General features: G+C 41.6%; 1 long non-coding RNA gene across 1 annotated transcript; it reads right to left on the bottom strand.

Annotated features, from left to right (window-relative positions):
- Positions 1-27,884: 27,884 nt before the first annotated feature.
- On the bottom strand, positions 27,885-52,838 carry LOC140905987 (uncharacterized). The gene is made up of 3 exons (XR_012157015.2): positions 52,774-52,838; positions 52,559-52,645; positions 27,885-28,478 (listed from the first exon to the last, which is right to left on the bottom strand). It is a non-coding gene; the product is annotated as an uncharacterized LOC140905987 (long non-coding RNA).
- Between the last annotated feature and the right edge of the window lie 19,251 nt (positions 52,839-72,089).

The raw sequence follows: 72,089 nt of genomic DNA, 5'->3' as shown, positions 1-72,089 counted from the left end.
TGTGTAATGCCTCCGTATTGAAAACAGAGTCGAGTTCAAGGTCTCTGTCCTGATATTCAAAGTCCTCCATGGGATTGGCCCTAGCTGTCTGATTGATCACCTCTCCCTCTTTGACTATGACCTCACATGCCAGCTATGTTACACTGGGACAATTAGCCCTGGTCAACACTACTGGGTTAGGTCAAATTTAGCTGCATTAGGTAGATTTTAAAATGAATGTGTCTACACAACCAACCCCATTCCGTCAACCTAAAGGGCTCTTAAAATTGACTTCTGTACTCCTCCCCGGAGAGGGGAGTAGCGCTAAAATCGACCTTGCTAGGTTGATTTTGGGGTAGTGCAGACTCAATTCAACGTATGCACTTTGAACTCTGATGCACTAGCCAGGTACACAGTAAAAACCCCAGGAAATTTTGAACTTCATTTCCTGTTTGGTCAGTGTGGTGAGCTCAGCAGAACAGATGACCATGCAGTCCCCCCAGAATTGCAAATGAGCTCCAGCATGGACCTAAAGGGAGACACTAGATCTGATTGTTGTATGGGGAGAAGAATCTGTGCAGGCCAAACTCCGATCAAAAAGAAGAAATGCTAAAATCTATGCCAAAATCGCACAGGGCATGGTAGAGAGAGGCTACAACAGGGACACACAGCAGTGCCACATGAAGGTTAAGGAGCTCAGGCAAGCCTACCAAAAGACAAAGAAGGAAAATGGTCGCTCCGGGTCAGAGCCCCATACATGCTGCTTCTATGATCAGCTGCATGCATTCTAGGGGGGAACCCTACCACTACCCACCACTGTCTGTGGACACCTGCAAGGAGGGAGTCTCACGCAACAGGGAGGAGGATTTTGTGGATGAGGAAGAGGAGGAGGAGGAGGAGGAGGAGAATGTGCTGCAGGCAAGTGGTGAATCCGTTCTCCCTGGTAGCCAAGACCTTCATCTCCCTGGAGCCAATACCCTCCCAAGGCGCTGTCCCCAACCCTGAAGCCAGAGAAGGCACCTCCGGTGAGTGCACATTTGTAACTAGAGTACAGAGTTTAAAAGCAGCAGTGTTTAATGTTTGATTTGCCCTGAAGAATTGAGATGCATTCACAGCCAGTACAGCTACTGGAAAAGTCTGTTAACGTGTCTGGGGATGGAGTGGGAATCCTCCAGGGACATCTCCGTGAAGCTCTCCTGGAGGTACTCTGAAAGCCTTTGCAGAAGGTTTCTGGGGAGGGCTGCCTTATTTCGTCCTCCACTGTAGGACACTTTACCATGCCAAGCCAGTAGCAAGTGGTCTGGAATCATTGCATCACAAAGCATGGCAGCGAATGGTCCTGGGTTTTGGTGCATTCAAGCAACATTCAGTCTTTATTTTTCTATGTTAATCTCAGGAGAGTGATATCATTCATGGTCACCTGGTTGAAATAGGGGAATTTTTGTAAGGGAACAGTAAAAGGATCTCATTCATGCTGGGTTGTTTGCGCTTGGCTAAAATGGATCATCCTGTAGAATAGCCACGTGGCGGGGGGAGGGCTGAAGGGATCATCCCAGAGAATAGCCACATGACGGGGGGAGGGGTGAAGGGATCATGCCAGAGAATAGCCATGCAGTGGGGTGGGGGGAGGTGTGTGCTGCACATCCACCCAAAAACCGCAGCCCCTCTGGTGAAACCCAACCAGCATTGCTTGCTATGGGAAAGGATGGCGCTGCAGTTTGAAACCATTCCCACATGCTATGAAGGTGGAAGAAGCCAACCCCACATACCAAAAGGCTTACCATGGCTGCCTGGAAACCGAATTCTGTTGCCCAGCCATGTGTGATGTGTCACCATACCGGCAGGTGATCAATATAAAAGGCAAAATGCGACCTTGTACCTAAAGCACATGTGCTGTCTGCCGTGAATTGCGTGATTCCCTGTGAAAGAGTCTCCCTTTTGTTCTCAGAAATGTATCATCTTAAATTTTACACTCCTTTTTTATCTCCCCCCCAGATGCAAATGTTTCTATGCTCCCCCATAATCTCCGTCCCTGAGGTTATCACAGATTAGAAGGCGAAAAAAACGCACTCGCAATGACATGTTTTCCAAGCTCATGCAGTCCTCCCACACTGATAGGGCACAGCTGAATGCATGGAAGCATTTAGTGGCAGAGGCCAGGAAAGCATTAAATGAGTGTGAAGAGCAGAGGCAGCAGATGATGCTGAGGCTAATGGGGGAGCAAACACACATGATGAAGCATCTCTGGAGCTGCAGGAAAGCCAACAAGAGCACAGACCCCCACTGCATCCATTGTGTAACCACCTGTTCTCCTCCCCAAGTTCCATATCCTCCTCACCCAGATGCCCAAGAATGCAGGGGGTGGGGGTGGGGAGGCTCCAGGAACCCAGCCGCTCCACTCCAGAGGATGGCCCAAGCAACAGAAGGCTGTCATTCAAACAGTTTTGATTTGTAGTGTGGCTACAACAAGCAATGTGGCCTTGTCCTTCCCTCCTCCTGCACCCCACCCCACCCAGGCTACCTTGTCAGTTATCTCACTTTTTTTTTAATTAAAATAAAAGAATGTGTGGTTTCAAAACCATAGTGACTTTATTTCCTTTGCCAGCTCCTGATCGAAATGGGGAGGGTGGTTGGCTTACAGGGAAATACAATCAACAACGGAGGCGGGTTTGCAGCAAAAGAAGAAACACACACAGTAGTCACACTGTAGCATGGCCAGTCATGAAACTGTTTTTCAAAGCCTTTCTGATGTGCAGCATGTCTTGGTGTGCTCTTCTAATTGCCCTGGTGTCTGGCTGCTCAAAATCGGCTGCCAGGCGATTTGCCTCAACCTCCCACCCTGCCATAAACGTCTCCCCCTTACTCTCACAGATTTTGTGGAACACACAGCAAGCAGCAATAACAATGGGAATGTTGGTTGCGCTGAGGTCTGACCTAGTCTAACCAGTGCCCTTTTAAACATCCAAAGGCACATTCTACCACCATTCTGCACTTGCTCAGCCTACAGTTGAACTGCTCCTTACTACTGTACAGGCTGCCTGTGTATGGCTTCATGAGCCATGGGAGCAAGGGGTAGGCTGGGTTCCCAAGGATAACTATAGGCATTTCAACATCCCCAACAGTAATTTTCTGGTCTGGGAAGTAAATCCCTTCTTGCAACCGCTCGAGCAGCCCTGAGTTCCTAAAGATGCAAGCGTCATGCACCTTTCTCGGCCTTCCCACATTGATGTCGGTGAAACATCCCTTGTGATCCACCAGTGCTTACAGCACCATTGAGAAGTACCCCTTGCGGTTTATGTACTGGTTAGCAAGATGGTCCAGTGCCAAGGTAGGGATATGCATTCCGTCTATCACCCCACCTCGGTTAGGGAACCCCATTGCAGAAAAGCCATCTACTATGACCTGCACATTTCCCAGAGTCACTACCCTTGATAGCAGCAGCTCAGTGATTGCATTGGCTACTTGGATCACAGCAGTCCCCACAGTAGACTTGCCCACTCCAAACTGATTCCTGACTGACCGGCAGCAGTCAGGCATTGCAAGCTTCCACAGGGCTATCACCACTCGCTTCTCAACTGTCACGGCAGCTCTCATCTTGGTATTCTTGCGCTTCAGGGCAGGGGAAAGCAACTGACAAAGTTTAAGGAAAGTGGCCTTATGCATGCGAAAGTTTTGCAGCCACTGTGAATCATCCCATGCCTGCAACACTATGTGGTCCCACCAGTCTGTGCTTGTTTGCCAGGCCCAGAATCGGATCAACCAGCCCCACTGCCGCCATGATGTCCCAATTGCTACAGCCTATGCTTTCAGGAATGTCTGTGTCCATGTCCTCATCACAATCATCCTTGCACTGGTGTCTCTTAGCCCGGTTCTGCACATACTCCAGGATAATGCGTGAGGTGTTTACAATGCTCACAACAGTAGCGGTGAGCTGAGTGGGCTCCATGCTTGCCATGGTATGGCGTCTACACGGGTAACCCAGGTCTGCCATTGCTTTCATGGAGGGAAGGTGGGAGGGAGGGGCGACTGATGACATGTACCCAAAACCACCCTTGACAATGCTTTTGCCCTATCAGGCATTGGAAGCTTGACCCAGAATTCCAATGGGCAGCAGGGACTGCAGGAACTGTGGGATAGCTACCCACAGTGCACTGCTCAATAAGTCGATGCTAGCCATGGTATCAAGGAAACACTCTGCCAACTTAATGTGCTTACACAATCGACTGTATAAAATCGATTTCTAAAAATCGACTTCTATAGAAGCCACCTAATTTCGTAATGTAGATATATCCTTACGTTGTCAGCTTCTAGTGGGGCGGCTCAATGAACTTGGAGACAGAACTTTTACAGGAGCTGGACTAGACTATGGAATTCATTTCTGCAAGAAATGAGAGTGAAGACAGACCTCTCCATTTTAAAAAAATAATGAAATTTCCTCCACTTAGCTTTTCATCAGTTACTTCTTCACACATGCCTAGACACGCGCACACATGCACAATAATATGAACAAGTGTTTTTAAACAAAACATTTAAATTAATCAATCTATTTCTCCCACAGGCTGGAAAGTAGATAGAGAGAAAGATTGTGTCTATAAGGACAAAAAGGTGTGAAATATTCCAGTTACATTTGCTCAACTGGGTTGAAACCCCTATTAATGCCCGTACAGACAGTTTTACATATTTAAGATCCATGTTTCAATTGAAACACACATTTTTGCTCTTGCAGACATGGACAAACAGACTGTTATTCTTAATTCTGTGTTTCAATTGTTAGGTGGTGGTCAGATACTGCAGTGCCAAGGGTTATATGAATACTTAGGTAGGTACATAGATAGATCTGCAAAATTTGGTTCCATTTATCATTATTTCCTTCTGCTCTGCTCTCCCGCATGAGAGGAGCTCACCTATGCTTTTATTTCCCCTTTGACTATTAGGAAAAGAGTTAGATATCATTGGCTCCCAATGGTCTTTTTTAAGTCTATTTTTTGTTGTTATTTCTGAAGAGACTCACATGAAACTAGCACAGCATGAAGCAACATGATGCACTTCACATTTTTGAAAAAAAATACTTCAAGAATCACTTGAGGGCTGACAGAAATTAATAGAAATGACTAATCTTAAATCAATCAATAGAAATGGGCTGATACCAAAGCCAATTGATATTAAAGGGCATCTTTCCATGGACTTCAGTGGGCTTTGGATCAGTGCCTAGGCTCCAATTCTGAAGAAGGAAAAAAGCAAACCTGACTTGGGCATTGTGAATGACACAAGTTGCTATATAAACGGATGTCATAAAATGGCTCAAAGCAGAGCTAGTGAAAAATATTAGAGGGAACAATTTTCCATTGAAAAATTATGTTTTGTCAGAATCAGAATGTTTCATGTATCAATTTAGACAGCACTTTGGTTGGAAAAAAGTCAAAATGTTTCATGTCAATAACATCAAAACATTTCAATTTGACTTTATTGTTTTGATTCTTTTTGTTTTAACTTTTATGTTGTTAAACATTTTATTATATTAATATATACTATTTTCTTTATTATATTTAATATTTTAATATGATAACAGTCCACATGATATTATTGAAACAAAATGTTTTGATGATTCAGAGGGAGGCGGGAGTGGGATCAACATTTTCATTCTGTGGGAAATTTTGGCTTTTCATTCTGGTTCATAGAATCATAGAATATCAGGGTTGGAAGGGACCTCAGAGTCATCTAGTCCAACCCCCTGCTCAAACCAGGACCAATCCCCAATTAAATCATCCTAGCCAGGGCTTTGTCAAGCCTGACCTTAAAAACTTCTAAGGAAGGAGATTCCACCACCTCCCTAGATAATGCATTCCAGTGTTTACGCACCAGGTAACACACCCTCCTAGTGAAAAAGTTTTTCCTAATATCCAACCTAAACCTCCTCCACTGCAACTTGAGACCATTACTCCTTGTTCTGTCATCAGCTACCACTGAGAACAGTCTAGATTCAGAACTTTTTTTTTAAAGACATTTCTCAAATTTCCTGTGGAACAGGAGTTCTGGTTTCTGATCAGTTCTAGCTCAAAGATTTATAACTTTTAAAGGGGAAGACCAAGGACATGCTAGGCCCATTACTCAATGAGGAGGAAAAGACAATAAAAGAAAATGCAGCAAATGGCTAAAGTGTTAAATGCCTTTTTTTATTTCCGTTTTTACCAAAAAGGTTAACAGCGATCATACTACTAACATAGCAAACAGCAGTGTAAATGGGGTAGCATCTGAGGCTAAAATAGGGAAAGAACAATTTAAGAATTACTTGGACAAGTTAGATGTCTTCAAGATGGCAGGGTATGACAAATTACATCCTAGAATACTTAAGAAACTGGCTGAAAAGATCGTTGTGCCATTATCTTTGAGAACTCATGGAGGATGGGAAAGATCCCAGAGGACTGGGAAAAGGCAAATATAATTCATATCTGTAAAAAGGAGAATAAGGACAACAAAGAGAATTATACACCAGTCACCTTAACTTTGGTACCTGGAAATTTAATGGAGCAAATAATAAAACAATCAATTTGTAAGCACCTAGAAGATAATAAGGTGATAAGTAACAATCAACATGGATTTATCAAGAGCAAATTATGTCAAACTAAACTAATATTCTTCCTTGATGGGATAATGCCTTGTGGGTGGGCAGGAAGTAGTAGGTGTGATATACCTCAACTTTAGTAAGGCTTTTGTTATGGTCTCACATTACTTTCTCATAAACAAACTAGGGAAGTATTGCCTAGACTACTATATTATAGTATGGATGCACAACTGGTTGGAAAACTGTACTCAGAGAGTAGTTATCAATGGTTCACAGGCAAGCTGTAAGGGCATATTGAGTGGCACTCCTCTGGGATCAGTCCTGTGTCTGGTTCTATGCAATATATCCATAAATGATTTGGATAATAGTATATACAGAGTACATTTATCAAGTCTGTGGATGAAACCAGCCTGGGAGGGGTTACAAACATTTTGAAGGATGGGATTAGAATTGAAAATGACCTTGAGAAACTGGAGAAATGGTCTAAAATAAATAGGATGAAATTCAATTAGGAAAAATGCAAATATTATACTTATGAAGGAATAATCAATTGCACACATACAAAATGGGAAATGACTGCCTAGGAAAGAGTACTGCAGAAAAGGATCGCGGAGGGTGGAGGAGGGGGATGGTATAGTGGATCACAAACTAAATATGAGTCAACAATGTAATACTGTTGAAAAAAAAGCAAATATTATTCTGTGATGTATTAGAAGGAGCCTTGTAAGCAAGACAGAAGAAGTAATTCTTCTACTCTACTCAGCACCTCTGGGCACCACACTTTGGGAAAGATGTGGACAAATTGGAGAATGTCCAGAGGAGAGCAACCAAAATAATGTAAGGTCTAGAAAACATGATCTGTGAGGAAAGACAGACAAAAATGGCTTTGTTTAGTCTGGAGAAGAGAAGACTGAGTGGGGACTTGGTAACAGTCTTCAAGTATGAAAAGGTTGTTATGTAGAAGAGAGTGATAAATTGTTCATCTTAACCACTGAGGACAGGAGAAAAAAGTAGTGGACTTAAACTGCAATAAGGGAGATTTAGGTTAGACATTAGGAAAAACTTCCTAACTGTCAGAGTGGTTAAGCACTGGAACAAATTACCGAGGGAGTTTGTGGAATCTCCATCACTGGAGATTTTTAAGAGCAGGTTAGACAAACACCTGTCAGGGATGGTCTAGATAATACTTCGTCCAGCCTCAGTGTAGGGGACTGGACTAGATGAGCAATTGAGGTCCCTTCCAGTCCTAGATTTCCATGATAGTCATTCACCAAGACTAATACTGAAAAATGCTGAGAGAGAAAATCTGAACATCAGGGTTCAATCAATATAAAAAACCCTAAACAGATTAATAATTGTATAAGGCTCTACTTCAGAAAGTATAATATTAGTATCCTAACCCATGGGTTCCAGCAATAAGATCTCTTCTCCCTTAATACCCTCATAGCTTTCACCCCTAAACCACTGCCAAAAGTTCTACTGTCAAAAGTAACTAAAAAATTACACCTTCTGACAAAACAAGTTTAATCTTTGTTTACTTCTGTAACTACTGCAGATTCAAAACAGCTCTAGGAGGTCTTGTCCAGACTAAAGTTTTTGGCCATGTGTTAAATAACTTTATGGTAAAAGTTAACACAAAAGCTCCACAACAACTGTGGTTCATTTTAGGCTAAACCCTAGATTTTCAGCTACTATAGTTGAGGAAGCACAGAAGTGTTTCTCAGATACTTTTTTATTAGGAGTGCTATGACCCAAAGAGATCTGCCTTCATACTGGCCAGATGCAGGGGGTGATGGGAATATGCTGCATCCCTTAAAGAAATGTGCACTTTGCATGCACAGGGGAGCTCCAGGATGCATTCCGCCTCTCTGAACCAGAAAATCTCTGGTGTTCCCCCCTACAGCAATACAGTTCCATACTGCCCTAACAGACAATTACCTAAATTTGGAGATAAATAGCCATTCTCTACTTTGTTCTCAATAAAAGTTTCTAAAACCTAAACTTCTGTCCGGTCTGACTTTTAAAGAGTAATTAACAGAGTCTTTTAAAACTCACAAGGACAAAATTGGGTCCATAAATCTGCCTTGTGGCTCTTGGCTTTCTCTGGCTTTGTGTTTTTTTTCCCAGAAATGCAGAGAGTGCAGAATATTACAATCAAGTTCTATCATTTAGAGCTCAGAGCAGAATTATGCCCTGGACCGAATGAAGCAAGACACAATGAAAGCTCTATGAACGAGTGAATATTGTATTACACTTATTTTGAGAGGTTTCAGAGTAACAGCCGTGTTAGTCTGTATTCGCAAAAAGAAAAGGAGTACTTGTGGCACCTTAGAGACTAACCAATTTATTAGAGCATAAGCTTTCGTGAGCTACAGCTCACTTCCTCAGATACATATCGTGGAAACTGCAGCAGGCTTTATATATACACAGAGAATATGAAACAATACCTATTCCCACCCCACTGTCCTGCTGGTAATAGCTTACCAGCCAACCGGTAATAGCTTACCAGCAGGACAGTGGGGTGGGAATAGGTATTGTTTCATATTCTCTGTGTATATATAAAGCCTGCTGCAGTTTCCACGATATGCATCTGAGGAAGTGAGCTGTAGCTCACGAAAGCTTATGCTCTAATAAATTGGTTAGTCTCTAAGGTGCCACAAGTACTCCTTTACTTATTTTGAGAAGGATCAAGTGTGTTGATAAGTGTTTATGAGTTGATAAATCTTCAGGCTCTTCAAAAAAAACAAGTTTAACAACAAAGATAACTATGGTGGGAGCATTTAAACATTTCATTCTGATTCTAGAGATATTACTGATATTACAGCCATTCCTCCTTTTAAGTATTCAATATTTGGCTGGGATCTAGAGTCAACCAGATTCTCAGCTGCTGTAAACTGACATAGCTTCACTGAAGCCAATGGAGCTATGCCAGCTTCCAGAGGATCTGGCCCAATCCCTCTAAATCAGAAATTAACTTTTTAAGTATACCAGATTTAATAGTTTTTCTACATACTGAAAAGAAAAAACCTTCAGAGACTTATAAAGGATTATGCGAAATATTGCAGTAATGTTAATGTAAATAGTCAAAAAAAGAATACAAAGGAGGAAGTTTTATCTAGAAAGTGTCCTATTTCTTGCTGATAATAGTTATTTGGCATATATTTGGTTTAAAGTAAATGAAAAATTCACTTTTGTTGTTGATCAACAGCAACTGAAAGAAGCAATAAGCTTTGTAAATAGCTCTAAGTAGATAAGTATTCATCAGCACCTAATTCATTCAGCAGAGAGTCTACAAAAATTGAAGCATGTTATCCAATAATATTCTGTAATCTCAGTGAAGAGATGAGCTTTGGTTTCTCTCTGGACTGTTGCTGGTTGCAAAAAGTGCCACAACTCTACTTCACATTTGTTTGGATAATACAATATAAAATGCACTGCAGGTCTCCAGTGTTTCTGAAGCAATAAATTCAACTGACACAAGAAGTCTACTCATGGGAAAATGGAAAATTTGTTGTACTGTACTCCTAAACTGTAAAGGTATTTATTGTAACTTGGGTATTGATCTAGAAAATCAATGCTGTTTCCTGTCAGGTCTGTCACTTAATATGAAACTTTTTTTCTTTGGAAAGACTGCAGAATCACCAATTATTGGGATTCCTGAAAACACTACCATCGCAGACAATGTGTTTTTAGATTTAAAGAGACAATAACTATATAATAAATACTGGAATTACTCTGAGTTATTGCCTTTCACATCACCTCAGAGGGCACCATTTAACTTAATCTCAAAGGTCTCTAATAGTGGCTGAATTGGAAATATTTCATACACTTCACGTAAGAAATAATTCAAAAAATCAGCAGATCTGAAGAATCAGGTTGCTCTTGACTAACACAGGCCGTTGACTTGGATGGATTCTAAGGCAGGTTCTGACGTGCTGGGTGAGATACAGATGAGACTAATACAGTAAGGAAGTGTTCCATATGTCAGAGAAAACCAAATGCACTAGACTGAGGCCAAATTGCAATTTGGTTAAGTACAGTCTGCCAACAAAAATTCCCCTTAGACTTTCAGCTACTGTGGTATTCTTGAATTCCTGTTCTAAAATCTTCAGCAGTATTTCTGTGTGCTATTTCACACCTCCTGCTATTTACCATTGATAGTTGGAAAGAATCATATTTCCATGCTTGAGTATGAGCCATGAGCCTCATCCCACTCACCCTTATCCAAATCTCCTATTAGATATCCCCCCACATTCTTCACAATCAACATGAGGGGTCCTCCCCTTTGTTAATTTAGCAATAGAAACAGTTCCAAAGTAATCAATGCTTTCATTCATAATACCAGAGGCAAGTTACTTACGTTGATTTTTCCCCAAAACATTTAAATCTTTTAAAATTGCATTGAAAAGAAAGTTAGAAGGAAAGGGAACTAGGCACGTTGTGTTGTAGGATGTCGCTGGTTTGATCAGGACAACATTCAGTACTGATGTCATGCTGTTTTCAAGTGATCATAGTCCAGTGACTTATTATCGTCTAAAGCTTTAGATGTTTATTCCCTGGTTTGTCTGAATCATTCAGTTTATTTGCGGTCTTCTCCTCCCTTCCCACAGGTCCATGACCATCTCTCTCCCCATCACATTCAATTATCTCCTTATGGGGCTGGACCACTCCTCAAGTTCTGTGTTGGATCCATAGTTGGGTTGTGAGTCAAGCGACCAAGGACTCTGTCCTTCACATCAGAATTGCCCCAGATCACATTTGTCTGTGACTGGAAAGCAGTGGTACATGTAGAATTCATTTCTTACCAGTACACTGCACCAGCTAATGGGGAGGCATGCAACCTCCCCATGTGACCCCCCACGTGACTCCTCATGTGACCCCATGGCTCCCTGATCTCCCCTCCCTTCCCCATGATCCATCCCACATTACCTGGGGAGGGAAGCACTCCCAGTGGGTGGACACAACACAGCTGCTGTGTGGGCTGCTAAGAGAAGAGGAAGGCTTGCTCTCTGGAACAATAGCCACTTCACAGTCACACCTGCTTTGGGAACTAGCTCCCTCTGACAGCAGAGAATATTTTTTTTTTAAGACATGTTAGCAACCGAGCCCCACGCTGGCAGCTCCTCCGGTCTGGCTGTACTGCCCACAGCCCTGTCCTCCGGTGGGGCTGCTCTACAGATCCCGGACAGGAGATGCAGGCATGCAGATGCGTGTAAGGGCTGGGGGCAGTACAACCGCGCTGGAGGAGGTGCTGGCATGGGGCCACCGGGCAGCTCCACGGTCTGCTCCTCCTGTGTATTTCCAATATGCCATACAGGCTATAAATAGGCAACCTTGTTCTTTTCACAGACAGACTGAATTAGAAACAGCAGCACACCCACCCTATGCAATCCAACCTTGACAAATATTCAAGAGCAAAATAATATTAAATGAATATAAATGGGAATATTTTGTAATAGAAGAGCAATTAATGGGCCTAACGCCTCATCAGTATATGGAGGTTCACTGGTGTAGATTGTTCTTTTCACCTCATGCCTTACCTCAGCTTTGATTGGAATAGAGATCTGCAATGGATGCAGTTACTGGATGTCATAAATGGAAACTACAAAGGCAAAACGTGACTTGACAGTTAAACATTTTGCTTTAGCTAAAAGAATAGAAACAATGAATCTGGATAACAAATTCTCAATATCTGAGTAAATATATAGCACATTTATACTGACTATTTTTAGTTAAGATCCTGAGCTAAATATGTGGAAAATTAAGCTAACAATAACAGAACATTTGTCCCAGATCTTCAGAGTAGAGTAGAAAATGAGCCTCTCATTCACACTGAGTTTGCTTTAGAACATATGAGTACGTTTATTTTCCTATAATTAATAAATTATTCATGGCAAGTAATTGGTTCAAAACTAGTGGGTCTAGGAACAAGAATATTAATGGCAAAGAGTCCTGTGGTACCTTGTAGACCAACAGACGTATTGGGGCATAAGCTTTCGTGGGTGAATACCCACTTCATCGGACGCATGTGCCACGGGACACTTTGCCGCTTTTACAGATCCAGATTAACACGGCTACCCTTCTGATACAAGAATATGAATATTACTTTTATTATGTTAAGTAATATTGCAAGAAATAATAAAAGGCTAGATCCCCAGCTGATATAAATCTGTGAAGCTTCATTGACTTAAATATTGCTACACCAATTTACACCAGGTAAGAATCGGGTCCAAATGCTTGATTTGGAGTGAGAAAAATATTAATTTAATTTACCTTTTTAACAAGATAACTTCAGCTCACATCTCTTGATTTCTGTTGATTAACACATAGCCCATGAAAGCCATCTATTCATGAGAAGGCTGTTATTTAAAAGCTACAAGCAAGGTAGAAGAAATAGACAAACAGCAACTTCAACCCTAGAAAGTTCAGGGTCTATATCCATGGCATATTGGGATATCCTGAAGTAGTGAATGATATTATTTTTATAGATGCACATACATGAAAAAAAAACACAGGAGAAGAGAAAAGGAGAAAAGCAAGGAACTGAAAAATTAGCAACATAAAGCCCAGTAACTTTTGTGGAAGATAAGATGAAACAAGAACTATAAAGGGTGTTTATTTGCTCCTCTGTATATATCTTATAATGAATTAAAACACTGATAAGCCTCCTGTGATAAAATAGTCAATTATAAAGTAGCTTTAAATTCACTTTCTTCTGCTGCGTTTGGTTCAACTGCTTTTGATGAATTTTGGCATTTGATAAATTTTGGTTGAATCCCATGGATTAGGGCTTATGCCACAGAAAACTAACATAGACCTTGGTAGAAAACCCTAGCAGTGGATGTCCATTCAGAGGACGTTGCAGATACATAAAGCATCCACAACCTCTTCTCTCCTGAGCGGTCTGAAGGATGCTAACACAACCCACAAAGTGGGAGACTGGCTGGTTGGGAAAACAGGGAACAGATGCACTGATTAGCCTCCTAAGCAAAGTGTTTCTCAAGAGGCAGTTGCTCAAATATCTTGCTAAATCAGGGCCTTAGTGTATCTCCTTCTCAGCCTCCACCAGAAAGGCTCCTAAGCAGAGATCCCCAGTAGTAACTAGAGCTGTTTTCCCTTGGCGGAAACCCCAAAAGGGGGCAGTAGTGAGATCATTATTGTCCTCCCTTTGAATGAATCCCATTTACAACACAGGAAGGCAGGTTGAGAAACAGTGTTGTCTAGTGAATAGGGCACTGGGATGGATCTGCAGAGACCTTAGTTCTATTTCCAGCTCAGGCACTAATGTTATACAAATAAATAACAACATAAAATGCAATTTAAATCTCCATAAACCAGCAAGTGTACATTTGGCTGGGGAGATACTTATATTGGCTTCCATTGTTCATTCCCCACTATGTACCACGTGATGTGCCACCACTACAAGTAAACCCAGTGAAACCAGTTGAACTATAGCAGAGTAAAAGCTGTGCTTAAAGGCTGCGGAACCTTGTTCTGTGTGTGTGTGTGTGGCAAGTGTGTGTATATAAGTAATATATTAGATGTGGTAAAAATAAAGACTGGCAATTTGTAAGTGCATTAATTTCTCCCCTTCCCGCACAAACTTGGGCCAACAAATGCTGACAAATAACATCAAAAAATATGTGCAACTATTTCTTCTCTTTCTACTGTGCCATATATTAATCCTATACGATGTCTGGAAAATCAATATAAAGGCCTATCAGAAGTGGCTGACTATGGGATTTTACAATCACAGCCTTTTTTGTAATGTGTTAGCTCTTGTATTTCTGACTACATATAGAGAACTGGCACAGTGCATATGGCAGGAAGCAGCCTTTGTTTGACGGCCAGTTTTGCTGCCATGAGAATTGTATTAAAACCCTTATCATGAGGTAGATGGTTATTTTTAAGAAGCTAGTGGCCAAATCCTATTGTCCTTATGCATGGGACTTCCCGCACTGATCTCATTGACCCTAACCATGTAAGTAATGTGAGTAGGACTTGACTGCATGCTGTACTCACAACTGCACAATCTTTGTGCTTTGACAGAGGTAAAAGGAAATTTGCACAGAGAGAACATTTTTCATATTCTCAGTATATTAAATGAGTACTATACATAATGGACATACAACAGTGAAGATGTTTTTTGGTTACTGACCAAAACTGCAAACCTATAAAAAAGGTAGGAATCCTAAAAAAGGTAAGCACTTCAACAAGTGGCTGAATTTAACTACTTTTGAATGTGATTTAGCTCCGTTATTCAATTTTAAAGTTCATCTTGAAAAGTTAGTAGCAAAATTGAACATAAGACTTGGAATGTTGTACAGAATAAAAGATGCCTGTATCTCTGGTTCATAAAAGCAGAGTAACTTAGTTAATTGTTTATGGTGATACAATCTCTGCCATAGCCTCTCAGGCTATGCTTAATGTCATGTCCCAGATGACTAAGATCCTGGAACTGATACAGTGAGGGCCCTATCCTGTGAGATGCCAAGACTTCTCAGCTTACATTAACTTCAATTGCAATAAAGGATTCTGAGCAACATTTCTTTTTTTTCACTTGACATTATAACTAGCCACCAGAGCACTGGAGATATGAATGTGTGAAAATATCGGATTTCTTTATTCATACTGAATTTTATTTCATTATAATAATACAGGCTTGAAAGTGCTGGTATTACCAATTCTCTCTCACTCCACTATTTTGCTATTTCTTGATTAACTCTCTAATTGTGCTATGTAACACTATAAAGTATCTTGGGGTATGTAGAGAAGTTGTGACTCACTAAGGATAAAACCAGGAAAATGGGAAGGGGAAAAAGCAGCCTATTTGTGTATGCTTTCCATGGCCCAAGTATTGGTATTGACTTTACATCTCTGAAAGGCCAGCTAGGGAGATCTATTCTCGGAAGTATGCACCGAGTATTTTCAGAAGTCCACCTGAAAATTAGAGCTAGTTAAACCAGCATTACATCCCACTTCAAGTCTGCAACCCTTATCTCAAGTGGAGTTGAGTTTTGTGCAATCATGGAGGGGAGGAGGAAGGAACGTGCCGTCAAAAGGGAGAGGGAACCTAGAGAAATATGGCTGAGCCCTGGGCCATAGCATGGACACTCCTGCTCCTTGAGGGTGTTTCAAAAACTATAGGTATCTTAAAATATCTGCTGATTTAGGGAATGGAATCTCTTGGGGTTTTATTGGGAAATCCTTTCTTAGTGATGCAGTGTGAGGGAAACTCTGTTGGTTTGATTCTCTGCTGCTCTGCACCTTGCACAAATTCATTGCAAAGTGTGCTTAACTCTACACATCTGATTTGGTAGCATTGTCATCTTCTTTGAACTCACTCTGCACAGATGTAAATGACTAAACAAGATACTAGACTGCGAAGAATCACCTCTCTGAGCAGAATCAAAGTTCTTTAGTAGCTACATAGGTTTAGAGAAGGATAAATATGAAATACACCATTTGTATGAAAGATGCTACTCAAATCTGAATTCTACTTCTGCTTTAAGAGTGCAGTCCTTCTTTGCAAAATGGGCCACAGGCCTCTCCTGCATCTGTTGCGTAATGACATTATGAAAGGTCTCATGATGGAACTTTGCTTCTCTTCGTAATGTCAAATTCTCATACAGTTTCTTCAGTTCCTCTGCTCACTGATAAAATTCTGCCACATCTTCTTTCTTTTCCACACATGTTAGTTTTAATGTGGGACAGAACAAAAATTGTTTTGAGGTCTATAAAATCATGAATGGTGTGAAGTAAGTGCATAGGGAAGTGTTATTTACCCCTTCACATAACACAAGAACCAGGGGCCACCCAATGAAATTAATAGGTTTAAAACAAATGTAAGGAAACATTTCTTCACACAATGCACACTCAGTCTGTGGAACTCATTGCCAATGGATGTTGTGAAGGCCAAAAGTATAAGTGGGTTCAAAAAGAATTAGATAAGTTCATGAAGGAGAAGTCCATCAATGGCTATTAGCCAAGATGGTCAGGGATGCAACCCCATGCTCTGAGTGTCCCTAAGCCTCTGACTGCCAGAAGCCACGACGAGATGACAGGGGATGGATAAATTGCCCAGTTCTGTTAATTCCTTCGGAAGCATCTGGCTCTGGGCACTGTAAGAAGACAGGATACTGGGCTATATACACCATTGGTCTGACCCAGTATGGCCATGCTTATATTAGTCATTCTTGTTTCCTCCCCCTCTCTGCAGGGAATGTGAACTGAGGATAGTTGATTGGGAGTCACATTATTAAGACTTAATATTGAAGAGATCACTATTTCAGGAATTTGTTTTGTGTTGTAAGGTTTTGTTTGTTTTGTTTTGATGTCTAAGGGACCCAGGATTTGACCTAGTGAGGAATCATTTACAAATTCTTAAATATATTGTGTTTGTCTGCTGCCATGAATAATTACCCAAGCTTGGTATTTTGCTATATTTAAGTTTCTGAAGTTATCAAAATATGCAGTCCCAACTTAGAATAATGAAAGACATTTTAGACAATTTCCATGGCCTTGGGATTGCTCTGCTCTAACTAATGCCTGTCACACATTCCCCTTTTTAAAATTAATTCATGATTCAGAGCTAAACCACCACTAACCATTTCCATTTTTGCCTCTCTCTTTCTGTCTGCCTTCTTCCATAGTAGTTCTTTAAAAAAGAAGAGAAACAGACGGAAAGAGAGAGGCAAAAATGGGAATGGTTAGTGGTGGTTTAGCTCTGAATCATGAATTAATTTTAAAAAGTGGAATGTGTGACAGTCATTAGTTAGAGCAGAGCAATCCCAAGGCCATGGAAATTGTCTAAAAGCTCTTATATTATTTTAAGTTGGGAGTACATATTTTGACAACTTCAGAAACTTAAATAAAGAAAAAGAAACCATGTCCCACAAACTGCAAGCCTAACTGAAAGCAGCTTAAGAAGTGTTCCTGCCTTTACACTCAGATACCCAACTCCCAATGGGGTCCAAACCACAAATAAATCCGTTTTACCCTGTATAAAGCTTATACAGGGTAAACTCATAAATTGTTCACCCTCTATAACACTGATAGAGAGATATGCCCAGCTGCCCCCCCCCCCCGCACAGATATTAATACATACTCTGGGTTAATTAATAAGTAAAAAGTGATTTTATTAAATACAAAAAGTAGGATTTAAGTGGTTCCAAGTAGTAAAAGACAGAACAAAGTGAATTACCAAGCAAAATAAAATAGAACACGCAAGTCTATGTCTAATACAGTAAGAAAACTGAATACAGATAAAACCTGACCCCCATAGATGTTCCAATAAGCTTCTTTTACAGACTAGCCTCCTTCTAGTCTGGGTCCAGCAATCACTCACACCCCCGTAGTTACTGTCCCTTGTCCCAGTTTCTTTCATGTATCCTTTGGGGTGGAGAGGCTATCTCTGGAGCCAGCAGAAGACAAAATGGAGGAGTCTCCCAGGGGTTTAAATAAACTTTCTCTCATGGGTGGACACCGCTCCTCCCCCCTGTGTAGAATCCAGCTACAAAATGGAGTTTTGGAGTCACATGGGCTAGCATGACTCAGAACTTACTTGTAGCAACCATGGTTCACATGCCACCTTGAACGTCCTCAAGTAGACTTCTTATGTGGATTGGAGCCTTCCAAGATCCATTGTCTGTTAAGTGCTTCTTGACTGGGCACCTAACTTGCAAATTCCTTTCTAAAGAAGCTGACCAAATGCCTATCAAGTCTATTTAAAATCAAACAACTATACAGTCAATATTAATAACTTCTAATACAACAACGACACATCTGAAGAAGTGAGGTTTTTACCTACAAAAGCTTATGCTCAAATAAATCTGTTAGTCTTTAAGGTGCTACCGGACTCCTTGTTGTTTTTGTGGAGATAGACTAACTCGGCTACCCCCAATACTTAACAATGACACACGCATACAAATAGGATTAATATATTCAGTAGATCATAACCTTTACATAGATAAGTTACATGACATATGTAGCATAAAACATATTTCTGTTATGTCATATATACAGTCATGAGCATATTTCCATAAAGCCTTATGGGGTTCAATGTCACAAACAGTATCTGTGGATATGATAAATTCTCCATAACTCGGTGACTTTCAGTCAAGACTATATGTCTTTCTAAAACACATATTCTATTTGAAACACAAGTTATGGGGCCAGATATAGAAATTACTGGGTGAAAACTGTGGCCTGTGTTACTCAAGGGGACTGACTAGATGACAACAAAGATCCCTTCTGGCTTTAGAAATCTATGCATCCAGGAAACAGCTCTGTTTTTAGATCTAATTCAGCAGATTACTCAAGAAATCTAATGTTTCTAAATTCTATTTTAAGATGTGATTATTCTGTATTAACTCCAGATAAGGTTTTCCCCCTCCTAATTTGGAACAATTAAATTAAAGGAGGGTAGGTAGATTGTATATTAAAATTGTATGTTTTTGCATATCAGTTTAAAGAATACTACTGAGACAGACAGAACTCAGCATATGAAGGACACTTTGTTTTTGCCTCATCTTTTAATACTGCCTTTAACAAATTAAAGCAAATCAAATAACAGAATGTTGTGAGGAAAGAGCTTACAAACGAACACAAATCAAGAATGGGGGAGGGGCACAGACAGCTGATGTTAAAATGACCATCAGGCTGCTCTAGCCTATGTCTGGGTTGGGATTGGCTTAGAACTGCCCTTGAAATCAAGGGGTCATAGAAAGCTCCCTAAGGGACCCTGCTCTCTGATACAGTGAATAAAAATTTGGTAATGTACCTTAATAATGTAGGACCAAGTTTAATAATTTTGCACTTCTGTTTTATGCATGGTTTTACCTTCTGTCAGCAAAAAAGGTTTGCAATCATTGCTAATTTGATGAAACCTGATTCCTCCATTCATTAAAATGTGTTAATCCACACTCTCGCATTTCCTCTCACTTTACCAAGTCTCTGTACCTCTTCTTCACCATTGACGTCTGGTGTCCTTGAGAGGTTTAGCTTTTCTAGAAGTACAGTGCATGGTTTCTCATGTGGTTCTCCTAAATGCTTCTCCTCTAAGTTGTTCATTTTCAGTCGAGTGGGCAGCCAGACAAATAGATAGAGCACCCATATATAAGTTCAATGGGAGTTAGGTGTCTAACCTGTTTAAACACTTTCAAAAATCCCATTAAGTGCCTATCTATATCTTGAGGTGCCTAAAACCTTTGAAAATCTGTCCCTTAATGAAATAGATCAAAGAATTCCAGAGTAGATAGGTTATATAATTATACATTCTAGAGTAGGGATTCCAAAACATTAATAGCAGGGGCCACATTTTACTTACTATGTTGAAGTTAGTTCATATTCTGATCTTCGATGACTTAGATGAGAGTTAGCCTTATTCTTTTCATATTTACAAAGATTTCTTCTTTATTAACCATATATGAATTTCATTAATTTTAAGCAGAAACAAAGAATTTATTTAATAGGAAAAATGGGTAGCTACTGAGACACCAGACATGCTTTACTGCCTACAGAACTAACAATATACTCAAATTTACCTGTGTAAATTGACTGCATGGAAGCCAGCATTTTTAATTACTAAAAAGAGAGTCATCCCCAAAGGAGTGTATTGCTTTAGTGAAATGATCATTCCAGAAGCTAATATCCCTTTAGAAGGTGGTACCGAATCTATACAAATGGAAGAGAGGTACTCTATTATATTCAATGATGGATTATCTGTTACCCTGCACATGACTTTTCGGATCCTTCTCCCTATACAGTGCCCAGATTAGTGGTATGAAATGTGGCAGAAATGAATACTTCAAGTGTGCCCCTCTCTGGAGCCCCTTTCCATGCACTCCAGATTATGTTTGCACTGTGCACTGATGAGGAATGACAGGTTTCAGAGGAACAGTCGTGTTAGTCTGTATTCGCAAAAAGAAAAGATAAGCTATTACCAGCAGGACAGTGGGGTGGGAGGAGGTATTGTTTCATGATTTCTGTGTGTATATAAAGTCTGCTGCAGTTTCCACGGTAAACATCTGATGAAGTGAGCTGTAGCTCACGAAAGCTCATGCTCAAATAAATTGGTTAGTCTCTAAGGTGCCACAAGTACTCCTTTTCTTTTTGATGAGGAATGGGCACCCTCTACACTCTACCATTCCATCACTCCTGAATTACATTTTACCCATTAGCACATAGCTCATTCAACCCAGGTAATTTCCCCCCGCCCCATTCACAGAAAGATGGATTTTTGCAGTTCTAAGAACGAGGAGTACTTGTGGCACCTTAGAGACTAACAAATTTATTTGAGCATAAGCTTTCATGGGCTAAAACCCACTTCATCAGATGCATGCAGTGGAAAATACAGTAGGAAGATATATATATAAACCAGTCGGAGAACACTTCAATCTCCCTGGTCACTCGATTACAGATCTAAAAGTGGCAACACTACAACAGAAAAACTTCAAAAACAGACTCCAACGAGAAACTGCTGAATTGGAATTAATTTACAAACTGGACACCATTAAATTGGGCTTGAATAAAGTGGGAGTGGATGGGTCATTACACTAAGTAAACTATGTCCCCATGCTTATTTTTCCCCCTATTGGTACTCACACTTTCCTGTCAACTGCTGGAAATGCAGATAAGTTCTTTTCTACATGCAGACCAGCTTTTGAAGACAATATGGGCTAGATCATCAGATGGTGTAAATAGGCGTAGCTTCACTGACTTAAATGGCATATTTCAATTTACACCAGAGGTGATATGGCCCTTGAGTTTAGTCATCTGTAGTTATATGTCTCTCTATATTTTGGAAACCCTCTTTTCCTCAGAGTGTGTTCCTTTCTACCCCCATACTTCCCCCTTTCTAGGACAGATGGCAGATGACAACTATTCATCTGCTTTGCCTTTTGCTATCTTCACAATCTATGCTTCACATAATGGAAAAACCAAAAACAGAGTTGTGAATAAACTGGTTGACTTTACTCTTTTGCTCAGGGTCCACATTATTCACTTTTATGACCATTCACATGACTACTAGGTATGCAAGGAGAGGTTTGCGAATGCCCAAAGTTCTATGGATTTTAGCATGAATGATTATTCATCTGAAGGTTTATAATGAAATTGCATTATTCTCTCCTGAATATTCACTATTTATCATTTGTCATTTCTTCTCTTTTAAAAGTTCCAGTCACTGAGTCATAGAGAAGGAACAATACTATGTAAGGTAGGCAACCATACACACACCAATAATAAATGAATTCCAAATACTCAAAAGGTCTAATCTAAAGCCCACTGAAGTCAGTGGGACTTTTTCCATTGATTTCAATGGGCTTTGGATCAAACCCAAAGTGATCTCTTAGGAACTACCCATATCCTGAATATTGTTTGGCCAAAATATTTGCTGAATACTTACACATAAGTAAACTGGAAGAAAACAGGATTCATATTTGCAATGAATATTATTGGCAGCAAATAATTTGATCAATGCTCCTATCCCTTTCCCCTAGCTCCTGCTCCTAAATAAATTTAGCTGTGAAAATTGTTAAGCCTCAAAGTTGCATGGACAACTTTGCTGAAACCGATAGAACAGCAGTTTTATGTTGTAGCATTTTGAACCAACACAGAGAACAGCAGCAATCTCCAAAGCTGACTTCTCAGCTTGGCATTTTTATTTTAAAGCCATCTATGGACCTAGAGCATATAATAAAAATTATGTCTTTTTTTATTATGTAGTCTCTTGTCTTGTCTATTTTTTATTGTTATCAGAACATCAATAACTCCTATTTTTTTAACAAGACTTCCACTGGCTTCCATGTTTTATAAGAACAGCAGTGATGTTCTCATTCTGCAATACAAGTTGTGTTTAAGTGAGATCTATCCATTGGTGGGTCTCTACAGACATCCAAATTGGCTTGTTGTGAATAATTTATATTACAATGCAAAGAAAAGTAAGTGCCACAATAATATCTAGTACTTACTGTGTACAGAACTTCATATGTTCAAAGCATTGTATACTAATGTTAACTAATAAATGCTAATTAATACGGCAAGAAAACAGCACAGACATTTCAGATTAAAAATTAAAACTAGGTTATAATGTTCTCAGCCTACCTCATCCCTAATGGTAATAACATAAACTAGATATAGACTTTTAAAGTCAAAGATCTTCATAATCTGGAATTCTGTAACATTTGCATTTTGTCCCCTAATGTGTTTTGAACATACTTTATTCCCTTTGGACTTTTGTTGTTATTGATTATGAAGTGAATTTGAAATCTTTTGTGTGAATAATTTGTCTTTCCAGTTTAGCAATTACACAGCTACAAATACTGCATAATTGGAGATCTTAATGAGGTGCCTCTTTCATTAAAAGGTGTTTAAGAGCAAAACTATTACATATGTTTTCAATTCTTCCACCTCCTTCCCAAGATACTTGATTTTGCTCCATACTATTGCTTGCTTACAATCTTTCTGAGCTGGTATTGCATGATCTAACGGTAAGAATGCAGAAAAGGTGACAGTGGCTATGGGGGAGTGTCATAAATATAAAGGGAAGGGTAAACCCCTTTGAAATCCCTCCTGGCCAGGGGAGAGCTCCTCTCACCTGTAAAGGGTTAAGAGGCTAGAGGTAACCTCGCTGGCACCTGACCAAGGTGACCAATGAGGAGACAAGATACTTTCAAAAGCTGGGAGGAGGGAGAGAAACAAAGGGTCTGTGTCTGTCTGTATGCTGCGCTTGCCAGGGATAGACCAGGAATGGAGTCTTAGAACTTTTAGTAAGTAATCTAGCTAGGTATGTGTTAGATTATGATTTCTTTAAATGGCTGAGAAAAGAATTGTGCTGAATAGAATAACTACTTCTGTCTGTGTATCTTTTTTGTAACTTAAGGTTTTGCCTAGAGGGGTTCTCTATGTTTTTGAATCTAATTACCCTGTAAGATATCTACCATCCTGATTTTACAGGGGGGATTTCTTTATTTCTATTTACTTCTATTTTTTATTAAAAGTCTTCTTGTAAAACACTGAATGCTTTTTCATTGTTCTCAGATCCAAGGGTTTGGGTCTGTGGTCACCTATGCAAATTGGTGAGGCTTTTTATCCAACATTTCCCAGGAAAGGGGGGGTGCAAGTGTTGGGAGGATTGTTCATTATTCTTAAGATCCAAGGGTCTGGGTCTGTAGTCACCTAGGCAAATTGGTGAGGCTTTTTACCAAACCTTGTCCAGGAAGTGGGGTGCAAGGTTTTGGGAAGTATTTTGGGGGGAAGGACGCGTCCAAACAGCTCTTCCCCAGTAACCAGTATTAGTTTGGTGGTGGTAGCGGCCAGTCCAAGGTGTAATATTTTGTACCTTGGGGAAGTTTTGACCTAAGCTGGTAAAGATAAGCTTAGGAGGTTTTTCATGCAGGTCCCCACATCTGTACCCTAGAGTTCAGAGTGGGGGAGGAACCGTGACAGGGAGAAATATGTTCTTCTCATTTAGAGACAATAAGAAATATTATTGTGTATTACAAAATAGTACCATTTTTATTTCACCCTTTCTTTTCACTTACTTTTTTATAATGCAATGCCGATTAACTATTACTGAAAGGAAGTACAAATAAAATGAGCATTTCAAATAAAGAAAGCTACATTTTCTATTTATTATTTGTTGGTATTATGGTAGCACCTACTGGCCTCAACAGAGATTAGGGCACCATTGCACTAGGTACTCTAGATACACATAGTGAGACAAGGTTCTGCCCTGGTGAGCTTATAGTCTAAATAGAAATGACAAAGGGTGGGAGAGGAAACAGAGGCACAGAGTACTGAGGTGACTTGCACCAGATCACACAGCTGCCAATAGACAGGAAGGATGGTCACGTAGGTAGAACACTGGCCTAGTATATGGGAGACCCAGGTGCAGTTGCCTGCTTTGCAGTGGACTTCCTGTATGACTTTGGGCAAAGTCACTTAGCCTCTCTGTGCCTCAGTTCCCCATCTGTAAAAAAGGTAGATCATAATGCTTCTTTATATTACAGGTCGGTTGAGAGGATACGTTCATTCAAAAGATTGTCAGGTGCTTTGCAACCTTGTGATAAATGAAGGTGGGGGAGAGTTCCCGTTTATGGACACCCAGACAGCCAGTTAGCTATAAAATCCCTGTTAGTAACTGTTCTCTACTTGCTTTAACTGTAAAGGGTTAAAAAAGCCCATAGGTAAAAGGAAGGGAGTAGGCACCTGACCAAAAGAACCAATGAGAGGGCTAGAACTTTTTAAAAAATAGGAAAAAACTTTCTCTTTGTCTGTCTGTGGTTGTTCTCCAGAGAGAGGAGATGCAGAGCAGCAATGCTGTAAGAAGCTTTAAGCTAGGTATGAAAAATCATCAAATCGTACGTAGAAATTACTTATTTGAAACCCCAAATATGTAAGTAGATCAGAAAATATCTAGAAAGATGCCATTAGGTTTATCTCTTTTATTTCTGTAAAGCTTGTGGACTCCTCTGTGCTAACCCCAGGTGCTTTTGTTTTGCTTGTAACATTTAAGCTGGACCTCAAGAGAACTATCTTGATGCTTAATTTTTGTAATAGTTTTTTAATCTAGCAAAAAGCCTATGTTCCAGATGTATTTCCTTTCTTTTCGTTTTTAATAAAATTTACCTTTTTTTAAGGACATGATTAGATTGTTGTGTCCTAAGAGGTTTGTGCATATGTTGTTTAATTAGCTGGTGGCAACAGCTGATTTCCTTTGTTTTTCTTTCTCAGCTCTTCCTCTGGGGGCAGGGGGTGAAAGGGCATGAGGGTACCCCACAGGAAGGAATTCCCAAGTGCACCTTTCTGGGTTCTCTAAAAAGGGGTTTTTTTTTGTTTTGTTTTTTTTTTGCAGTTGGGTGGTGGCAGCATCTACCCATACAAGGTCAGAAAAAATCTGTAACCTTGGGAGTTTAATACCAGTCTGGAGTGGCCAGTATTAATTTTTTTTTTTATTCTTGCGGGCCCCCACCTTCTGCACTCAAAGTGCCAGAGTGGGGAATCAGCCTTGGCAGACCTATTGATGAAAAGAGCTATATATGAAATATTAATTGTTGTTGTTATTATTAATGGCAAAGCTAGGAATAGAATCCAAGTCTTCTAACTCCTTGCCCAGTTCAATCTCCTATCCTCTAGACCACATTGCCTTATTTTCAGGTTTATACTGATCAGCACATTGGTCCTGTATTTTTTAAGTGAAATATCCTACGGGTATGTCTACACTATGAAATTAGGTTGAATTTATAGAAGTCAATCTTTAGGAAGTGATTTTATACAGTCTGTTGTGTGTGTCCCCCCTAAAAGCATTAACTTGGCAGAGTGTGTCCACAGTATTGTGGCTAGCGTCGACTTTCAGAGCGTTGCACTGTGGGTAGCTATCCCGCAGTCTCCGCTGCCCATTGGAATTCTGGGTTGAACTCCCAATGCCTGATGGGGCAAAAACATTGTCACGGGTAGTTTTGGGTACATGTCATCAGTCGCCTCTCCCACCGTGAAAGCAATGGCAGACAATTGTTTTGCGCCTTTTTTCCTTGCAGGCGCCGTAATGCTTTGAGCAGACAGTGCAGTAGGGCTGCAAACCATAGTCATCGAGTGCTATGAATCTACCTCGCAGGTCCTCTATATGACCATCGTCATCCACCACTTCTGCTGCCACTCTGCTCTCCTACTCTCCTGGTGGTCTCGCAGGTCCTCTATATGACCGTCATCATCCGCTGCTTCTGCTGCAACTCTGCTCGGCTACTCTTGTCTCGCCATACCATGGCAAGTGTGCAGCCCGCTCAGCTGTTGTGTCCTGGCAGCAGACTGTGTAGTAGGTCTGAAAAACTGGTCATCCAACCACTGCTTCCCCTGCAACTCTGCTCTCCTGCAGAAGCCATACCACAGCAAGCATGGCGCCTGCTCAGATCACCGCGGCACTTATGAGCATTGTAAACACCTTGCACATTATCATGCAGTATATGCAGAACCAGAACCTGCAAAAGCAGGCAAGGAGGCGACGGCAGCGCAGTGATAAGAGTGATGAGGTCATAGACACAGACTTCTCTCAAAGCACGGGCCCCGGCAATTTGGCCTTCCTGGTGGCAATGGGGCAGGCTCATGCCATGAAATGCAGATTCTGGGACCAGGAAACAAGCCCAGACTGGTGGGACCGCATAGTGTTGCAGGTCTGGGATGATTTCCAGTGGCTGCAAAATTTTCGCATGCATAAGGGCAGTTTCATTGAATTTTGTGACTTGCTTTCCCCTACCCTGAATCACAAGAATACCAAGATGAGAGCAGCCCTCACAGTTCACAAGCGAATGGCGACAGCCCTCTGAAAGCTTGCAACACCAGACAGCTACTGGTCAGTTGGAAATCAAACTGAAGTGGGCAAATGTACTGTGGGGGCTGCTGTGATCCAAGTAGCCAATGCAATCACTGAGCTGCTGCTATCAAGGGTAGTGACTCTGGGAAATGTGCAGGTTATAGTGGATGGCTTTGCTGCAATGGGATTCCCTAACTGAGGTGGGGTGATAGACGGAATGCATATCCCTGTCTTGGGACTGGAGCACCAAGGCACTCAGTATGTAAACCAAAAGGGGTACTTTTCAGTGGTGCTGAAAGCCGTGGTGGATCACAAGAGATGTTTCACCAACATCAATGTGGGATAGCCGGAAAAGGTACATGATGTTTGCATATTCAGGAATTCTGGTCTGTATGAACAGCTGCAGCAAGGGACTTACTTTCCAGACCAGAAAATAACCATTGGGGATATTGAAATGCCTATAGTTATCCTTGGGGACCCAGCCTACCCCTTAATACCATGGCTCATGAAGCCATACACAGGCACCCTAGACAGTAGTCAGGAGCTGTTCAACTATAGGCTGAGCAAGTGCAGAATGGTGATAGAATGTGCATTTGGATGTTTAAAAGCTCCCTGGCGCAGTTCACTGACTTGGTTAGACCTCAGCGAAAGCAATATTCCCATTGTTATTGCTGCTTGCTGTGTGCTCCACAATATCTGTGAGAGTAAGGGGGAGATGTTTATGGTGGGATGGGAAGTTGAGGCAAATTGCCTGGCTGCTGATTACATGCAGCCAGACACCAGGGCAATTAGAGCACAGCAGGTTGCGCTGTGCATCAGAGAAGCTTTGAAAACCAGTTTCATGGCTGACCAGGCTATGGTGTGACAATTCTGTTTGTTTCTCCTTGATGAAAACCCGCCCCCTTGGTTCACTCTACTTCCCTGTAAGCCAACTACCCTCTCCTTCCCGCTTCAATCACCGTTTGCAGAGGTAATAAATTCATTGTTGTTTCAAATTTTGCATTTTTTATTAATTCATCACATAAATAGGGGGATAATTGCCAAGGTAGCCTGGGAGGGGTAGGGAGGAGGGAAGCACCAAGTGGGGTGGGGGAAATGGGGAGGAGGGAAAGACAAGGCCACACTGCACTTCAAAACTTATTGAATACCAGCCTTCTGTTGCTTGCGCAGTCTTCTGGAGTGGATGGGTGCCCGGAGTGCCCCCCACACCCTGGGTTCTTGCGTGTCTGGGTAAGGAGGCTATGGAACTTGGGGAGGAGGGTGGTTGGTTACACAGGGGCTGCAGTGGCGGTCTGTGCCTTTCCTGCACCTCAACCATATGCTGGAGCATATCAATTTGACCCTCCAGTAGCCTCAGCATTGCATTCTGCCTCCTCTTACCACGCTGCCGCCACCTCTCCTGTTGCTCCAGCCATCTATCCTCTCACACGTCCCTCCTGTCCTCGCGTTCATTTTGTGCTTTCCTGGACTCTGATATTGTCTGCCTCCACGCATTCTGCTGGGCTCTTTCAGTGTTGGTGGACTGCATGAGCTCAGAGAGCATTTCATCGCGAGTGCACTTTTTTCGCCTTCTTATCTGCGCTAGCCTCTGGGATGGAGATGCTAGTGGCAGCGTTGAAACATTTGCAGCTGCAGGAGGGAAAAAAGGGAGATTAAAATTGAAAAAGACACATTGGCCATTTAAAAGGAGGGGCTGATATTTTTGCGTTCACGTGCAGCACAAATCCAACTAACCCCCCCAAACCCAATTCTCTGGGATGATCGCTTCACCCCTCCCCCCATCACATGGCTAAAAGCAAGAATGATTTCTTTTCAGCCACAGGCAAACAGCCCAGCAGGAATGGCCACCTCTGAATGTCCCCTGTATAAAATTTCCCTATTTCAACCAGGTGACCATGAATGATATAACTCTCCTGAGGATAACACAGAGAGATAAAGAACACATGTTGCTTGAATGCCAGCAAACACCGGGACCACACGCTGCCATGCTTTCTTATGCAATGATTCCAGACTATATGCTACTGGCCTGCCATGGTAAAATGTCCTACCATGGAGGATGCAATAAAGCTGCCCTCCCCAGAAACCTTTGGCAAAGGCTTTGGGAGTACCTCCAGGAGAGCTTCATTGAGATGTCTCGAGGATTTCCGCTCTATCCCTAGACATGTTAACAGACTTTTCCAGTAGCTGTACTGGCCGTGAATGCATCCCAAGTCTTCAGGGCAAATTAATCATTAAATACACTTGTTTTTAAACTGTGTATTATATTTACAAAGGTACACTCAACAGAGGTGCCTTCTCTGCCTTCAAGGTCTGGGAGCCCAGGTTGGGAGGGCATTGGCTCCAGGGTGATAAACAGTTCCTGGCTGTTGGGGAGAACAGTTTCTCCGCTTGCCTGGTGTACGCTATCATCTTCTTCCTCATCATCATCTTCCTTGTCCCCCAAATCTTCATTCCTGTTGTGTGAGACTCCCTTGCAAGAGTTGGAGGGGCATCCCCTAGAATTGCATGCAGCTCATCATAGAAGCAGCATGTCTGGGGCTCTGACCCCAAGTGGACATTTGCCTCTTGGGTTTTTTGGTAGGCTTGCCTGAGCTCCTTAAGTTTCACATAGCACTGCTGCAGTTCCATGTTATAGCTTCTGTCCTTCATGCCCTTGGAGATTTTTTCAAATATTTTGGCATTTCATCTTTTGGAATGGAGTTCTGATAGCATAGATTCGTCTCCCCACACAATGATCAGATTCTGGGACTCCATCGTCACCTCTGGTGATGAGATCTGCACGGTCATCTGTGCTGATCAGCTTGCCACGGTGGCCAAACATGAAATGAAATTTTGCAGGGCTTTTCCTGTCTACCTGGCCAGTGCATCCAAGTTCAGAGTGCTGTCCAGAGCAGTCACAATGGAGCACTCTGGGGTAGCTTCCAGAGGCCAATACTGTTGAATTGCGTCCACACTACCCGAAATTCAACCCAGCAATGTCGATTTCAGCACTAATCCCCTTGTTCGGGAGGAGTACAGAAATCAATTTTAAGAGCCCATTAAGTCAACAAAAATGGCTCTGTTGTGTGGACGGGTACAGGGTTAAATTGATCTAATGCTGCTAAATTTGACCTAAACTCATAGTGTACACTAGGGCTAAGAAAACAAAACAAAATATAGATAAGACTCCTAACATTTTAAACATTATTTAAATGAAAGCCTTAGTTTTTCTGACACATAAATTAAGATTTCTTTCCTGTCACGAGCATTGAGCTCCACAAGATCCAATCATATATTGGGTGCACCAAAATTGGATGACTGAACTATCACAGATGGCATAAAAAGGCAGGTTTAAGAAGCAAGACTCCCCATGGATCTGCAAAGTGCATATGCCAGTAGCACAGGACTTCTACCTACCACATTAATAACTGAATGCAAAAAATACACTTAAAAATACGACACACGTTGGAAGGGTAAAATTGCAGATTGCTTCTTAACATACACTGAATGCATTTTATGTTTTAAATAAAAGAGATAAACCTAATTGTGTCTTTCTAAATATTTCCTGATCTACTTACATATATGGGGTTTCAAATAAGTAATTTCTAGGTATGATTTGATGATTTTTATACCTGGCTTAAAGCTTCTTTCAGCATTGCTGCTCTGCGTCTCCTCTCTCCAGAGAACAACCACAGACAGACAAAAGGAAAGTTTATTTCCCAATTTTAAAAAAGTTCTAGCTCTCCCATTGACTCTTTTGGTCAGGTGACCACTCCCTTTCTTTTACCTATGGGCTTTTTTAACCCTTTACAGTTAAAGCAAGTAGAGAACAGTTACTAACAGGGATTTTATATCTAACTGGTTGTCCGGTTGTCCATAAAAGGGAGCTACCCCTCTCCCCCTTCATTTATCACAAGGTCTCAAAGCACTTGACAAACTACATTACACAAACTAAAAACTATTTCCCCATGCTAATTTTTCCCACTACTGTTACTCACATCTTCTTGTCAACTGTTTGAAATGAGCCACCCTGATTACCGCTATAAAAGTGATTTTTCCTCCTGCTGATAATAGCCCACTTTAATTGATTTGTCTCATTACAGTTGGTAAGGTAACCCCCATCTTATCATGTTCTCTGTATACCTGTCTATCTATCTATCTATCTTCCTACTGTATTTTCCACTCCATGCATCTAACGAAGTGGGTTTTAGCCCACGAAAGCTTATGCCCAAATAAATTTGTTAGTCTCTAAGGTGCCACAAGTACTCCTCATTCATTTTGAAAGCACTATCAATCACTAGACTTTGATAGTATGATACCAAGACATCAAAGTTTCTTAGAATTCATGTCATTCCAGAGTTTGGTGTAATCGAATGCATTCTGGATTGTTATTTTTTCATACACCCTGTCATAAACATAAAGGGAAGGGTAAACCCCTTTGAAATCCCTCCTGGCCAGGGGAAAGCTCCTCTCACCTGTAAAGGGTTAAGAAGCTAAAGGTAACCTCGCTGGCACCTGACCAAAATGACCAATGAGGAGACAAGATACTTTCAAAAGCTGGGAGGAGGGAGAGAAACAAAGGGTCTGTGTCTGTCTGTAGTCGTTTTGGCCGGGGATAGACCAGGAATGGAGTCTTAGAACTTTTAGTAAGTAATCTAGCTAGGTATGTGTTAGATTATGATTTCTTTAAATGGCTGAGAAAAGAATTGTGCTGAATAGAATAACTACTTCTGTCTGTGTATCTTTTTTGTAACTTAAGGTTTTGCCTAGAGGGGTTCTTTATGTTTTTGAATCTAATTACCCTGTAAGATATCTACCATCCTGATTTTACAGGGGGGATTTCTTTATTTCTATTTACTTCTATTTTTTATTAAAAGTCTTCTTGTAAAACACTGAATGCTTTTTCATTGTTCTCAGATCCAAGGGTTTGGGTCTGTGGTCACCTATGCAAATTGGTGAGGCTTTTTATCCAACATTTCCCAGGAAAGGGGGGGTGCAAGTGTTGGGAGGATTGTTCATTATTCTTAAGATCCAAGGGTCTGGGTCTGTAGTCACCTAGGCAAATTGGTGAGGCTTTTTACCAAACCTTGTCCAGGAAGTGGGGTGCAAGGTTTTGGGAAGTATTTTGGGGGGAAGGACGCGTCCAAACAGCTCTTCCCCAGTAACCAGTATTAGTTTGGTGGTGGTAGCGGCCAGTCCAAGGTGTAATATTTTGTACCTTGGGGAAGTTTTGACCTAAGCTGGTAAAGATAAGCTTAGGAGGTTTTTCATGCAGGTCCCCACATCTGTACCCTAGAGTTCAGAGTGGGGAAGGAACCGTGACATGGTGGCACAGTGGTGGGATTAACCTGAAATCATTTTGAGATCCAGTTGAGATTTTTTGAACTAGAAATACAGATTTTAAAAAGGAATTTTTAGGAAGTCCAGAAGCAGCTTTGAAACTGAAAGCAGCTTGGTTTCTCTCTGCTTTGTGGCCAAGCAGAGACAAAAGGGGATTATCTTGTGAATTGCAGGTTTTCTTTGCCTGGAGGCAGGGTACTTAACTCCTGCAGGGAAATTCACAGTCTTCCAACCCAGAGGTTTTTTTTTTTTCTTTTCTTCCTAAAAGTAAATAGGGGGTGTGTGCTCTACCCCTTTGCCTGGAGACAAAAGTGGCAGGGTTTTTTTTAGGATTTTGATTTTTTTTTTTTGTTTTACAAGGAGCACAGGTTTGAAAAGAATTTTTTTTTTCTTTGGGCTGGGTAAGCAGGTTTCCAAGTAGTTGGAGGTTTTTTGCTTTAATTTGGGCCCAGAGCAGAGACAAGGGAATTGTCTTTTTCTGTAGGCTGACAATCACTATCAGAGAATAGGTATTCTATTCCAGCACAGCAAAATTTTACAGCCAAGTTTTGTTTGTTTATTTCTAAACCTCGGGTGTAAAGTTAGTTAAAAACAGAGAGGTTAGAATGGCCAAATCCTCGGCTCGACTACAGCTGGAATTAGCCAAATTTCAGGCTGAGGAAAAACAAAGGGAACATGAAAGACAGATAGAACTCATGCGGCTGGAGAAGGAGGTACAGGAGGCTGCCCACAAGAGGGAAATGGAGGCAAGGAAGCATGTGGAGGAGATGGAGAGGATAAAGGTCCAGCAGAATATACCAACAAACCCTAGCAATCCTTCTCCAGGTACCACTTCCCATCCCAGAAAGTTCCCCACCTACAAGGCAGGTGATGATACTGAGGCCTTCTTAGAAAACTTCGAAAGGGCCTGCCTTGGGTACAACATCTCTACTGACCAATACATGGTAGAGCTGAGGCCGCAGCTCAGTGGACCCTTAGCTGAGGTGGCAGCTGAAATGCCTAAAGAACATATGAACAAGTATGAACTGTTTAAATCCAAGGCGAGAGTCAGAATGGGGATAACACCCGAGCAGTCTCGTCGGAGGTTCCGAGCCCTAAGGTGGAAACCAGACATGTCATTTACCCGACATGCCTACCACATTGTGAAACATTGGGATGCCTGGATATCAGGAGCAAGTGTTGAATCTCCAGTAAATTTGCCCTTCCTAATGCAAATGGAACAATTCTTAGAGGGTGTTCCTGAGGAAATAGAAAGATACATCCTAGATGGGAAACCCAAAACTGTAATCGAGGCAGGAGAGATTGGAGCCAGATGGGTGGAGGTGGCAGAGAAGAAGAAAACTGGTCGCAGTTGGAGCGGAGACCAGAAGGGACCACCCCAGACCACACCCTATTACCGGGGGCCGCCCAAAGCCCCACCTACCTCCCAAAGAACCCTCCAGACCCCTTATCGTCCCACCACCCCATTCTCCAGCAACCCACCTCGCCCCGGTGACCCGTCAGCTGGACGATGTTTTAAATGTAACGAGCTGGGGCATGTAAAGGCCAACTGCCCCAAGAACCCCAACAGATTACAGTTCATTGCACCGGAATCACACCGGAGGTCCACAGGCCCCGATACCTCCCAGATACCCTTGGAGCGGAGGGAAACTGAGTGTGGGCGGGAAGAAGGTCACCGCGTGGAGGGACACCGGAGCACAAGTGTCAGCTATCCATGCTTCCTTAGTGGACCCCAATTTAATCAACCCAGAGATCCAAGTGACGATTCAACCCTTCAAGTCCAACTCTTTCAGTTTGCCTACAGCCAAGTTGCCTGTCCAGTACAAGGGCTGGTCAGGAATGTGGACTTTTGCAGTCTATGATGATTATCCCATCCCCATGCTGTTGGGGGAAGACTTGGCCAATCACGTGAAGCGGGCCAAGAGGGTGGGAACGGTCACCCGCAGCCAGGCTAAACAAGCCATGGGGCCTAGCTCTGTTCCGGAAACTTCTATCAGGGCCCGGTCAGAGGTGATGGACCCGGACCCCAGGCCAATGTCTGCAACAGCAGTAGTGGATCCAGTCCCAGAGACCCAGACGGAACCAGTCCCAGAACCGGAACCAGCCAAACAACCAACACCAGACCCCGTGCCAGCACTGAATCCAGTACTTGCAACCTCAACACCAGAGGGCCCCACCGAACCTGAACTGGCAGCAGCCGATAACCCTACACAAGAGGCTCAGCCGGAGCCTGAATCCCAACATAGTGCACCAGCGGAGAGCGGTTCACAGTCAACAGAAACAGCTCCATCCCCTATATCGCTTCCAGAGGGACCAAGCCTATGTCCCCAATCCAATGAGGAACTGATGTCTCCAGCATCAAGGGAACAGTTCCAGACCGAACAGGAAGCAGATGAAAGCCTCCAGAGAGCTTGGACGGCGGCACGGAGCAACCCACTGCCTCTCAGCTCTTCTAATCGATCCAGGTTTGTTGTAGAAAGAGGACTTTTATACAAGGAAACTCTTTCTGGTGGACACCAGGAAGACTGGCATCCTCAGAGACAGTTGGTAGTTCCAACTAAATACCGGGCCAAGCTCTTGAGCTTAGCCCATGATCACCCTAGTGGCCATGCTGGGGTGAACAGGACCAAAGACCGTTTGGGGGGGTCATCCCACTGGGAGGGAATGGGCAAGGATGTTTCTACCTATGTCCAGTCTTGTGAGGTGTGCCAAAGAGTGGGAAAACCCCAAGACCAGGTCAAAGCTCCTCTCCAGCCACTCCCCATCATTGAAGTTCCATTTCAGCGAGTAGCTGTGGATATTCTGGGTCCTTTTCTGAAAAAGACACCCAGAGGAAAGCAGTACATACTGACTTTCATGGATTTTGCCACCCGATGGCCGGAAGCAGTAGCTCTAAGCAACACCAGGGCTAAAAGTGTGTGCCAGGCACTAGCAGACATTTTTGCCAGGGTAGGTTGGCCCTCCGACATCCTCACAGATGCAGGGACTAATTTCCTGGCAGGAACTATGAAAAATCTTTGGGAAGCTCATGGGGTAAATCACTTGGTTGCCACTCCTTACCATCATCAAACAAATGGCATGGTGGAGAAGTTTAATGGAACTTTGGGGGCCATGATACGTAAATTCGTAAATGAGCACTCCAATGATTGGGACCTAGTATTGCAGCAGTTGCTCTTTGCCTACAGAGCTGTACCACATCCCAGTTTAGGGTTTTCCCCATTTGAACTTGTATATGGCCGTGAGGTTAAGGGGCCATTGCAGTTGGTGAAGCAGCAATGGGAGGGATTTACACCTTCTCCAGGAACTAACATTCTGGACTTTGTAACCAACCTACAAAACACCCTCCAAACCTCTTTAGCCCTTGCTAGAGAAAACTTACAGGATGCTCAAAAAGAGCAAAAAGCCTGGTATGATAAACGTGCCAGAGAGCGTTCCTTCAAAGTAGGAGACCAGGTCATGGTCTTAAAGGCGCTCCAGGCCCATAAAATGGAAGCATCGTGGGAAGGGCCATTCACGGTCCAGGAGCGCCTGGGAGCTGTTAATTATCTCATAGCATTCCCCACCTCCAACCGAGAGCCTAAGGTGTATCATATTAATTCTCTAAAGCCCTTTTATTCCAGAGAATTAAAGGTTTGTCAGTTTACAGCCCAGGGAGGAGACGACGCTGAGTGGCCTGAAGGTGTCTATTATGAAGGGAAATGTGCTGGTGGTGTGGAAGAGGTGAACCTCTCCATGACCCTTGGGCGTATGCAGCGACAGCAGATCCAGGAGCTGTGCACTAGCTACGCGCCAACGTTCTCAGCCACCCCAGGACTGACTGAACGGGCATACCACTCCATTGACACAGGTAATGCTCACCCAATTAGGGTCCACCCTTACCGGGTGTCTCCTCAAGCTAAAACTGCTATAGAACGGGAGATCCAGGATATGTTAGAGATGGGTGTAATCCGCCCCTCTGAAAGTGCATGGGCATCTCCAGTGGTTCTAGTTCCCAAACAAGATGGGGAAATACGTTTTTGCGTGGACTACCGTAAGCTAAATGCTGTAACTCGCCCAGACAACTATCCAATGCCACGCACTGATGAACTATTAGAGAAACTGGGACGGGCCCAGTTCATCTCTACCTTGGACTTAACCAAGGGGTACTGGCAGGTACCGCTAGATGAATCTGCCAAGGAAAGGTCAGCCTTCATCACACATCTCGGGCTGTATGAATTTAATGTACTCCCTTTCGGGCTGCGAAATGCACCCGCCACTTTCCAAAGACTTGTAGATGGTCTCCTAGCGGGATTAGGAGAATATGCAGTCGCCTACCTTGACGATGTGGCCATATTTTCGGATTCCTGGGCAGACCACCTGGAACATCTACAAAAAGTCCTTGAGCGCATAAGGGAGGCAGGACTAACTGTTAAGGCTAAGAAGTGTCAAATAGGCCTAAACAGAGTGACTTACCTTGGACACCAGGTGGGTCAAGGAACTATCAGCCCCCTACAGGCCAAAGTGGATGCTATCCAAAAGTGGCCTGTCCCAAAGTCAAAGAAACAGGTTCAATCCTTCTTAGGCTTGGCCGGTTATTACAGACGATTTGTACCGCACTACAGCCAAATCGCTGCCCCACTGACAGACCTAACCAAAAAGAAACAGCCAAATGCTGTTTAGTGGACCGGAAAGTGTCAGAAGGCCTTTAACAAGCTTAAAGCGACACTCATGTCTGACCCTGTACTAAGGGCCCCAGACTTTGACAAACCATTCCTAGTAACCACAGATGCGTCCGAGCGTGGTGTGGGAGCAGTTTTAATGCAGAAAGGACCTGATCAAGAATTCCACCCTGTAGTGTTTCTCAGCAAAAAACTGTCTGAGAGGGAAAGCAACTGGTCAGTCACTGAAAAAGAATGTTATGCCATTGTCTACTCTCTGGAAAAGCTACGCCCATATGTTTGGGGACGGCGTTTCCACCTGCAAACCGACCATGCTGCACTAAAGTGGCTTCACACCGTCAAAGAAACTAACAAAAAACTTCTTCGGTGGAGTTTAGCTCTCCAAGATTTTGATTTCGACATCCAACACATCTCAGGAGCTTCTAACAAAGTGGCTGATGCACTCTCCCATGAAAGTTTCCCAGAATCAACTGGTTAAAATCGTCCTTGAGATGTGGAAAATATTGTTAGTCTTTATGTACTTGGTAGTATATTTAGAGATGCATGTGTCTTATTAACTCTGTTTTCCTAGAGCTCCAGGAAGAAATCCCAGCCAGTGTTTCACCCTAGCTGAGATTTGGGGGGCGTGTCATAAACATAAAGGGAAGGGTAAACCCCTTTGAAATCCCTCCTGGCCAGGGGAAAGCTCCTCTCACCTGTAAAGGGTTAAGAAGCTAAAGGTAACCTTGCTGGCACCTGACCAAAATGACCAATGAGGAGACAAGATACTTTCAAAAGCTGGGAGGAGGGAGAGAAACAAAGGGTCTGTGTCTGTCTGTAGTCGTTTTGGCCGGGGATAGACCAGGAATGGAGTCTTAGAACTTTTAGTAAGTAATCTAGCTAGGTATGTGTTAGATTATGATTTCTTTAAATGGCTGAGAAAAGAATTGTGCTGAATAGAATAACTACTTCTGTCTGTGTATCTTTTTTGTAACTTAAGGTTTTGCCTAGAGGGGTTCTCTATGTTTTTGAATCTAATTACCCTGTAAGATATCTACCATCCTGATTTTACAGGGGGGATTTCTTTATTTCTATTTACTTCTATTTTTTATTAAAAGTCTTCTTGTAAAACACTGAATGCTTTTTCATTGTTCTCAGATCCAAGGGTGTGGGTCTGTGGTCACCTATGCAAATTGGTGAGGCTTTTTATCCAACATTTCCCAGGAAAGGGGGGGTGCAAGTGTTGGGAGGATTGTTCATTATTCTTAAGATCCAAGGGTCTGGGTCTGTAGTCACCTAGGCAAATTGGTGAGGCTTTTTACCAAACCTTGTCCAGGAAGTGGGGTGCAAGGTTTTGGGAAGTATTTTGGGGGGAAGGACGCGTCCAAACAGCTCTTCCCCAGTAACCAGTATTAGTTTGGTGGTGGTAGCGGCCAGTCCAAGGTGTAATATTTTGTACCTTGGGGAAGTTTTGACCTAAGCTGGTAAAGATAAGCTTAGGAGGTTTTTCATGCAGGTCCCCACATCTGTACCCTAGAGTTCAGAGTGGGGGAGGAACCGTGACACACCCTTTTATGTATATTTAAAAGATGGTTATTAATACTTACAATCATCACCTTTCTCGAAATACTTGAAATCTACTTAAAATATTACAATCCTAGATCTGAGAACTTGATTAAACTCAGGTCTCCCAGCTTCTTTGAATCAGCCAGTAAGTACTTTAAGAAAATGGAATTTAAAGCTTGCTCTGAATTTATTTTCTAGCTTTGTTGACAACATATGCTCCTTCCCTTCAGATCAGCATCCATCAATTTACCAATTTAACAAATGGATCCCAAGAACTGAAGGCAATCAACTGCATTTCTGTACAACTTCAACCCAGATAGCTCTGATTCTTCTCTCCTTCCCTAAAGTTCACCCTAGTCCAAGATGTTCAACGCAGATTTATACTTAAAGTAACTACTTTCATAATTATGTTACACTATACCATTCAACGAAATAAGATTCTGGATTAATGAAAGTTTCCTAATGGTATTTACCAATTTTTCAGTCTTAAAAAATTAATACCACTCTGTTTTCTCTAGTAGGATTCTTTGCTCCCCTAGACACACAATCAATGATGTCCACAGATATGGCCAACATTATTTGTGAACCTGTAAAAGAACTGTGCTCAACTGTGTCCCATTTAGAGATGAGCTGGTATGAATTCAGTCTACCTAGCTTCCACTCCCCCAAAATCACATTGATCCTGGGAGTACAGCAGACATCAGGGAGTCACATTGCAAATTTATTGTGTAGCATAACCTGTCATTATAGCTCATCATTTAGGGCCAAATTGTAGAATCTTCACTCATACATGTAAACACGAGTAGTGGTACATAACAGGACCTCTTGTGTAAGTACTCACCAATAAGAGTTCCACAATCATTTGGACTTCTTCCACTAGCCAGTTTACAAACTGTAGCTATGCTGGGGAGTTACTTAAAAATGCCACATTCTGCAATACAATTATCCTTAGAAGAGGGACCACTGATAGAGAAAGCGGAACAACAGTATCTCTGAACCGTTCCCTTGTGGTTGTGGTAGGGGTGGGACTGTTTCTGGTTCTCATGGAACATAGTCGATGAAATATAATTAGCCTGATTTACATCTCCACTTCTCTTAAAATGTTTATGTTGCTATTTGAATATTCACTATATTACATATTATCTAGGGAACTTTCAGGATCAATAAATACATCTCCTTTCCCTGAGTTATCTAGCAGGTCTTCATACATAACTACTAAGAGCATTGTTAAAGTGACATACTAAAGCAGTTTAGTGCGCATATTAGATTGGGAAGACATCTTGCCATCCAGAATGAAATCTTTTATTCCAAGCTTCCGTCTGAAAGTGATAAAATATAAATTGGGATTAGAAATAGAGAGAGGTGGAGCTGAAATCTTTGCTGAGTTGAAGATTTTGCCAGCTACTTTCATGTCGTTCCACAAGTGTACACAACACTGTGCAAAGCAAAAAATGTGAAGATCGATAACATGTGTCCACTCAATCTAAGCTGAAAAAATACAAAGAAATTTTGAATAAAGACAATATTTCATTTCTATAAATAGTTTCAACTAGCATATTCCAAAATGTCAGTATTTTAAAATATGCCTATCCTTCAATCTTGGTGTATGTGCATTAAGAAAAAAAATGTTTCAGATCTTCACAGCTAAATAATAAATGCCATTTATATTGAATGGGGGCTGAGGAAAAGTTGTAGTCATCTGTATAGTAGCTAAGATCCTAAGGTTTGCTTTTGATGATTATCATTGGTTAGATATCATGGTGAAAGATGGATCAGACAGATATTAGCAATTGTCCAAAAAACCTGAAACTCTCATGCTCATTGAGAACCAAATCCTGGTCCAATTGATGATTGGGAGTTTTGCCATTGACCTCAATGGCACCAAGATATAATTAAAATGTGCTGTGACAGTGGTCCACACTGTCAAAGTCTTTGGGTGTGGGGGGGAACCGTTACTTGCCTTCTCGTAACTGTTGTTCTTTGAGATGTGTTGCTCATATCCATTCCAATTAGGTGCGTGCGTGCCATGTGCACAGTCGCTAGAAAGTTTTTTCCCTAGTAGCACCCAGTGGAGCACCCTGGAGTGGTGCTTTCATGGTACTCAATATATGACCCTGCTGACCCAGCACCTCTTCAGTGCCTTCTTGCCCATTACTCCAACAGAGGGGAAGGTGGGTGGGTTTGGAATGGATATGAGCAATACATCTCAAAGAACAACAGTTACTTGGGGATTAGGAAGTATCAGGAATAGAATCTGCTGCCCCTGAGCTCCTGAGGAACCTCCTCCACCTCTCCCATGGTGAGGAGCAACAGCACCTCCAGCATAAGGATTTGCTCCTGAGAAGAGGTCCTGAAGAGGGACGGGAAAGAGGGGTGGGAGGGAGGGTAGGAGCAGAATTGGACAGAATATCCCACTTCTACTGTAAGGAGAACCCAGCAGTCCAAAGTTATTTGGGACCAAGCACAGTAGACGTGGGACAGATGATTCAAGAAAGACGGGAAAGGATCCAGAATTGTGTCTGGTGCACCATCCTAGGGCGCACCTTTGAAAGGCCCGCTTTGAACCTGACGATGGTTTAGTCGGGCCCTGGGGTTGGGAAGGCTTGAGTCTGCCATTCCTGTCCCTTCTCCATTAAAAGTCCTGCCTTGGCCGAGGAAGACAGGAGCGCTGCTGCTGCTGCTGTTGAGGCTTGAAATGTTGACGTTGGGTTGCCGGGGTGTGCATACCCAAGGACTTCATGGTAGCCATGGAGTCCTTTAGGCTATGCAGCCTAGTGTCAGTCTGCTCCACAAACAGACCTGCCCCATCAAAAAACAGGTCCTGCATGGTCTACTGAACCTCGGGAGGGAGTCCCGAGGCCTGCAACCATGAGCTACGCCTCATGGCGATACCAGAGGACAAGGTGCGTGCCGTTGAGTTGACAGCATCTGAGTTGACAGTACCTCCTCAGCACCCCTAGGGGTGGGGCGACTGGCTGATGCCTCTGGAACCCGTGGTTCAGAAGCTGCTGAATGGGAACCTTTGGACTGGGCACACTGGGCCTGGTGGTATGCCCAAGGGGTCCAAAATGGCCACTGTGCTGGTCCCTGCCCTTGTACAGGCCATGGCCCTGCCCCACCTCAGGCTCTCCATGGCCTGGCCAGTGCCGACCCCACTCTGAGTATCTAGACCCTGTCTCCGAATCCGAAGACAGGGACTGGGACCGCAATGGGCAAGTGGAGCTGGCCTTGGGAGTGGTGCCGCGAGGCTGGGGAGCGGTGCCATGATCTGGAGCAGTGCCGAGATCGGGATCTGTGAAAGGACACTGACTGATGCCAGGATGACCGGTGCTTGGAGTGGGACCTGCTGCACAATGGGAATCAACATGAGGATCAGCGGCGTAATTGGGTGGGAGCGCTGGCGCGACCTGGAGTGGTGCCACGAGTCTGAGCGGCGCCATGATTCCACCGGTGGCGCTGAGGGACGAAGCATCGCTGGTTTGCCTCAAGACAGTGCCACACATTGTGGTACCGGACGCGTGGCTCGAAGGACTGGGGTGTCACCATAGTGTTGAGGTCCCTTGCAGCCTCAAAGGTCTCTGGGGTGGATGGCAATTCCACCTCCTCAATGTCCTGGCTTGGGGAGTCCAACGGCACCGGACTTGACGATCCACCTTGCCGGACCGAAATCGATGGTGCCGGCTTCAAAGTCTTTGGCCCTGGGTGCTCCTCTCTGGGACGCGCCCCGCTGGCCGGGTGGGTCTCCGAGTTGGAGATCCACTCCTCCCCTGCTTCTCGTGCTGCTTCTGCATTGCAGAATGGGACCGGTGCTGGGTCAATCCCAGCGGTTTTGGCGCCGGGGAGTGGCAGTGCTACGGGTCTCTCCCAGAGTCCTTCCACAGTGCTGCTTCTACCACTGCCACCAGGGCACTGCGCACTGATGAGCTCGGGGCCAGGTCTTGCCGCACCGATGTAAGTTGCAATCTAAGTGCCGCCTTCATAAGGAGCTGCTTAAGGTGAATGTCTTGCTCCTTTTTTGTTCTGGAGTAAAACCCTCTACAAATCCTGCACTTGTCCACTTGGCGTGCTCCCCCCCAGACACTTTAAGCAAGCGTTGTAGGGGTCGCCCGTTGGCACGGGTTTGTGCAGGACTTGCAGGGTTTGAACCCTTGGGATTTAGGTATAAACCGAGTCCCAACGGGGAACACAGTCGTGGTGAAGGGGAACCCCCCCCCTCAACAGCTATCTGCTGTAACATCCAAAAATACTGAAACAAAACTTAACGAGGCTAGGAATAACTGTGAACTAAACTAAAGTGAGAGCTAGGGAAAATGAGGAGAAGTTGCTAAGCAAGTCACCACAGTTCCAACGACCATCACGGGCGGTAAGAAGGAACTGAGGAGGCACTGGGTTGGTAGGGTCATATACTGAGCACTATGAAGACGCCACTCCAGAGGGCTCCACAGCTGACCCGACGGGGAAAATCTTCGGCTGCTAGGGGAAAAACTTTCTGATGACTGGGCACGCGGCACACACCCACCTAATTGGAATCGATATGAGCAATCACTCAAAGAAGAGCCCAAGTTATACATAAAGAATCCTAGAGAAATAGATACACTATACTCAAAGGTTCAGTTCTGTCTAATGGCTCTCAATCAAAGATTCTTTGAACAAATAAAACCAGCTGTAGGATTGCTTTGTCTCTTCTTCCTGTCATATTAACCAGAACACACTAGAAAGATGTCGGAGTCTCTTGTACCACATTAACCCTTCCCTTCTTAAGAAACACTAATGAGATTGTTTAAAATCAAATTAGGCTGGGCATTCTGCCATAAAATAGTTGATTAATTCTATTCTCATTATAAAGTTAAGTTGTCAGTTAATTTGGCCTGTTGCCTAAATGCTATTGGACAGAAAAAAAGGGATAGACAAGTGGACAGAGTTTATCCTGAGTAAAAAAAATCTTCTAACACTTTCTTATTTTTACAATGTTCAAGGCTTTGTAGTTTAAAAGGACATAGTAAAGTGTTTAGTTTATTGCATAATGTAGTCCCACTGAGCTTCATGTGAACTAAGATCCTCATATGTTTCTGCTCCCACACAGAAAAACTCAAGAACAATTTCTGCATAAATGAACCTCAGTAAACTTGGGCTCTAAATGATATATTAGAACTATAAAATGTGGGAAAATCAAAACTGATTTCTTTTTGTCCGAAATCTGAACATTTTAATTTGGTAATGCTACCAACAGTGTTTCATGGGAGTCATTTGGATGCCTCATGCCCCCATGAATTTTTTTGGCTTTCAGAGGTTTGTACTTTTGACAAAAATCTGCAACATTTCTCAAAAAGCAAATGCTTTCCATAAAAATTTTCAGTTGAAAACCCAATTTTCTGTAAAACAAAACAAAACAAACCAACAAAAGCAATTTAAATGGAATTTAGTTGACCTACAGCCTTAGTTGGAACTGATATACGGGTTACTGTAAAAACAACATTTTACTTACTGACTTTACCATTAAACTTCAGTTTTTCCTTTGCACTTACTGTGAACAGAAGTCCATAGTGTGGTAAGATTAAAGTTACAATGTGGTTACTGTTTCTTTTTTTAAAGATCACTCAAAGTAGGTATATCTAAAGCAACTGCTTGACTGTCCATCCCCTTCAAACTGCAGCCATTTGATCAAAAAGAGGTTTACTTCAGGAAAGGGGAGTACCCACACATCACTATTTCACATATTCCAATCAAAAATCAAGTAAAGATGTTACATAGTTCATGAGTACAAGATGTTTCACATTCCTGCTGGAATAAATAATATATGAAGGCCTGCTCAGGTAACTAATGAATTAGCTTTGGTGTGTCTAATTTTACACATCCTTGAGCTTACTTAGAGATATAAATGTAACATCGCGCAATCTACTCATGTGTATCAATAATATTCTCTAGAGTCTTTAAAACAATGAATTTTCAACTGCAATACTCAAATTATGTAAGCCAGAAACATGGCCCAGCACAAGATGATCTAATCCTACTGTATTCTCAGACTGTAGGCTAAGCGAAACATTCATCCCAGGCCTCAACAGCCTATCCAGTGACACTGAAGGAAGAGATAGAGGGGGGCTGGCGTGGTGGGGGAGAGGAATTGGGCCACCCACTGCTCAGATCAGATCTTAACTTTTCCTTTAGTATGTTAAAAGAAGATAATTTCCAAAAGTGCCAATAAAGACCAATCAATCACTAGAATACTGATGCTGCTCAATGCATATCTTTGTACTGCAGAGCACTCGCCTCTGTTTTAACATAGTGAGCTAAAAGATTGTACAGAAACTCAAATAAAATTAAATAATGAAATCAAACTTTATAAAGACAAATCCATTTTAAGAAACTGATCTATATATAACTGTGCAACATCTGAATTGGCAAATTAAATCAAGCATTCAAGATGGGTCTCTACTGGGTATCATAAATCTGATTCCTATGTGTTTTAAAAAGAAATTAATCACCTCCCCATTAGTTCATTCTACTTTTCAAAGTTATAATGGAATTCCATTTGTATTGGAAATTGACTTACACAACAAATACAAGGCTGTACCACTGCAGATGCACAAGAAGTTGAAAATGATTGTCATTGCTAGACCTGGTCAGCCGCTTGAGAAACAGTGTCTCTAAGAATTCATACTTGAATTCCAAAGGACTGTTCAATTCAGCAATGATGATGTCTCCAGCTTTAACTCATTTCCTCCAAGAGTAGGTATAAGATTTGCTGAGAATCTCTAGCCTCTGTACTGTGAATGAGATAACACCTTGTTGTCTCCTAAAAAGGTAGTTTAGTGCTACTAAGAAATCATTACTATTTCCTTATCAGAATTTAGTATTTTGGAACTGGAAAGGGAGAGACAATTCAGCTACGTCACCATTATTTATTCATGTACTATTTGTTAAGCAATGACAATATGTTTGTCCGTATGGGGGGATGTATTCATTTTCTTTTAGTGATAGATATAGGGAAACAGAAGTAGAAATGGAATTGAAGGTTTGCTCTTCCTCCCAGTGCCTTCAGCGGGAACAGCATGGGGCCTACCTAGGGAACTTTTTCAAGGTCACAGAGGAAGACAGCAGCAGAGCTGAGAACACAACCAAAATCTCCCAGTTCCCTGGTGGTTAACCTTTAACCCCCTCACCGGAGAAGCTAAATTTTATAGACTTCTAGTAGCTGTCGCCATTACAAAGAGATTTTTTGGTAATTGGTTGATGAGGAGGTAACCATTGATAATATGTTAGGATTTACTTTAGAAGAGAAGAGGTGGCCCTTTTTTTAACAAGAGAGGAGGTCAATATTAAAAATGACAGTGATGCTGTATCTTAATTGACAGGACTATTAATGTGCTGTAACTAGTTCGTTAATCCAGCCAAGTGGCAATTGTTACAGACACAGTAGCTCTAATAATGTGTTCAGCATTTATTATCAGAATACTGTATAATTGCATTGTTTTATTACCACAAATATGATGTAAACTATCTGAGAGAATTCATACTATTTTACTTTACATTCACAGTGTGTCTTCTTTCAAATTTAATACATAAGAGGCAGCATGGTCTAATAGATTGGAAACTGGAGACCTGTGTGCCCCGTTCTGGCTGTGCTCTGATCGGCTGGGAGAATTTGTCACGCCACTGCTCTGTGCCTCAGTTTCCCCTCCCACACTTTGGCTATTGAGATTGTAAGATGGTTTGGGGCAGGGACTGTCTCTTACTCTATATTTGTACAATACCAAATACAATGGGGCCCTAATCTCAGCTGAGGTGTCCAGTGCTTCTATGATAAAAACAATAGAACTAAAATTAAGCATTTTGCATTTGCTAAAATAAGTGACTGAGGAACAGTCAGCTTTCCTCTACATGAGTTCTTACACCTTTCTCAGAGACACACACTTTAAACAGTTAATGTTTAGAGGTGAGGGCTCTGCTGAAAGTAATTTACTTAAGAGGCTTAATCAATTCTCATTTTGAATGTGTCCACCCTTGCAGCCACAGAGCAGTTCAATGATTTAAAAGGTTATTTTCAATAATAACATTTTCATCTGACGGCATTAAGCTTATCTTCAGTGGGATGTGTGTTACTAGCTAAAGATATGTTAGCTCTAGGGAGGAGAAACCTCTGCTGTATCATTCTTATGAAACTAATATGTTTGTACAGCTGATCAATGCCTCTACAGTGGTAATCTAAATCTACCATCAAACTAACATGTTACACTGTCTTAAAAAAAAACATTCAGGAGAAATGTTTATTTCAAATAGGTAGCTGGGATATTGATCAAGCCAGATGCTGACAGGGGTGCTGGAACAATGTGTATAGTGGGGGTACTGAAAGCCATTGAAAAAAACTGTAAACCTTGTATATGATGGAAACCACTTCAAGCCAGGGGGTGCTGCCTCACCCCCAGCACCCCTAGTTCCGGCATCTATGGATGCCGAGTACCTCAGCTCCTGTTTTCAGTGAGAGTGGAGGGTGCTCAGCATACTGCAGGATTGGGCTTAAATGGGCTTTGGCTCAGGCCCCTGAAGTCAATAGAAAGACTTCCATTGGCTTCAAGAGGCTTCAGATCCGGCCCACATTGTGGAACCAAAAAAATTAGGCCGCCTTTTCGATAAGCTCTAAGCACAGTCAATTCTAATCCTGATCCTATCTCTAATACTTATTTATATCAGCAGACTCAGAGGGAAATCCCCTTTCAGGCCTTTTCTTTTAATAAGTGAAGACTCTGTATCATTCTTCTTATTAAAGTTCTCTCTCATTGCAAAATCAGAAATGGAGAGAATCCAAACTTTCCCAAAACTCAAGGTATTTTCCAGATCTAGGGTTGTAGTTCAGGCCCATCTCTAGCTTTAACATTAAATACATCTGACTTAAATAGGCACAAAGCAATGAAAATAAATAGTATTTATCTGTGCTAATTTGTGGGTCATTCATTTAGTGGCATAATCAGAGATTTTTCAAATCCTCAGAGTACAAAATGTTAATGGAATACTTGCTTAATGCAGAATTTCTAATGTTTATGTGAAAGACAGTTAATTAATCCACACATGCACATAAAAAAAGGAGAATGGTAAAAGAGACTAGAGAAGGGAAGGTAGTAGGGGCAGCAGCTCTGAAGGGGAAGAGGGCAACTGAGGCTTGAAGAGGTGAAGTGGGAAAGGGAGTTATTCTATGAATGGTAGCAGTGGGGGTAATTGTGGGCAACAATTAAAACTATCATATTAATAAGCCATGAAGCATTAATGCAACCGCCTATGATTCAAATGCTTCCGTGATATTTCTGTTAATCCAGGCTATTAGTCATGATTGTGCTCTGTAAAAATGTTCTTTCTTTCAAGTTCCTAAGCAACTTTTAAAAGACATTAGGAAATATTTTACATCCACTTCCATCACTAAAGACTAGATGTAATAAAACCAAAGGAAGCTCAATTCCAGCAGGACCAGGTCCTGCACAATTCACTTTCTCCAGGAGATAGGTTTATGCCAACACAGATTTTTTTTCCTCATTCATCCTGTTCAACCCCAGATCTTTTTATTTGAATTTTTATGTCAAAAACTTGATTAAAATTAACCTTAGTGTTGGAAATCTAACATGCTCTGTTAAAAAATAAACAGTACAGAAATTTTGTGTTGTTGCCTCTATCCTTGGTTGAACGATTGTGCATCATAAACTGATTTTCTGTTTTCAATAATCCGTCAGGGGAACTGTGCTTCACGCATCATATTACAATGGCTATTAGACTCATCCCTTATAACAGTTCCACAATACAGGCTATGTGGCTTTTCTATTTGAAAGTTCAAAGTTGTTTTTCTGTCTTTTGTTCACGCTACATAGTATCAGTTGCTGTGTTTTGTTGTCAATATTGGGCCTGAGCCAAAGTCCATTGAAGACAATGGGCATCCTTCTATTGACCTCAGTGAGCTTTGGTTCAGGCCCATTAGAAATAGTTATGCATAATTTACCAGAAGTATGCAATATTGGGAGAAGGCCACAAGCCAGCAATTTGATTTTTTTTTTAAAGTAGGCAAGGAGATTGTAAGTTTTTATGACACTCTGAGTGATATCTGTATGAGATCCTGAATGCCTGGGATACAGTAGTTCAGTCTATTGAAGAAGAGATAGGAAGAAGACATCACAAATACTATGGGAAAGGTGAAGGGCTTGATAAAGATCTTCGCACTCAACAGTTCCTATTTAAATACCTAAATAAAGTGGCCAAAAGTACTTAGCACCCAGCACTGCCCACTGTTATAAATAGTAACTGCTGGGTGCTTAATTTTTTTTTTTTTTTTTTGAAAATCTGGCCCTTTCATTGGCAACTAAATGTATGCCTACACAGGGATAAAAAACCTGGGGTTGACTCAGGCTTGTGGGGTTTGGACCCTGAGCTGAAAAACTGCTGTGTAGATCATAGAATCATAGAATCATAGAATATCAGGGTTGGAAGGGACCCCAGAAGGTCATCTAGTCCAACCCCCTGCTCAAAGCAGGACCAATTCCCAGTTAAATCATCCCAGCCAGGGCTTTGTCAAGCCTGACCTTAAAAACCTCTAAGGAAGGAGATTCTACCACCTCCCTAGGTAACGCATTCCAGTGTTTCACCACCCTCTTAGTGAAAAAGTTTTTCCTAATATCCAATCTAAACCTCCCCCACTGCAACTTGAGACCATTACTCCTCGTTCTGTCATCTGCTACCATTGAGAACAGTCTAGAGCCATCCTCTTTGGAACCCCCTTTCAGGTAGTTGAAAGCAGCTATCAAATCCCCCCTCATTCTTCTCTTCTGCAGGCTAAACAATCCCAGCTCCCTCAGCCTCTCCTCATAACTCATGTGTTCCAGTCCCCTAATCATTTTTGAACATTTTTAGATGTTCAGGTTCAGGCTCCAGCCCGAGCCTGAATGTCTACACAGCAATTTTTAGCCCAGAGATGGAGCCCTGCGAGCCTGAGGGAGCTGACCAGGGCCAACTGTGGGGGGTTTATCCCTGCATAGATATAACCAAAATGGGAGGTGATCATTGCTGAAAGTCTGGCCCCAGTTGTAGACACTGAGAACTTTTGAAATAAATATTTCTTTTCTAGGTCTTTCTATTTGGTTTAATTTTTCCTGATTTTTTAGCAATACAATATAAAATAGAAGCATTTGTACAGAAAAGTCCCACAAATATTAAAAATATGAGGGAAACTCTGTAGCATAGGTAAGCACATCACTGTCTTTTACCTCATACCACTTCATGTCATTCAAGACATCTTCGCAATCAGGTGCAGGGATTTTATTTGTCTAAATATCCATGCATCAATAACATGCAATGATATCACAGGTAGCTACATGTGACACACATGTGTATCATACTGCTGCAGCTACATTTTTCATGCACTCTCACAGGTGGATATTTTCATCACCTTCACACTCATATACAAAAAGGTAGGACTCATCTCACAGACTCCCCTTTACTCTGTAGCTAATAAGGAAGAAGAAGGTATTCCTCAGTAATGGTAGTGGCTCCATAGTTATGGAGGATGTCAAAGATGAACAAATGAAGAAAATCACAGCTTCAGAGAAAAGAGATAAGCAATAAGGACAAACAACAAGGAGATGTATGGAAGCACCCAATAACTGACTTTTAGAAGACAACTGTTGGGACCCCTAGTTTTCAGAACACATTATTGCTATTTTCTTTTGTGTTGTGAGGGCCTCAGGTTTCTGGGCTATAAATTAGGAGTTTAAAGCAAACATTAATTGGTCTCATTAGTAATTGGTAGCAACAATAAAGACCTTAAAAGCCATATGCTTCAAAGTTATAATACCTAGTAACTGCTTCTCACTCTCAATACCCACTTTCTGTATTTAATTCTATCTTGTAATTACTTCACAAACATTCACATAGTAAAAAATGCCTAGCTCCATACAGGGACCTTCTGAAAAAAAAAAGTTCAAACTAAAACGTGCATCAGATCTTATTATATTAGCACTGCCAGACCATGCCCTTTTACAGATCAGGTTGTTGCTCTGTGTATCTGGCTGTCGGAATAGTGCAGATCCACAGTCCAGGCGTATGATCAGTGATTACAGAAGCATTACCATCATATCTGAGGCTAGATTTAAGCAGGGGGCAGCAGATTTTATTGTTGTTAGTGTGTTCATTTGTTTGTTTCTGGCTATTCAAAAAGGCAGAGTCATTCCTAATAACTTCATTGACTTCAGTGGAATTATGCCAAACACAATTTGTCCCAAAGTGCCTTCAACTAGCCTCAAAACACACAATAGGCTCTTTACTAATCTTCTAAGAGGAAGAACTCTGATCACCTTCCTAATGAGAAAAGCATTTTCTGACACACATTTATGTTTGTGATAGAAGAGTAGAGTATCATAATCTATAACATTATTCCATGGCAGATTATCCCTGACAGTATTATGAACAAATGTTATGTAGCACAAACATGAAGCATGAATCTGTAATAGGAAGGCGATCTAAGGCAGCATAACATTAAAGGTATAACAATATTGTATACCTGTACTGTAAGGGATTTGCACATACTTTGCCACAACAGATTCTAGTGGTCTACCAATGAAATATTCCTGATTCTTAATCGTTGTAACATTATACAATAGGAGCTATAGCATTTTTTGTGTGAGCCACATCCACTCAGTGTGCTTCACTAGAGGTGGCTAGGCCACCTAGAGCTTAATGAGCCTGTTGCAACCTTGGCTAAGAAAGCTGGATCTTTTAGCTCATGCAGTAGACACTCATGAATTAAGGTTCAGAGGTCCCAGATTTAATCCTCTCTGCCAACATCCTCCTCAGAGTAATTAGTGTGGTATGCATGTCAATGAAGTGAGAGGCATATCACATGCATGCTGTTTTGTGGTAAATTACTTCCACTACTACTCTCTGAGTACTGACACAGCGGAGATGTCATAAAGCAGGCAAAAAAACACAACAAAAAAACAAACAAAAAAACACCCCCAACCCTACAGATATTGTAATAAATTTCTTGTTTCACTGATGTACAAGTTAAATTCAATTTCCCATCTAAGGCTATGTGAAATATTCATCACAAAAAGTGAAAGCTTTGAAATTAGAAAGATTTGTGTTATATTTTGCTTTCATAAAAGTCAATCAAAAAGTCTACAAAATTTCAGAGACCATCACTTGAGAAATGACCTACTTTGAAAATAGACCCATTCTCAATCAGAATTAGTCTTAATTGTAATGCAAAAATCAAGATTTTTTTTAAATTTGGCATTTTGAAATTTGACATACTGTTCCAAGAAAGATCAACATTTACATGAAAAGCAGAAAAGCTTTAACATGTCATATATTTTGATGCAAAAATTGAAATTTCATCACAATTTTGATCTTTTATGTCCTTTTATTATTAACTATTATTATTATTATTATCAGTCTTATCAAGAACTACCATCAGCCAGGAAACATTTAATCAAGCTCAGGGAGTCATTCATACCTCAGCTTGGTCTAGTGGACAAGAAATTCAACTGGGAGGCAAGAGACCTAGGTCCTGTGCCGACCTCCAGTACTACCCAGTTGCATAACCTTGAATAAATTGTTTCATGTCTCTGTTCCTCCTCTTATGTTTTGTCTATGCCATGTAATTAGATTGTAGTTATCCAGGGCAGAGACAGTCTCAGAGACTTGTTGCCAGAAGATGTTGTGAAGACCAAAAGTATAACTGGGTTCAAAAAAGAATTAGATAAATTCATCATAAAGGACAGGTTCATCAATGGCTATTACCAAGATGGTCAGAGATGCAACTCCATCCTCCAGGTGTCCCTAAACCTCTGACTGCCAGAAGTTGGGACTAGATGACAGAAGCTGGATCATTTGATAAATTGCCTGTTTTGTTTATTCCCTCGGAAGCACCTGACACAGGCCACTGTTGGAATGCAGGACAGTTGGATAGATGGAACTTTGGTCTGACCCTGAATGGGTTGATCTTATGCTATGTTTTTGTACAGTACCTAGCAAAGTGGGGCTTCTAGCCACTCCCATAATACATATAAATAATAAAGTTGACATTATGGAGTATTAATGTTCACAAAACAGCCTAGAACAAAACTAAAAAGATCTTTGCAAATCCTATCAGACATTTTGGTTAAACAGTTTCCATTCTAATCCCTGTGTGTTTACTCTTACCCTGTTGTACCTTACCTGTGACTCACCTTGGGCCTAAATCCTGAGTCCAAACACCCTGAACTTTGAGGTGGAAATTCCAAACATCTCGATTTGGGTCCATTTCTATCTGAAAGAAAACAGCACCCATTTTGTTCATCCTAGACATAATGTATATTTTGCAGTTTACTCATTTCTTTTTAATGTTCATTTCTGATCTGAAGGAAATGGTTATGTTTTTTTTCTAGACTTACAGTAACAGCCAAATATTCAAACTTGGGGGCCTAAAGTTAGGCCGCTAAATCCATGTCTTGGCTGGGCTCCTTTCCTGCAAAATGCTGTGTGCAGTGTGGAGACTAGAAGAAATCAAACAAAAATTCTGTTAATTAGTTCTATTATTTAATAGATATATGTACTTATATATGTACTTATTTTTAATGGCTTTTTGACTAAATGGAATTTTTTTCTGAAACATTTAATTGAAGATTATCAGGTTTTCAGGAAACAAAAAACTGAATTTTTTTTTGGCTTTCGGTGTTCTTATGAAATCCTGAAAAATTCTGATGAAAACGAAATCTTTTATCTAAATCATTTTGTGATCAGACCATATGTCCACATGGTACCTTTTGTTTCAGGGATCCACTCACATTGAGCCGTTTTCAATGACAGTCTTAGTTACCTCACTAATTCAGATTTTAATCTCCAAATGGTGACACATACTTCATGAACAAACAAAATAGCAGTGGGTTTCCTCCTCCTGCCCCACCCTAAAACTCTGTATGCCTTGATACACAGTGTGCAGCTAAGATTATAATCTAGTATTTTGTTTTCAAGATCTTCCTGCCAGTAATCATTGCCTGCTGCCTGTGTATTTATGATTTCAATTTTCTCTTTGAACCACATTCCTAGAAGCACTAAGGACACAATTCAGCTATTCTGTCATCTTTAAACAGCTCCTGTATGTCTCCATTTGTTTTCAAATTGGATTCCTACTCATTTCAGCAAAGGATTAGATCTCTGCTACATGACTATGCTTAACCAGGAGCTGTCATCTCTATTGACTCCCTGAATATCCATTCCAAATGGGGAAGAAAGAAAACCAACCTGACACTAAGATTCTGGTTCAGTGGAGATCAGGCATAACAGTGATGCCGATGTTGTGCTTTTTTGATAATAATTTCCTATCACAGGCAGAATTACTGATGCATACAAAAAAGTAAAAGTTCCAGTGAACGGGTATCTCTGACTAAGCTGATACTTTAGCATGCAGATTCTATCTTGTAGCTTTAAACAAGTATTTTGTAGCCTTTGCAGAATAGCAAATACCCAGGAAATTCATTTGCTGCTGTCATTGCTATTTATTCTAGAAATTGCCAAGTAAGAAAGAGGAGAGCTAGGTTTTAGCAGAGTTGAAAATGAGACTGTTCTTTTTTTCCCCTTTTCACATGCATTTTAATTCTTGTTGCACAATATGCCACATTATATTCAGTTACTCATTACAAAGGGATGGTCTTGTAGTTATAACACAAAGGGCCAGATTCTGATCCCTTTACATATGTTGAGAACCATTTTAATCCAGTGTTCCCATTGATTTTTACAGGGTTTCTCACTGAGGAGGGTACTGCTGAATGTGGCAGAATCTGGCTGACTAATAGGAATTCTGTTCCCATCTCTTCCTGTCTGACCTCAGAGAAAGTCTTACAGCTTCATTCTGCCAGCCTTCCTCATGCTGTGTGACTCCTGATTATGCACATTTCACTGGGGCTCCTTGTGTGGTAAGGTACTACTCAGTGTGAGCAAAGGCGGGAGAATAAACCCCTTAGGACTTGTCTACACACAACATTTCTGAGCAAGTGGGAGCAAGCCTCCCAGCCCAGATCAAGCGTCTCAGGTTAGTACGTCTTGTGCTAGCACTCCTAAAACAGCTGTACAGATGGCACTATGAAGTTTTGGCTTGTGTTGGAGCCTGCTCCCCTCCCTAGGCTTCAGAATGTCTCCGTACTTCATTTTTTGCTAGATATAAAAGGCAGAGACTGACATTTGACAGGGAGACATGTAGCAAGACTAAAATTCAGGGGTGTTTGTGAAGGGCTTTGGGGTCTTCACTTTGAGGGCACTTTGTGTATAACCCCATGTGACTGTGCAGAGACAAACAAGAAGCTTTCCTCTTCTGAACTCCAGGGACACAGGAAACAGTTCCTCCTGCTTCCCACCAGAGAGCATGACTCCAAAAGTGGGCTGGGAGAGGGCCTGGCCATGTTCCTGTTGCTCCCTCCATACCAGGCCTTGAGGTGGAGCCAGTACACCATGGGACTCAATCTTCTCAATCATACTGAATGGAACACATTGCTCAGCCTCTTCCTTTGTAGGCATGCAAGGAACAGCACAGGAGAGATGGTGTCTCTGAGTCAGACACTCCCAACAATGCCTCTCCTGCAACAGCGCAGCTCCACAAGGTACTGTGGATCAAAAGACACAATCTAGTGCAATATAAAGGGCAAAGTATTAGCATAGACAGATGAGATTGATTACGATGGTGATTTCACCCTGTGGTCTATTATGCTTGAGTGAAGGTGTTGCTACACACATGCGCACACACCCCTGCCCTCCCCTCCCCACCCTGTCAACACTGGGATAGCTTGCAGCTACTAAGCCACACCCTTCCATCGTAGTTGGCGTGACATGATGCTGGTTTAGGAGGAGCTGGCCAGATCCTTGGGACCATCTGTTCGGCACCCAGCTCAGCTCAGGGAAGGGAAGGTGGCTGGTTCTAATAGGACTTTCAAGGAGGAAGGGTGTCAGGCTGTCTCCCTGAGTATCTTGCACAAGGTCACACAGAGCTGTGATATAGCTAGGGATAATAAGACTTCCTAATAAAGATAGTCTGTAATAGGTTTCCCAAGTACTAAAGCCTAACTCTCTCCTCAGTTCCAATAAATTTAAAAGAAGATGTTTATTATTCTGTTTATTATTTTGTTTTTCTCCCTTTTTTTACCACATCATTATATGCTGCCTCTAACAAGCATAGCAAACCCAAAAGGCTGTTTCTGATTTCATGAATACCAAAGGGGAATGTTTTCCTAAGCAATTAGTAATCATACAAAGGCACAGTTCCCCTCACTTTTTATATGAAGTCAGGATAAGAAAATACTTGAAATGCAAAGCACACCTACTACTAAATTATCTAAAAGACATAATAGCAGGATAGTAAATGTGTGGTATGTATATTTAGTATTTATTACAGAAATTTACTGCAAATAAATTATGAGAGAGTGCCAGATGTATCTAATAAATACGAATGAGGAAAATTTCATGCCCCCAGAGCTATATATGATGCTGTCTTATAGCTCTAGGGTTGAAAATATTACGTGAAAATCACTTCACCTTGTTTAATTGGAATTGGTTCCTTTACATCCTCTATCCCTGTGTTAATCAGCTACTCCTAAACAACTTTTATTTGCAGCTAAATTCCCTATGGCAGAGTCCAAAAAAGCTAATATCTAGCAGAGTTAGGGCAGGGAAAGAGAAAAATTGCAGCACCAACAAACTTAGCAGAAATCACATCTAGTATCACAAGCAGCAAAACCTTGTGAATATTTTGTATTCTTGCCCCTTCCCCACCCCCACATAGTTTCTATGAAAAGGTAAAAATGAGTCCATAAGTTGCAATGGAAGAAAAGACAACTTTAACTGAATGGTGGCATGTCTTTGAGAAAATGTGATTTTTCATTTGAAACAAATTATGAAAATCTAATTGTTCCATGATAAAATGTCACCATTTTTCACGGCAAAAAACTGTTTGATAAAGGATGGGGGGAAATGTTGTCCTTGAAAATTCTCCAACATTTCTCACTTTTTCTTGAAATGTGAAATTTTACAAACCAAAACCTGAGTGACACCAAGTAACTAAATAATATTTGAAGTTGTGTGATAAACATTGCATACAAAATGATGTTCAAGGAAAACAAAATCATATTTTGCTTTGGATCATTTTGGTCTTTAATAAGAAGCAGGTCTCATAAGCAAGTATGACATCAAGCAAACAAACAAACAATCCTTAAGAAAAAGCTCTGTAGAATTAAATAGACAGTGAGACATACTGTAGAGTTCATTTAAACTATAGGCTCCTATAGAATTGAATTATATCCCTGCTATATTTAGAACATTTAAAAAACCCTACAGAAAGCAGATCATTTTTAAATTCTAGAGTGTTCTAGAGTAATTCCAATAGAATTCTATTCCTGCCACCCTGTCACTGGGCCCCTTTAAGAGGAGTTCAGGCTGTGATGGGCTTCTTTAGGGAGAACAAACTCATATTGCCCTACCTGAGTAATTAACTGTCTAGGTGTCTGCTTAGCAGCTAATTGGCTAATGAGCACCTGGGCCTGTTAAGAGGCTAGGAGAACTCAACAGCTGGAGATGGGACTCTAGATCAAAGCTCAAAGCCGGTCCACTGCTTGTTCAGGGAAAGCCCCTGGCGGGCCGGACTGGTTTGTTTAGCTGTCGCGTCAACAGGTTCAGCCGATCGCGGCTCCGATTGGCTGGTCGCCCTTCCCGCAGCCCCCATTGGCCTGGAGCGGCAAACCGCGGCCAGTGGGAACCGCGATCGGCCAAACCTGTGGATGCAGCAGGTAAACAAACTGGTCCGGCCTGCTAGGGGCATTTCCTGAACAAGCAGCGGACCGGCTTTGAGAACCACTGCTCTAGATGGAGAGGGCTGTGAGTTACTACAGAGAATTCTTTCCCTGGTTTCTGGCTGGTGCGTCTTGCTCACATACTCAGCGTGAAACTGATAACCATATTTGGGGTCAGGAAGGAATTTTTCCCCAGGTCAGATTGGCAGAGACCCTGGGTCTGTTTGTGTTTTGTTTTTGTTTTTTGTCTTCCTCTGCAGAGTGGGACATGGGTCTCTTGTTGGTTTGAACTAGAGTAAATGGTGAATTCTCTGTAATTTGAAGTATTTAAATCAAGTTTAAGTTTTCAGTGACTCAACCAGAGGTTGTGGGCCTATCACAGGAGTGGGTGGGTGAGGTTCAGTGGCCTGTGATGTGCAGGAGGTCAGAGTAGATGATTGTGATGGTCCCTTCTGGACTTAAAGTCTATGAATCTAATTCAGATGTGGGCTGTACTTCTGGAGTGAGGAGGCTCATAATGAATAGGTCTCCCAGAGATGCAAGCCAGGAGCAGGGCTGCTGCCTTCCGAGCTTTCTCAGTGAAGGACTGAATTATTAGCACAGGCTAGATGGATTAGAATACACAACACACACACATAAACCAGGAGGAAGGCTATGGGACTCATGATCCTAGGAGAAGAATTGTTTTTAGCTCATAGAACACAGATCACAGAAGGAGGGCCATGACACTCCTTTAGGAGAGGAGGCCTGTTGGAAGTAGCATAAGAAGGGTGGACTTGAGGAGTGAGAACAGTAAACAAATAAACCCCACACAGGGGCAACTTGATTTAAGTACTCTGGTCTGGGAGTTAAACATTGCAAGATCACCAGATAAAATCCAAGGGGGCAGTGGGCCTGCAGCTGCCACGCTATGCCACAACAGGGCATGCTTGAAGGTGGCACTCTGCCACACATGCCTGCCACAATTCTATAGGACAAACAACAAACCTAACCCCATCTTCAAAAAACCTCCATGTGACAATGGAATAAGGACACTAAGGGTCAGGTTTTTTTAAAGTGTTTATGCACCTAGGGTGATTTTCAAAAACATTTCAGCAAACACCACCCACTGATTTCAATGGGTATTAGATGCTTAGGGGCTTTTGAAAAAATCCCACTAGGCATCTGAATACCTTTAAAAATCTGGCTCTAACAGCCATACCTTGTCTTCCATCCCAGAAGACAATTCCCATGGATTTGTAATGAAACCATCCTGGTCTAGACACCAGGAAGTATGTGGCTCTAAAATATGCAACTCTCGGCTACATTTTTGTGGATGAAATCTTATGCATGTGATAAATAGCTTTTAGATTCACAATAAGCACAGCCTGTGAGATAGCTCACATGGATAACTTGAGAGAAAATTAATTTCCCTGGCAGCTGCAAACAAAAAGTCCCACTTGCCCACTTTCCTGACAGCTTCCAAGGCCTTCACTCCCCTCTGGAAATAAAAGTCCTTGTTCCCATCTCAAGTTCAATATTTCAAAAGCCGCTTCAGACTTGCAAAGTATGGTGATCCCTGCATGGAGTGGAGCCTCTCTGAACATTATAGAGTCTCCATGGCTGTCTGCTACTGAAATCTTATGAGCTATTCAGCCTATCTAGCACATTCAAGAGTGCTCTATACCTCTCACCAATATACTCTCACCAATATTTAGGGCCTCGACTTCTCCAAAAATATATTGATGCTAGAGGCATATCGGGACTCTGCAGTGAACACTACATGCCTGATAAGTCTTTTCCACCTTCAGCATCTATAACATCCAGCCATACTGAATAAATACATTAGCTGCATATTTCTGCTAAAATTATCTATAGTGAAATAGTTTAAAATGTTAATATCTATAGTGTACTGTAATATTTAGTCTTAGAGTTGACATTTCTTTGAGCTAAATGGGGCAGCTCACTTCTCCAAGAGCTACTGTTTGCTTCAGCTTTCTTTTGCAGTATAAAATGGAACAATGTGTTTACAGTGATACAGCAGAGCCAATTTGCTCTGTTGTGAAAGGCAGTTACCTATGGGAAAGTTTGAATTCACAGTGGTAAACCATAGTTATTACACTCAGAATTCCAAAGACAAAGTCACCTCTAAAGGTCATCTATGCTACTGTATGGTACTCCCAGATCTCCCAGTTTCAGCTGCATCAAAACTAATGGAATTCAAACGTTGTCACACCTTGTCTAGTGGGCTGAATCTCCATGCTCCTGTGAAGACATTTATTTATGTGAACTTTCAGTAAAGCAGAGGAAAGCACCACATCCAGTAGCTGTCTCTTGCTTCCAAAGTCAGTGACATCTTTACGTTACTTTCACAACCAAAGCAAGGCCAGTTGTACTAACCAATTTATGTTGGAATTTCATAACTTTGATCACTGCTTTGATTGGAATGCCGTTTGTCAGCTATCTTGAGCATGCCTGACATTCACAGCTTTATGACCAAAATTTATTTATAGGAAAAGCAACAACACACACATGTACTCCCCTCTCCTTCTTTATAAAGGTCAGTCCAGCTCATATCTGAGACAGCTTGTAAGAAATGTAAAGTTCCTTCAAACTGACTCTTATTTTTTTGTTTCAGATGGAGAGCTTATATGAAAACAGAAAGGCTGAGCTTTAGAGATGTCTTGATTAAAGATGTGTGAATTGTTTGTGTTCTGTTCTAGTCTATGTAGGTTCTTATATAATGCTCATCACAGTGACATATTTTGGTCTATATAAATCTGCATTTTCTGGGGGAGACCTTGTCCAAAAATGTTTACCCAACTAAAGAAACCTACATGGAGAACACATTTGACCAATTCTCTTTCAGAGTTTGGCAAAACAATTTCAATAAAATTAAAATGGACTCAAATCATCACTAAAATGCAGTTCAACTGAATCTCTTTCAGTATTAGAAAAAAATCACTTACCTTTCTACTGTAGCTTAATCTGCATTTACTGGCTTTGAGTAAGTGTGCATGACCCAAAATACTGCAAGAAATGTTTTCTTTCATCTGACCAGGAAAGAAACAAGAAATACAACCACAATTATCATGGGAAATTTTTTTCAGAAGATTTTCTGACTTAATTTCCGGGCCAAGGAGGTTCAGAAAGTATCTTTGGACACTTATTTGAACTGACTCAAATAGTAATACAAAAAATTGGATGTTCATCTGATGTTTATCTGAAACCCTCTGATTCACAACAAGCTTTCTCAGGAAACTTCTGGTATTACCATTTTTGATCCCAAACAAAACCAGGAACTAAGTACATAGATCTGCAAGTATTTACTTACACAAATGCCCATGCATGGTTAACTAAAGTTATTCAAACCTCAAAAGATACCAGAAGCACACTTAGCCTCCACCAGCAGCTATACGTGCAATACCTTTTTAAATGCCCTTCTCCACAAGACACCAGACTCCTGTTCAGGGCCACATTGCTAGCTGTAGACTGGCCTCCCATGTCAGCACAATCAAGGTGGCAGTGGTGAGCCCTTTAAATGTCTCTCTCATCCACTGGAAATCTCCGGGTCTATACTCATATTTCCAGCAGTGATCTGGCCCTTCCAGAGATAATGTGGTTGTTCCTTTAATAGGCCCTAACCTACCAAACACTAGCAAGACTCCTGTTTGTGACTGCTTTACTATAACTGGCTCAGTCTCTCACAGTAGTACTATCAAGATGGAAGGGTTGGGTCCTTTCAAACACATTTCCAACTCTCAACACTATTGGGAAACTTGGCTGGGGCCAAACTGCCAACAGAGTTACAACCTACCTTGCACATGCACAATTAGGGTGCCTCTACCAGATAACTCAAGGAAGTCCTTTATGGCTGAGAAGTGGGAAGACTCCTAGAGTCTGCTGTTAGGCATAATATGCTTAGAGAGAAGCAGAAAGGTATCTTTTGTTCAATTTACTTTAGATGTAATCTCTTTGCTGGAAAGGAGGAGGACAGCACCCATTGTGCATTCAGAATCTGAACATACAGCATCTGCAGTGCCATTTTTCCAAAAGACTTCAAACATGACTTGGAAGGACCATCTCCAGAAATAAAAGATTAATTGGGCCTCTCTACCCCTTCCAAGTTCAGAGAATCTTTGGCACCTCTGCCTAAGGCCATCAATAAAGATACCAATTGTGATGGTGGCTGTTGTGAAATAAAAACCTGTCCAGTAGAAACTTTACAGAGATGGACTCTTTTCAGTCATGACTGACCTATTCAAGAAACTGACCTAGAGATGACTTGATGCATACTATTATTAATCCCCTGAGCCAATTTGCCTCTAAATGGTTATTTTAAGAATGTCAGCTGCTGCATAAATCCAACTTCAAACTGATCAAGAACACAAATAAATTTCTGATGTATAATTCAGCAAAAAGAGACCTAAGTAAGTGGTAAATGAAGCAACCACAGCAAATCACAGCAAAATTTTGAAGACCTCCCTAAAAATGTCAAAGATTGCTGTGATGCCAGAATTTATAATCTAGAAGCTGGGGGCAGATCTCTCAGGTTCTCAACATAGCAGGATTAAATGTATGGTGGATGTAGTTTTTGAATTTTCTTTAGAGCCACAGATTTTAAGAATATGATTGATATATGAGCTATAAAACATGCAGTTCCATAATTAATATAATATAATTTCCTCAATCAGTATGGATTATGCCAGCATTCTGGGCAGGCAGTATCAAACATGTTTACTCTACAGTGTGGTGAGAAATTTTGCCTCAGTTGCCTGAAATGCCATATAACACTTAAAATTGAAGGTCTGCAGAAAAACCTCGGAAAGGGGTTTAGATTCATGAAAATTGTAACTTGCTTAATTATACATTAAATGAGTGGTAATAGTGTCAGGATGCTTAGAGTAGTGATTCGTTTTAAGAATAAAGCCTTTATTAAAGAGAAATTAATAATAGTTTAAATTAGAAATGTCAGTAATGGCAGCCATAGAGTGATGTAATTCTACTTCCTGTGGGGAATGACTAAGCAAACTTCATAGAAATACACTGGTGCTCATAGGAAAGCATGGGTATCTCAGACAGGAAGTAGTTAGGAGTCATCCAGTGGTCAGCTAAGAGAAACCCCATAGGAATACATTGTAGCCCACAGAAATATATAGGGGTCATCCACAGGTCAGTGAAGAGAACCCCCATAGGAATACATGGGAGCCCTTGGGAATGTATGGGGATGATGCAATTGGAAGGTAGGATTGCACCACTTGGGGGTATGACTCAGCAAAGTCCCATAGAGATACATTGTAGCCCCATAGAAGTGTATGGAGTGGGAGGAGCTACCTGTCAGGGGTGGAGCCAGCTGAAAGTTGGAAGCTGACTGGCTGAGCTTGGAAGAGCAAATTGTATATAAAGGCAACAGCCAGTAGACTAAACCCTGTAGTGCAGTGGTTCTCAGCTCTGGTCCACTGCTTGTTCAGGGAAAGCCCTGGCACGCCAGGCCAGTTTGTTTACCTGCCACATCCACAGGTTTGGTCGATCGCAGCGCCCACTGGCTGCGGTTCGCCGCTCCAGGCCAATGGGGGCTGCAGAAAGTGGCACGGGCCGAGGTATGTGCTGGCCGCTCTTCCCACAGCCCCCATTGGCCTGGAGCGGCGAACTGCGGCCATTATGAGCTGTGATCAGCCGAACCTGTGCATGTGGCAGGTAAACAAACCAGCCCGACCCACCAGGAGCTTTTACCTGAACAAGTGGTGGACCAGAGTTGAGAACTGCTGCTGTAGTGGGATCGGGGACCTGGAAGAGAGAAGAGGCTACAAGGCACCTGAAAGGAAAAAAATGCTTGCGCAGAACAAGACATCAGCAGAACCCTGAAATCTGAGAGCTGCCTGAAAAACAGCTATTGCAGCAGCAGTAGCAGCAGCCCACCCAGCATTCCGAGGTTGTCTTGGGCAACAGCCACTTCTGCTATCCAGCCAGCAGGAGGCCACCGCAGCAGCTACCAAGCGGGCTTCCATCCCCCTCACCTGAGAAGCTGTTTTACCTCAGCAGCAGCAGGCAGCCAGTCCACACCAGTAGCCACAGGCTCAGTGAGATAACCCTTCCATCGCACTCCAACACCAGACAGAGCAGAAGGACCTTTGAGATGGTCTCAGAGGGAATTTTGAGAAGCTTTTTGTAATTTCCTTTTGCTTAACATCCTAGAGCCCATCGGTTCAAGTGTAAATAAAGCTGGATGTCTGTGGTCTGAGTGAGATCTTCCCCTACCCATCTAGTAACCGCCTGGCCAGTACTTACTGGATGTTTAGCTTTAAGTATATAGTATTAAATGTTTAATTGATATATTGTTACATGTTTAATTGATATATTGTTATAAGGCATAGAATATTAAAGTAAATTATTATATTGTTATAGTGCTATATTGTTATTACATTGCTTTATTTGCCGCACCACTTCACTCTTGTAACTGTAATCTTTATTGTATTTGTTCCTACTTCTATCTCTATTTTACTGTAACTACTCATTTCTAAATAAATATTATTTTTGTTTTCAAAAATTTACTGCTTACTTGTCTATTCTTGATCAGAGGACTGTATCCATGTCCTTTCAAGGGAAAGCTATCTAGCTGTGGCTTTTCCTGGTAATTCCTTTAGGGCAGGCCACAACCTTGGTTACTAGTTTAGATAGTTACAAAGGATTGTTAAACCAAATCTTCTGGTAACAACAGGCCTGCTCTCAGAGCTGAACAGCAGTTTGTATCATGAAACACTGCATCAATTCACCAAGGCTCAGAGTTTCTCTCAGAGAAATGCGCTGAAAAACACCACTGAAACTTCAGCAGATATCATGTTTACCCCAACTGATAGCTATCCCAACTATGTACAGAATAGGAAGTCAAGAAAATATGATCCTTCCATTTCCCATGCTTTAACTTTTCCCAAGCTTAACTTTTTATATTTCCCTCTTATTCGCTCACTCCCAGGACTGGCAAAATGAGTTATTTCTTAATTAATTTATCAGTACTGGGAAACAACATTTTTTATAAACACTTAGAATGTGGTATTAATGAAATCATCATCATTATTTATTTTTATTATACTAGTGTCTAGAGATCCCTGCCCTGAAGAGTTTACTATTTAAGGAAGCAAGATGGATACTAGGTGAGAGAGGGCAGTGTTAACACCATTTTACTGATGAAGAAACAAGACACAAAGAGATTATACGACTGCCAAAAATCACACAAGAACTCTGGGCAGTTAAGAACTGAACTCAGATCTCCTCAGTCCCTGTGTAGCACATTAAAAACAAGACTATCCTCCTTCTATGTGAAATACTCTTTTGTTTTCCAAGGACACTCACAAATTATAGCACTGATGAGTTCAAGGTCCATTTATATTAGATAAATTTAAAAAAAAGATAAGCAACCCAGAATACTGAATAGATTATGAGGGATATCAGTTGTGAAACTGGACCCAAAACATCCCAACATATTTAGCAAATACTAGAAAATTACGTAACTGATAGGAACATAAAGTAATTTATTTTCAATCTGGATGTGCACGCATGCACACACACACTGCCTATAGACCTTCTGCATTCAGTGCTACTCATCCTACATCCTAGACCCAGCATACACTGTGGCAAGCTTAACATAAATTTTGTGATGAACCCCCTCTGAATATGTGGTATTTTTGTGGAAACTGTGGCAGAAGCAGGCACATTTAAAAAAATTAAGTTACTACTGCATTAAATATGAAAATGAATAATACAATTTATACAATATTCTTCATCATATTTACTTTGGTATTAAATTTTCATTCTGTGAAAGTCAACGAACACATGGACAAAGGTGATCCAGTGAATACAATTTGCTTGGATTTTCAGAAAGCCTTTGACAAAGTCCCTGACCGAAGGCTCTTAAGCTAGCTAAGAAATCATGGAATAAAAGGGAAGATCCTCTCATGTATCGTAACTCATTAAAAGTAAGCAAAAAAATAGTAGGAATACATTTTTCACAATGGAGAAAGGTAAATAGCAGAGTCCCACATGGATCGGAACTGGGACCTGTGCTGTCCAACATATTCATAAATCTGAAAAAAGGGGGTCAACACTGAGGTTGCAAAATTTGCAGATGAAAAAAATTACTCAAGGTAGTTAAGTCCAAAACTGACTGAAAAGAGTTACAAATGTGATACATTTCAATGCTGATAAGTGAAAAGTAATGCACATTGGAAAAAAATAATCCCAGCTATACATACAAAAGTATGTGGTTCAAATTAGCTGTTACAACTCAAGAAAGAGATCTTGGAGTCATCGTGGATTGTTCCATGAAAACATCTGTTCAGTGTGCAGCATCAGCCAATAAAGCGAACAATGTTAGTATCCACTAAGAAGGGGATAGAAAATAAAACAGAAAATATCATGGCACTATATAAATCCATAGTACAACCACATCTTGAATAAAGCATGCAGTTCTAGTCACCTCATATATTAGAAGTGGAACAGGTACATAGAAGGACAATGAAAATGATTAGGGGGATGGAACAGCTTTCCTATGAGGAGAGATTAAAAAGACTGGTGCTGTTCAGTTTAGGAAAAGGACAACTAAGGGAGACACGATAAAGGTCTATAAAATCATTAATGATATGGAGAAAGGAAACAGGGAAGTGTTATTTACCCCTTCACATAACAGTAGAACTAGGGGTCATCTGATGAAATTACTAGCATCAAATTTTTAAACAAACAAAAGGAAGTACTTCTTCACACAACACTTAGCCATGGGATGTTGTGAAGCCAAAAAGTATAAATGGGTTCTGTCGATTAAGCACAGTTAATTCACATGATTAACTCAAAACAATTAATCATGGTTAAAAATTAATCATGATTAATCACATCACTAGACAAATAGAATACCAACTGAAATTTATTAAATATTTTGGATGTTTTTCTTCATTTTCAAATATACTTATTTCAATTACAACACAGAATACAAGTATATAGTGCTCATTTTATATTATTTTTCATTACAAATATTTGCACTATAAAAACAACAAACAAAAGAAATAGTATTTTTCAATTCATCTCATACAAGTACTGTAGAGACAATCTCTTTATCATGAAAGTGAACTTAGAAATGTAGGGTTTTTTTGTTACATAACTGCACTCAAAACAATGTAAAACTTCAGAGCCTATAAGTCCACCCAGTCCTACTTCTTGTTCAGCCAATCACTAAGGGTATGTCTACACTACGATATTAGATTGATATTATAGAAGTCGACTTTTAGAAATTGATCTTATACAGCCAATTGCGTATGTCCACACTAAGTGCATTAAGTCGGCAGAGTGCGTCCTCACTACCATGGCTAGCATCAACTTATGGAGTGGTGCACTGTGGATACCAATGGCAGACAGACAGACAGACAATCGTTTCATGCCTTTTTTCCGTGCGGATACCATACCACAGCAAGCGTGCAGCCCTCTCAGCTCAGCTCACCGACACTGTTGTGTCCTGTGTGCTGCTGTCAGCAGGTGGTGCAGTAGGACTGCTAACCATCATCACCCACCGCTTCCGCTGCAACTCTGCTCTGCTGCTATTGTCTCAATAGCAAATTTCTCCATGCTGTCTGTCATGGGCTCCCGGGTACATGTGTTCTTCCTTGGGAAATGTACACAGTGCTAACCGTCATCATCCACCGCTTCCACTGCAACTCTGCTCTCCTGCTCTCATGAATCCACCTCGCAGGTCCTCTCATGGTTCTCTATAAATATCTATTCTTGTGGCATCCATCGTCAGCCACCGCTTCTGCTGCAACTCTGCTCTCCTGCAGACTCCATACCATGGCAAGCATGGAGCCCGCTCAGATCACTGTGGCAGTTATGAGCATTGTAAACACCTCACACATTATCCTGCAGTATGTGCAGAACCAGAACCTCCAAAAGCCAGGCGATGGCAGCGTGGTGACGAGAGTGATGAGGACGTGGACACAGACTTCTCTCAAGGTACGGCCCTGGCAATTTGGACATCCTGGTGGCAATGGGGCATGCTTCATGCTGTGGAATGCCATTCTGGGCCTGGGAAACAAGCACAGACTGGTGGGACCGAAAAGTGTTGCAGGTCTGGGATGATTCCCAGTGGCCGCGAAACTTTTGCATGCATAAGGGCACTTTCATGGAACTTTGTGACTTGCTTTCCCCTACCCTGAAGTGCAAGAATACCAAGATGAGAGCAGCCCTCACAGTTCACAAGCGAGTGTCAATAGCCCTCTGGAAGCTCGCAACCAGACAGCTACCGGTCAGTTGGGAATCAGTTTGAAGTGGACAAATCTACTGTGGGGGCTGCTGTGATCCAAGCTACCAACACCATCACTGAGTTGCTGCTATCAAGGATAGTGACTCTGGGAAATGTGCAGGTCATACTGGATGGCTTTGCTGCAATGGGATTCCCTAACTGTGGTGAGGCGATAGATGGAATGCATATCCCTATCTTGGGACCAGACCACCTTGGCAACCAGTACGTAAACCACAAGGGGTACTTTTCAATGGTGCTGCAAACAGTGGTGGATCACAAGGGATATTTCACCAACATCAACATGGGATGGCCGGGAAAAGTACATGAAGCTTGCATCTTCAGGAACTCTGGTCTGTTTGAACAGCTGCAGGAAGGGACTTACTTTCCAGACAGAAAATAACAATTGGGGGATGTTGAAATGCCTATAGTTATCCTTGGGGACCCAGCCTACCCCTTAATGCCATGGCTCATGAAGCCGTACACAGGCACCCTGGACAGTAGTCAGGAGCTGTTCAACTACAGGCTGAGCAAGTGCAGAATGGTGGTAGAATGTGCATTTGGACTTTTAAAAGCGCGCTGGCGCAGTTTACTTACTCAGTTAGACCTCAGCGAAACCAATATTTCCATTGTTATTGCTGCTTGCTGTGTGCTCCACAATATCTATGAAAGTAAGGGGGAGACATTAATGGCAGGGTGGGAGGTTGAGGCGAATAGCCTGGCTGCTGATTACGCACAGCCAGACACCAGGGCGATTAGAAGAGCACAGCAGGGTGCACTGCACATCAGAGAAGCTTTGAAAACCAGTTTCATGACTGGCTAGGCTATGGTCTCACAGTTCTGTTTGTTTCTCCTTGATGAAAACATGCCCCCTTGGTTCACTCTACTTCCAACCACCGTCCTCCCTTCGATCACCACTTGCAGAGACAATAAAGTCATTGTTGTTTCAAAATCACGCATTCTTTATTAATTCATCACACAAATAGGGGGACAACTGCCAAGGTAGCCCAGGAGGGGTGGGGGAGAAGGAAAGCACCGGGTGAGGTGGTGGATGAGGGGAGGAGGGAAGGATAAGGAAGGATAAGGCCACACTGCACTTCAAAACTTATTGAATGCAAGCCTTCTGTTGCTTGGGCAGTCCTCTCGGGTGGAGTGGTTGGGTGCCCGGAGGGCACCCACCCCCCCGCCCTGCGTTCTTGAGCATCTGGGTGAGAAGGCTATGGAACTTGGGGAGGAGGGCAGGTGGTTACACAGGGGCTGCAGTGGCAGCCTGTGCTCCTGCTACCTTTCCTGCAGTGCCACCAGACACCAGAGCATATCACTTTGATCCCCCAGTTCCCTGAGCATTGCATCCTACTTCCTCTCATCATGCTGCCGCCACCTCTCTTCTTGCTCGTCCCTCCTGTCCTCACGTTCATTTTCTGCTTTCCTGGACTCTGACATTGTTTGCCTCCATGCATTCTGCTGAGCTCTTTCAGTGCAGGAGGACTGCATGAGCTCAGAGAACATTTCATCACGAGTGCAGTTTTTTTGCCTTCTTATCTACGCTAGCCTCTGGGATGGAGATGATAGGGGAAGCACTGAAAATTTTGCAGCTGCGGGAGGATAAAAAGGGAGAGTACTATTTAAAGAGACACATTTTAGAGAACAATGGGTAGACTCTTTCATGGTGAATGAAGCTGTTAACATTACATCACACATGTGCTTTCGGTACAAGGTCGCATTTTGCCTCATATATTGAGGGCCTGCCAGTTTGGTGTGAGAGATCACACATGCAGCACTAGGCAACAGAATTCATCTTGCAGGCAGCCATGGTAAGGCACAGTCTTTCGGTTTCTTCAACCTTCATAACATGTGGGAAGGTTTCAAACAGTAGCACCCTCCTTTCCCATACCAAGCACCCATTGGGTTGGCCATTTAAAAGGAGGGGCAGTGGTTTTTGGGTTAACGTGCAGCACAAACCCAACTAACCTCCTGCCCCAATTCTCTGGGATGATCGTTTCACCCCTCCTCCCACCACGTGACTAGTATCAGGGAAGATCCCTGCCAGCCAAACGCGAACAGCTCAGTGTGAACCACCAAAAATTAAAATCAACCTTCTGCTGGAGGCATCTGACTCAGATGATGAAAATGAACATGCATTTGTCTGCACTGCTTTGGATCGTTATTGAGCAGAACCCATCATCAGCATGGACACATGTCCTCTGAAATAGTGGTTGAAGCATCACGGTACATATGAGTCTTTAGTGAATCTGGCATGTAAATATCTTGCGACACTGGCTACAACAGTGCCAGGCAAATGCCTGTTCTCACTTTCAAGTGACATTGTAAAGAAGAAGCGGGCAGCATTATCTTCTGCAAATGTAAACAAACTTGTTTGTCTGAGCGATTGGCTGAACAAGGACTCGTAGGCTCTACAGTTTTACATTGTTTTATTTTTGAATGCAAGTTTTTATTATACATAATTCTACATTTGTAAGTTCAACTTTCATGATAAAGAAATTGCACTACAGTACTTGTAGTAGGTGAATTGAAAAATATTATTTCTTTTGTCTTTTACAGTGCAAATATTTGTAATCAAAAATATATATAAAGTGAACATGGTACACTTTGTATTCTGTGTTGTAATTGAAATAAATATATTTGAAAATGTAGAAAACATCTGAAAATATTTAAATAAATGGTATTCTATTATTGTTTAACAGTGTGATTAATCGCATGATTAATTTTTTTAGTTGCGCGATTAATCACGATTAATTTTTTAAATCACTTGACAGACCTCTAAGCAACAGATCATGCTAGTGGAGGATTTCCCTTGTGAACAGTGAAGGTTATACGACTCAGTTTCTATCAGTTTGCAGGGCACAGAAGTCTGGTTAGCTTTATTATATAGTCTGAGAGAAATGACAAAGCACAATCTTCTGATAAGGATGTTCCTGACACCTGAAAAGCTGCTATCTGCTACCCCATCTCTCTTCCTACCATTCCAAAATAAGTCTGTTTCAATGCCAAAATGATAAAACAACCGGTACAGAAATAGCTACTTTTTGTCCATTGTAGCTCTAAGTCTTAAAGGAAGAGTAAAACAATCTCCATGGTAATTTTTATGGAACAATATCCTATCTATACAAATGGTCAAGGAACAAAGAAAAAAAGGAACTGACTAATCAGATCAGGCCCAGGGTTCAAATGATCCAGTATTCCATCTCTGGTCATGACTAAAGCCAGACGTGTCACAGGAGGTTACAAGAAACCCTCTAATGAACAGTTTTGCAATAGCCTGTACACAGGGGAATTTCTTCCTAAATTTACCACTTAGTGGTTGTTTTATGTCATGAAGCACGAGCATTTATATCCCTTGATTTTTTTTTTAAATCCTATTTATTGTAACTCTGGATGTTCTCATTATTCATATAAATGTCTAATTCTTATTTTTTTCATTTTAATAAACTATTTTCCTTAATGATACTTTGTGGCACTGCGTTCCACAGGTTAATTATATGTTGTGTAAAAAATAAGGTTTTCTTTTCAACAGCATGAAATTCATTGTCTTTCAGCTGAATGTCCTGTTTGAATTTGGATTAAGAGAGGATAAAAAGGAGTTGCTGATTGAACTTATTTTCTAGAGCATTCATTATTTTATATGTCCCCATCATCACTCCTTTGCCTTCTCTCAGATAAGCAGTTCTAGTGTATTTAGTATTGCCTCATATAGAAGTCTCTTTAAGGGTCTAATAATTTTCATCACCCATATATGTCCCCCTTATATTTCTTGCTATTTCTTTACATGAGGTGACAAGAACTGAACACAATGTCTCATACAGTGGTATATCATTGATTGATATAATGGCACTGTAATATTTTCAATATTATGTTCTATCCCATTTTTTTTACATCTTCACTTTTCCCCCTTCTATTTTGACTACTGCTGCAGATATTTTCATTCAGCCTATGATGACATCTAGGTCTCTTTCCTGACAGGAATACAATTAACAAACAACCCAATAAGGTGCTCATGTTATTCCTTCCAAATGTTTGGAAAACCCTTTCAAGTTCCTCCAAGCATTCTCTAGTTTCAACTAACGGATATTTTTGCCCTCTCACCCATTCTCTAGATCATCATCATATTAAAGGGTTACCTATCAATTTTACTAAAATGCTTGACTAATATAATTATTATTAATTATTATGATTATTATTTACTTGTATTGCAGCAGTGTTTATGGGCCCCAGTCTTGGATCATAGACATAAGTTCTTTGGTGCAAGAACCATCTTGTTGTGTTTGTACAGCCTCTAGCTCAAGACAAGTATAATAAGATTCATACCATTTCTTTTTGAAATCCTATCTTTTGTAATCTATACAGTAGAAGGGCAAATATAAATATATTGCGCTATCAGTGGATTGCCAGCAGAGCTAGGTCAATATGATAAATCACTGTTCCAAACACTGTTAATTTCAACCATCTTTCTTCCCCTTATCTTGATGTGCTATTTACTAACAGCTACACCAATGTTTGGGGAATGATTGTTCTTCAAACAAATAATTGCATTTCTTACAATTTCATGTGAAGAGGTGTACTGATGTGCAAACAGAAGTATTCTTTGTTTGCTATTTCTTCATTTGTCTGTTTAAAAAATGTCAGGATCAAATTTGGCCAAGTTGATGACCTGGCACTATTT

Source organism: Lepidochelys kempii, chromosome 2 (assembly GCF_965140285.1).
Source record: "Lepidochelys kempii isolate rLepKem1 chromosome 2, rLepKem1.hap1, whole genome shotgun sequence".
Taxonomy (NCBI): Eukaryota; Metazoa; Chordata; order Testudines; family Cheloniidae; genus Lepidochelys; species Lepidochelys kempii.
Note: the sequence above shows the minus strand (reverse complement) of the source record. Positions and strands in the feature narration are given on the sequence as shown.